A 72,089-nucleotide genomic window follows, 5' to 3' on the forward strand; every position below is an offset into this window, starting at 1 on the left:
AATCTTATAAGTGCATGTGTGTCAGTGATGGGGGGGTGGGGAGTGGACTCTGGGTGAGTTAGTGGAGAAGAGGATGAGGTGTTTAATGCATGGCATCCTCAATAACAGAAGTCACCCTCTGCATGGGACTCTGGTAGCTCAGAAGATCTGTCGCAGTGATAGACTTCTCTCTCTATGCTGCAAGACCGAGAGGTTCCGGCGATCATTCATTAGGCTGCTAAACAACGACGATAGGTGTACTCAAGCACTAAGCACTTTCATTGGGTATGGTATGTTCTGTATATTTTGTGTGTTCGTATTGTATCTATGTGTGCTGTTGGACAATTGAATTTCCCCATTGGGGATTAATAAAGTATCATCATCATCATCATCATCATCATCAATTCTCTAAATATACATTAATAACTCTGCTACCAAACCAGATGTAAATTGAATCACATACACAAAATACTGAACAACAGTCTTTTATTTGAAACAATTTTTAAAGTAACAAGTTTAGAACGCAATACTGATTAGAACGCAATGGTCCCTCAATCCGCAATTCTGGGCAATCCCCAATCCTCAATCCCGGTCAAAGCCCTAACCCTAGGGCTTTTCCTGAGGAGACACAAAGATATAAGGCATTAGGAGATTTTTTTCAGAAAGGCCCATAAGATAGCCTGTTAAAACTTTGCAATACATATGAATAAGTTTCTGGAGGGGGTGTCAGAGAAAGAGTGAGTGAGAGAGAGAGAGAGAGAGAGAGAGAGAGAGAGAGAGACTGTATGTGTGTGTGGTGGGACAGGAGAGAGTGGGAGAATGAGAGAGAGAGAAAGAGAGAGAGACTGTGTGTGGTGGGACAGGAGAGAGAAAGGGAGAATGAGAGAGAGATTATTCAATTTAAAATTCAAAAAATTAATCAGTTTTATTGAATGAAAGCATGTAATCTAACCTTTCAGAAAGATTATAAATGCAAAACGTGCAGATCAAATTCTCATTTTGAAGGCTGCTGTTGAATTGTATTACACTAAGGTCTTTAGAATATTTTGTCTATGTCACGGAACTGCTCCAGACTCTTCCCTGTGGGCGTGTCATTATGTCGTCTGCGTGCAGTTATGTCCATGTTTGTACTTCCGTGGGTGTGGGTTGTTTGTGAGCGTGTTCGTTTGTTACACCTGTGCCTTGTCTCGAGGTCACGTGGGTCTGTGTAACTCACCTTAATGTGCGTTCGCACAGTGTGGTGTGCTCGTCTTTGTCTAAAGCTACGTGTCAGCGTGAGTGAGTGTTTGTGTGCTACTTGCGCTCCGCACCAAGCTATTTCGTGTTGTGTTTAATAAATGTTGATTGTGCACCGTAATCGTCGTGGTGTCTGTCTCCTGCACCCAACGTTACAGTCTACCTTCATTTATGTAAATAAGATACAAATATTTGAAACACTGAATCAAGTTTTAGACAGCACCAAATCTACAGCTTCCAAAATAAAGTTGAGTCGACTAAAAGAACTTATAATAAAACCTTTTTGAGGCTGGATTTATTTCAAGATTGCTAGGGGTTATTAAGATTAAATAGCATTAGATGTAACTTGGTGAATCTAATAAGCTGTACTGTACATGTCATTGTAGTAGTTCAGAGTATTTGAATAACTACGGTTGAGGCTGTCTACTACAGTGATTACGGTACTGTGAGTGTGTACGGCAGTGTGTATGAAAGCGCGTCAGAAGTAAAGGAGTGAAGTTGGAATCTTTGTCTCGGCTCCTCATTTTCTCAAGCGAAATATCCAGTAGCGATACTACAGTGGCGACGAAGGTACTAAGTGAAAGAATCCACGACGGTGAAACGTGTTGAACTCTTTCGTTAGTCGAACTGCATCGGTGTGTGCATTTTCACGGCAAGTACACAAATATAAGGCTTGCGGAAGCGAACTCACATTGCTTGGCAGGGGGTAGTGCGCCATCTGGGGTCAGCGAAGACTGCATTTTTTTTTGTTGTTGCAAAGTGAATGAAACGCAGCAAAAAAAAAAAAAAAAAAAAACGGAAACGGCGGATTCTGTTGGATTAGAGTAATTCAGAAGCATTGACTGAAATAAATACCTGATTGAAATGGCGTATATTGGAAGAGTTCCGGAATTTGACTGTAAGAAAGAAGAATTTGACGCATATTTCGAACGATTTGAGAGATGGCTGGCCGCTAATGACATTGATTCCGAAAAGAAGGCTGATGTATTCCTCAGCGTGCTAGGTCCAACGGAATATGGACTGTTGAAAAATTTGATAGCACCACAGAAAGTGGTAGATGAGACATACGAAAATCTCACAAACGCCTTGTCACTGCATTTCAAGCCAAAGCCTATCCTGATAGCAGAACGGTTCCGATTCTACAAGAGACAGCAACAGCACGGTGAACCTGTTTCTGACTACATACTTGCATTGAAGAAATTAGCAAGCACCTGTGAGTTTGGACAGTTTCTGAGTGATGCACTGCGTGATCAGTTTGTCTGTGGTCTCTCAGGGGAAAAGTATCACAAAAGACTGTTGTCAGAAAAAGACTTAACTTTCAAAAAAGCTTGTGACATTGCTCTGGCATTGGAATTGGCATACAAAGACACAAAAGAAATGAAAGAACATGCTGAAAAGCCCAAGGAAACAGTACACAAAGTCTTCAACACTGCAAAGGAAAAGCGACCATACAAAAAAGGTAAAAGGTCAGGGAACACTCAACAGGATGTTTCAAGAGGTGGACAACGTACTGAGAGGAAACAGCATTGCTATCGATGTGGAAAAGACAATCATCAGCCAAATGACTGCTACTACCGCTCTGAAACCTGCCACAAATGTGGAAAAATGGGACACTTACAAAGAATGTGTAAAGGCAAGCAAATAAGGGACAAAACACACATGGTCACAGACACAAGAAAACAGGATGACTCTGACGATGGTGATGATGTACGACTGTCCTTGTTCACAGTCTACACTGTGCAAGGTAGTACGGACGGTATTTTTGTGACGATGGATTTGTCTGGGATACCAGTGAACATGTAAGTGGATACAGGAGCTTCTGTGTCACTGATTCCAGAATCGCTATATGAAGGACAACTGAAAAATTGCCCTTTGAAACCTACTGCAATTTACCTGTCTTCATACACAGGAGAACCCATACCTGTACATGGGACGATAGAGGTTCCAGTGAAGTACAACAACAAGGAGTGGAAGCTACCGCTGGTGGTGGTCAAAGGCAGCAACCCATCATTGCTGGGGAGGAATTGGCTGCAGAAAATAAAGCTGAACTGGGGAGAGATCTTCAGTCTGCAGAAAAAGGAACCACTCACACTGGAAGGTATGTTTGAAAACCACAAAGATTTGTTCAAAGATGGTTATGGGAAGATTAAAGATTTCCAAGCAAAGATTAGAGTGCAGAAGGATGCCAAACCTATCTTTCACAAGCCACGTCCTGTACCGTATGCTTTAAGGGAAGCTGTTGATAAAGAGCTTGAACGACTACAGAAAAACGGAATTATCTCACCAGTAAAAAGGAGTGAATGGGCGGCACCCTTGGTAGTGGTACCAAAACGAGATAAAGAAGTGAGGTTATGCGGAGATTACAAAGTGACTGTGAATAGATGCATACTTCCAGAGGAGTATCCCCTCCCAAATGTAGAAGATCTATTCGCTACACTGGCTGGTGGGACAGTTTTTAGTAAATTAGACTTGTCCTTTGCCTACCAACAGCTAACCCTTGATCCTGAGTCAGAACAGTATTTGACGATCAACACTCACAAGGGCCTATTTAGGTACCATTGTCTGGCTTATGGAGTTTCCACGGCTCCAGCTGTGTTTCAACACACGATGGACCAGATACTGCATGGCATGGAGAAAGTTGTGTGCTTCTTGGACGATATTCTAGTCACAGCACCTACCAAAGAAAAACATCTGGAAATATTAGATGAGGTGATGGACAGACTGGAAAAGCATGGAATAAAGATCAAACAAACAAAGTGTGCATTCCTGCAAGACTCAGTGGAGTACCTAGGGTACCGAATTGATGCACAAGGTCTCCATCCAACGAGTAACAAAGTGGAAGCCATAGTAAACGCACCAGCACCACAGAATGTGACTGAGTTAAGGTCATTTCTGGGATTGCTAAACTACTATGGGAAATTTGTGGCAAATCTATCCACACTATTGCACCCACTGCATCAGTTGTTACACGCGGACACACTTTGGACTTGGTCTCAACAGTGTGATGATGCATTTAAGGCATGCAAACAGCGTCTTCTAAACAGCAAGTGTCTTATACACTATGATCCAGAGAAGCCTCTCAGGCTCGCATGTGATGCTAGTCCTTATGGGGTTGGAGCAGTAATTTCACACGTGTTACCCTCCGGGGAGGAACAACCCATCGCTTTCGCATCAAGGACTCTGTCATCGCCTGAGCAGAATTATGCTCAAATTGAAAAGGAAGCATTGAGCATAATCTTTGGCGTCAAGAAATTCCACAAATACCTGTATGGAAGGAAATTTGTGCTTTTGACGGATCACAAACCTCTGTTGACTATATTGGGTCCAAAGTCTGCAGTACCAACACTTGCAGCTCTGCGTATGCAGCGCTGGGCCTTAATCCTGTTGGCCTATGATTACGACATCCAGTACAGACGTTCCAGTGATCATGCAAATGCAGACGCCTTATCACGTCTTCCTTATGAACGGCACACGCATGATGACACGGATGACAAGGGAGTATTCTGTGTTTCCCATGTGGATGAGTTGCCTATTACTGCTAAGGATATAGCAGAGGAGACTAGACTTGATCCAATCCTTTCCAAAGTTCTGGACCTGACGTTGTCAGGCTGGCCAAGGTACGTACCAAACCCAGACCTGAAACCCTTCTACATGAGAAAGGACCACTTGTCCACGGACCAGGGTTGTGCTCTCTGGGGGTCAAGGGTCATCATTCCACCGAAATTCAGAAAACGGCTGTTGTCTGATATTCATGAGGGACACCCTGGCATAACACGTATGAAGGCATTAGCTAGGAATTTCCTATGGTGGCCTGGATTAGATCAGGAGATTGAGGACTATGTTGGTCAGTGCACAGCGTGCGAAATCACTCTTAACAGGCCTGCTGTAGCACCTCTCCATCCATGGTCATGGACAACGGTTCCGTGGGAAAGGATACATGTCGATTTTGCGGAAATCAACAAACAGCACTACCTGGTGGTCGTTGATGTCTATTCCAAATGGTTGGAAGTTCTGCCTACACAGTTGACAACTGCAGAAAAGACCACTAACCTGCTCAGAAACCTTTTTGCAGCCTATGGTTTACCCAAAGTGCTAGTACCGGACAATGGTCCACCTTTCACATCTAGGGAGTTTGAGCAGTTTCTCAAGAGGAATGGTATTCATCATGTACTTACACCACCTTATCACCCTGCGTCAAACGGGGCAGCAGAACGAGCTGTACAGACATTCAAGAAAGCCTGGACACGCCTTGAGGCTCAATCGGTGTTGCCCCAACAACGGCTTGCTCGATTTCTGTTTACATACAGGAATACACCTCACACAGTCACCGAACGCACTCCAGCGGAACTGTTTCTCAACAGACAACCACGCATGCGCCTGTCATTACTGAAGCCTGATCTGTCTCAAGTTGTAGCCAAGCATCAGTTGCAGCAGAAGAAGGCTCATGACAAGCGGACAAGGCCTCTCCGGATGTTTAATCTGGGAGAGAGGGTGTTAGTTAGAGATTTCAGACATCCGAAGAACCTGTGGGTTCCAGGGACAATTCTAAAATGCAGAGGACCTCTGACTTATGATGTAAAAGTTGGACATCGCAAAGTCAAAGTGCATGTGGATGGCCTGCGCGCATCCAAGGCACCCTGTCCAAATAGAGAGGAGGACAGCGAGTTCCTTGACTATGCAATCACATCTGAAGATCAAGCAGAAAGCGCTGAACCAGCAGATGCTTCTGCTAATCCATTCCAGGAAGTGCAGCCTGAGCATCGCTATCCTGAAAGACAACGTAGGGCACCAACAAGACTGAATCTGTAAAAGTTATATAGTGAAAAATTCTTAAGTAAATACGGTGGTACTATTACTGTTATGTTCATGAAGTTCTAGTGTATAAAGGAACAGTATAAGAGTACTGTAGTGTTTAAGTTTGGAAAATGTGTTACTGCTATCTAGTAGTCGGTTTTGAATGGGTTATTATTTAGAAGGGAGGAGTGTAGTAGTTCAGAGTATTTGAATAACTACGGTTGAGGCTGTCTACTACAGTGATTACGGTACTGTGAGTGTGTACGGCAGTGTGTATGAAAGCGCGTCAGAAGTAAAGGAGTGAAGTTGGAATCTTTGTCTCGGCTCCTCATTTTCTCAAGCGAAATATCCAGTAGCGATACTACAGTCATTAATATAACATGGAATATACAGAGGAGCAGCTAACATTGTTTTACTTACCTCTGGCATGTGCAAGAAGCTTTCTTGATTGAACTTTCTTCAAGACAGCTTTAAGATCATCTGTTTCCACAAAGCCCAAATCATCTATTGAGCTCACACCAATGCTTTCAAGTGTATCAATTAGTCTCCACTTGGCAGTCTGGTAGCACAGTTGTAATTAGTCTTGCCAGGTCTTCCATCTCTACAAAAAAGTTCCAGTTCCAGTTCCAGATGAAGGACAAATTTACTTTATCACAATTTCTATAGACGTCTATAGAATTTCCATGAACAGAACTATTATTAAGATAGCAGCCACATATGGAAGTCACTCATGTCAGATTTGAAAACATCAGATTGATTTATCCATACTGCTCTGAAAACATCAGATCTGCGTGATATTAGGGCAAAAAAATCGTCATGCAAAAAATCGGATTTGTGCCACTTCAGCCTGTTAATGTGAATGTAGCTTCAATATGTTTTTGAGTGTATAATTGTCACATGCATGATAATCACCAAAACAAAATCACATACACCACAAAAAAATGAGCAAAAACATACACTGAAGATCTCCTAAACACCCATTAGTGGACCAATACTATAAACTTTTCATGTCAAAGAACACTACACATCCAAAACACTGTGTTACAAGGACAGGACTGTCATTCCACACAGACACCCCTTCCCCTGTTTTTGAGGGGTGTTTTTTTATACTACTACCTAGGGCTGAACGATTTTGGAAAATAATCTAATTGCAATTTTTTTATCTATAAATTGCGATTGCGATTAAAAATCACGATTTTTTCCCACTGTTTTCAGGAAACTCTGTTTCTGCATTTTTTATACAGCTCAGATACAGGGTTGCCAACTTTTCAAGATCGCTTGGAGTGAGACTTGAACCTGGAGTGGGTGGCGAACGTAATTTGTTGTTATCGGGGCGATGTAAAATGGACAAAATTTAAGTATTATTATATCGCGATCGATCGATCGGCTGTGTCGATTGGCGCCAGAGCGAACTAGTAACTTTTTAGTCTAAGACACTTAATGCGTGAGAGTTGGCAACCCTGCAGGTATAGCAACTTGGCTAAAATATGTGCGTGAGGGCATTTGGTAGCGCATATCCAGTGTGTTTAACAAAGCCATGAAGCCGGGCTTGTTCACTACATTAACGGACATCATGTCTTTCACTATGAACTCCGTTACTGCCCGAGTTATTTCAGCATGCCGCTTCGAATTATATCCATAAGGAGCTTTCAAACGGTTCGGTCAGTGAACCCTGTCGGCTGGACCGCGGTCAAGCTATGCGCGATTTTGCGATTCATCCGTGCTTTAAATCTTATTGCTCCTATATGCGTGATTTTACAGTATTTCTACTAAGGCTGTATAAGCGCAGAGAAATACTTTTGTGTATTTGAAGATGCAGCACTGGTCGTTGGCATTTTAGCCTTACAAATATCATACGAGGCTTTGTGGTGTTTTTTTAATGCTGAAGAAGGTTTGTAGTGTTACATCGCGTCGTAGCAACAGTAGCAAGGCACGTTTTGCACAGTAGCCTACCTGACGTTGAGCAGCATCTTTTTAAAAGCCAAAGTAATTTCCCACAACTGATGTGCTGCCCCTCTTTGGTATTAGACTTTCAGTTATGTCAGCTTCTGTCGAGCCTATAGCCATTGTGCAACAAGTTAAAGTGCGCTGTGTTAACTTCACTTCTCTGCCTCCTGCTCGAGTTTGCTCCGTTCGTCCTCGGCTCGGTTTGCTCCCAAGTCACGTGACCAGTTTAAATCGCATCCTGTGCGATTAGAGAATCGCGTTTTAAAATATCGCGAGATTATCGCAAATGCAATTAATCGTTCAGCCCTACTACCACATATCGTTTCAGAGAACACTGCACGCGGAAAGTATAAACGCTTCCACCGTTCGTGCAGGGTCGCACGAGGTGGGCGGAGTCGCGCGCTACGGTCACTCGAAAGTATAAACCAGGCTTTAGACAGTGCGACCGGAGAAAAATGGCCGCAGCTCAATCATTATCATGCAGGAATATCCAAGTAACTACATGGTGACGCTTGTAGTGGTGACGTAAGTGAAAAGACAGTCATGTTGGGCAGGGTAGCCTGAGCGCAGGCCAACTTGGAGAGCTTGTTAGAGAAGGAAATGAACAGAAGGGAAAGATCTACCGCATCTCAGATTCAGATTTATTGTCACTTCACAGAGTACAGGTGCACAGGTGAGTGAAAAACTTGGGTGGACGCCCAACTATTATGCAAAAATAAGATGAAGAACAGATAACTGCGCTGTAACCTACATTACCTAACCAGGAACCCTGTTTCTGTTTCCAACTTATTTTTTATGTGCCCTCATTCTGTACAGAGAAGTACATAACAATGGCATAGTAATAAAATGTTTGTGTTTTAAGGAGACTGCCAATCTAATAATAAAGTCAGTGCACAGTAGCATTAGCTTACAAGTCTTTAATGACCTTGTAATTTTTTATTACCACAGGATCCAACAGACAATCTTTAGAAAAACTCCATTCGTTCTTTTCATAGAGAAATTATATACACCACTGAAATTATGTCGTCATTCTGCAGTCTCGACCATGCTCTTATACCCTATATGAAACCCCGGATCTAAAAGAAATTTCTCTACGAGACCAATGAACATGTTTGTCTTGAATACAACTGTATTTTCTGAATTATTATTAAAGTGTTGATATGTAAAGTCATTAGACTGGCAGCCTCCTTAAAAATAACGCAAACCAGCATCCTTTGCCAGTGTGGTAGTGTTTTTTCCATGTACGGAATGAGGGAATGTAACGTTGGTGCTACCCCTTTGATGAGGATTTCGGGTTTACACGCACCCGAGAGGTTGGCTTTAGAGTGTGGGTTGGCGAATCTCAGGAAGGACTCCAGTGTATAGATACCAAAAGGTGATTTATTTTGTGACGTGAAAGAAACAAACAAAACACGGTACAACACGAAATTAAACTGAAATATAAATATATACACTATTCACAGTTGGTGGCTCCAGCTACAACCAAACCAATAAATGAAGTCAGCCGAGGCTATAACTTCTACTATAATGGCTGCTAGTAGTTACCTACATTCCACAAGAGACTCTCTGAATCAAATCTCCCGTGACACTTATAGTCTAGGCTCCGCCCCGGGCCAAATCATTGTATCGCCCTAGGGGTGTACATCCTCACCCCAGCAATACTTTAAATAATCCATTCTTTTCTTACAGGACCTGTAACAAATACAAAGCATGGACCCCCCTTCCCTCTCAAACCAGTGGATCCTCCTGGCCCAGAAAAAAGGGACCCCTGCTCCAGCCGGCACTCTTTTCATATCCGTCGACCCTACCAGATCTCCGGTCAGTATTCTCCTCTGTACTTCTCAGATTGTACACCAAAATCTCTATAGTCCCTTAGGACCACCTTAAAGTGGGTGATGGGGTATGCTGGTCACCACATCACAGGGAACATAAAATAAGTCAGATCTTTCCCTTTTGTAGCTTGCTTTGACAAGCTCTACAAGCAAACAGCACTCAGTGGAGTTCTTTCTGACCCTACCGGTACTTGTCCATCAGCATCCTCAAAGCAAAGTTGGCATCTGTGGTGCTCTTTCTTGGCATGACACCCTGCTGCTCACAAATAGTTCCCTCTGGTCCAAGTCTAGCTTCTACAACTCTCTCCCAGATCTTCACTGTGTGGCTCATCAATTTAATTCCCTTGTAGTTGTTACTCTACAACTCTGTACATCACCCTTGTTCTTAAAAATGGGGACCAGCACACCTCTCCTCCATTCCTCTGGCATTTTCTCACTCTCGACCATACCATTGAATAGTTGAGTCAAAGACCTCACTGCTATCTCTCCTAGAGATTTCCGTACCTCCACTGGTATGTCATCAGGTCCATCTGCCTTCCCATCATCCCCTCCAAAGCTTTCCAAACTCTACTCTTCGTTCATTAGCTCCTCAAAGTACTCCTTCCATCTTCCCATCACACTCTCCTCACTTATTAAAACATTATTATTCCTATCCTTAACAAGTCTAACCTGCTGGTGGAAATCCTTTCCAGCCTGATTCCTTTGTCTGGCCAATCAGTCCTTCTCACGTTCTTTAGTGTCCAACCTCCCATCATACGCCTTCTGCTTTGCCTTTGCTATCTCTTTTTGCATCTTCTTATATTCCTCTCTACTTTCATCGGTCATGTCACTGTCCTTTTTTCTTCTTGGCTAACCTCTTCCTCTGAATAGTTTCCTGCAATATACTATTCCACCACCAGGTTTCCTTATCATCTTTTCTCTGTCCAAGTACCTTCCTACCTGTCTCTCTAATCAAAGTCAAAGTCAGATTTATTTGTATAGCACTTTTCACAACAGTAGTTGTCATAAAGCAGCTTTACAGGTGTCCAGGTATTCACTGTTGCTTTAGTAGCCCAGTCATCTGGGAGCTCACTTTTACCACCCAGCACCTTTAACAGCTCCTCTATGAACTCTTTACCACATTCCTTCCTTCCTCAGTTTCCACCATTTGGTCTTCTTCTCTGGTTTGATGTTTTTCCTCTTCTTCTCCTCGTCATTCTACACACCACCATACGATGCTGTTCGGCCACGCTCTCTCCTGTCACAATCTTACAGTCCCCAATCTCTGTCTGGTTTTGTCTTCTACACAGAATGTAGTTTACTTGGGTACTCCTCCCTCCACTCTCTTAGGTCACCCTATGTTCCTTTTTGGAAATAAGTGTTGACTACAGCCATTTCCATCCTCTTGGCAGAATCCACCACCATCTGTCCTTCCTGGTTCCTTTCCTTGACTCCAAACCGATGCTTCCTCATCTCCTCTGTTTCCTTCACCAAGTCCATTTAGTTCTGTTCCAATCACCACTCCCTCCTCCCTGGGAATACTTTCTATCACTTAATCTAGATCCTTTCAAAACTTCTCTTTTTCCTCTTCCTCACATCAAACCTGTGGAGCATAACCACTGGCAACATTCAACATCAGACCTTCTACTTCTATCTTCAGACACATCACCCTATCTACACTTGTTTCACCTCTACTACGTGTTTTGCTAACTCCTCTTTCAACACTAGTATATGCACACAAGATCAAGGCACCAGTATGAGTAATACTATATCACCACTTAACTTGATAAACAGCTATGTTTTCTGGTTATGTATACAAACATTTGTATGACTTTTAAATGGTCCCATGATGAGCTTATGTGCAGTCACTTTGAAAGTTGTTCCACTTTAAGCAATCACAAACTCCAATAAAAGCCTGGTCAGAAATGGATGAATAAATAATAAATTGTTATTCTATTCTATTAATTAACACACATCACATCACGTGACCAAAAACAGGACATCTGCCGCTGTAAACGGGGGCGACCGGCAGGGGGCCCCCCCACAACGTGACAGACCCCCCCACCAAAGCCGCACTCCCCTCCGGATGTGCGACTTACAGCGGCAGCACACAAAACACAACAAAGGGGCGGGAGGGCGGGGACAAGACAGGGACCCGTTCCCTGAAGTCCTGGAGCTGAAACACAAAAAGGACAAACACATTAGCTTGCCTCTTGGGCGGGACCCTGGACCGACTGGGCCGTCAACAAGACGATAACCACGCCCCAGTCGGTCACAGGGCCCTCGCGTCGTAACCGGCCATTAGGCCGTTTAAGTCCCACCGCTGTGTGCGGACCAGGAGCACATGGCCCAACACACGTCACAGGTGTGGATGTGTGCAGGCCGCCACACTGGGGTGCGGCCACGGCTTCCACTGACACCTCCCGAACCTACCTCTTCGCTCGGAGCTGACCCCTACAGCTTGCCAAGCCGCCTGAACCACTGGAGCTCGACGGGCGCCCCGCCTACCTCATCCAGGAGATTCTGGAGTCCCGTCGGCGTCGGGGTGGGCTTCAGTACCTCATTGAGTGGGAGGGCTATGGACCCGAGGAAAGGGCCTGGGTCCCCGCACGGGACGTGTTGGATACCCCGCTCATCGCAGACTTTCACGCTGCCCATCCTAACTTCCCTGCCCCTCGTCGCCGTGGTCGCCCCCCGTCTAATCATTCGGTTGCGGCTGGTGCCGCTCGTCGGAGGGGGGGTACTGTCAGGAACAGCACGTGACCACCTACTTAGTCCTTGCACCTGCCGCTCGTTACCTCCCATAGCCACGTGTACTTAAGCCTTCCCCTCTCACCACCGGGTTGCGAAGTATTGTTGGCATGCCACTGACTAAGCGTTATCTCCTCGTGATTGCTCTCCTGTGTTCTGACCTCTGCTCTCGTTCCAGACATCGTTCCCAGCCTAGCCCTCTTGTACCTCCAGCCATCTGTCTACCCGGCGTGAACTTGGACCGTCTCGACCTCGACTATCACACACATACACCGCACACACTCCACGGTGTTGCTCGTCTATACGAGTGCTCCGTGTTCACTTCAAAAAATAAAAAGAAAACTAAAATCCGCAATTGGATTCCTGTCTTCCTGGTTGGAACGTTACAGTATTACCATCAAATAACTATCAAACATCAAAGACTGGGTAAATACATACTCAATACTCAATACTCATTCAGTACAGATATTTAAATAAAAACATTCTCAAAAGAAGTTTGTACATGAAACCTCCCAATCTGAAACTCTTCTATCTGTCACAATCTCATATCTATCATGTGATTCAGTATCTAACACAATCTCTGTAGGTTAGACTGTGCACATTTGCTTACCAACTTCAGTAAAAGGCACTGGTGACCACAATGTTCAGAACTTTTCCTGCACTGCTATTGGTTATTCATTTCAGTGCCAGCATACTTAAAAATATTAAAGTACACTGTGTTTTCAGCTCATCTTTAAATGGACAGCAACCATTTCCTGTAGCTGCTTATGGAAATACAACCCCTGTCAGCGGTTATGAGACCACTTAAAGGATGAGAGAGAGTGAGAGTTACTATAAATTCAAGGAATACCTTTGCTAAAACTAAGTACAGTAAGTACTGTAGAGTTTAAGCAACAGATAATATCACTGTTAATTAATAATTACACTATATATGATGTGTCACACCACAGAAAAACGTCCCCTGTGACTTCTTCCTGTCAGTGGCATAAAACCACACCCACAGAATCATTTTTAGAGCTGAATAGTGTTGTGTGCTCACAAGTTATTCAGCACAAACTAAGACTAACAGCATCACAGAAGAATGGAGATTATGGAGGATGTTTATGAAGATTCAGCAATTACTATATTATTATATAGCAGAGTAGATTCAGACAACAATTTATATGATGACATTGCAAAGGAAACTCTCAAGATCAGAAGTGGCAAGGAGCGCTCCAGTGAATTAGACTCAGAGAAACACACACACATTCCGAACAAACATGTTCATCTCCAGAACACTGAGAAGGTCCATATAGCAGATCCTCAGTATAGAGGTAAGATCAAATTTATATGGAGATTTTCCACTGACCAGTGAATCATGTAGACATATCAGTGTCAGTTGTAACAGGGTGGAGATTGGTTAATGGCTTATTTGAAACTTAATCTGTAATGGGGTCATGTACTTGTGATAATGGTGCATGTTAAGATCTTTGAAAAACATGCTGGGGACTTTTTTTATTGTGATTTATTCAGTTAAACTGAGCTCACAGACTAAAGAGATATCAGGGTTGTAAAGAAGGCAGAAGGGAGGAACTATATGTGATGCTATGAATATTCAAAGTTAAGGCATTTCCCTCCAGTTGGAAACAAAAATAATTAAACAACTAAGACACAGAAGCATGCCAAGGATAGAAAAAAGCTAAATTACATACATTGAGAAGTGTTTACATCTCCTGTGGGTTCATCATTTAGGAATAAAGAAGAATTGGTATGTCAGCATACATTAGTTCAGGCATTTCAGTGGTGTTCACTCTTCCAGAGCTTTGATGACAGGGCTTCCTTAACTCGCCATACTGGAGCTGAGGAGGTAATCAACTTAGTAGTAACAATTACAAGATTAATAGGCTCACATATACATTACGCTAATAGGAATAACACAGATACAGATACTGCTGGGCTCCATGATCTAATGATCCTGTATTGTTTATCTATAACTAGCTATTTTTGGTCTTGAAGAGCTGTTTCCTCTAGGAGGAGTCCAGTATCGGAATATAGAGTTATAAGAATCATGGTCAATTTGGCATTCTTGGATATACGTCTGTGAGTTCCAATGCTTTATGGTTAGAAATGGACCAAGCTAAGTAACAAAGTCCATAAACAGGAGCCCTCTGTCATGGTGGAAGCCATAATTCCTTATACCAAGGCCCTGGTGAGTGCGATAAGAAGGGTCTTCTCACACCTGTGGGCCCAGTTTGTGGGTTTTGGAAGTGATCACAGGTCATCTATGTGGAATGTTGAAACTGCAAGAATAAGTATGAATAGTCTTTCTCCACTACACTTAAATGTGACGTATTCATACAGCAAAGTGAGAAACTGAAGTACTTGTAGGACAGGGGTGTCCAAAGTGCTGCCTGCGGTCACATGTTCTGGCCCGCAGCCTCTGTCCACACTTGTTCACCTCACCAAATCTGGCCCTCACAGCAAAAGTGTGGACAAGCCTCGCCTTGGAGCAATATCATCTCATCTACAAAGTAGTAGACCACACTAACCACAGAACAGGGCTGCCAAGTACTGAAGCTTATTCAGTTTCACACTGTCACTGAAAACATTAGCACAGTAACTCTGCTTGAGGAGTTTAATGGTGTGTAATAATAAACCTCCTTTCCTATGTTGTAGTTATAATCTGAAGAAATTACATTACACTGGGTAATTATTTTAAGTTGATATTGCCAGTTGTGATTGTCACCCCAATCGGAATTTGTCTTCTGCATTTAATCCATCCATACAGTGAGCACACACGCAAACACACACACACACACACACACACACACACACACACACACACACACACACACACACACACACACACACACATACACACTAGTGAACACTAGGGGGCTGGGTGTACAAAGGGAGTATATTAGCGTATTGTAGTTGTAAAAAGTTGTGAATCTATCTAATCCATCTAACTTCAGTGCAGTTTATGTTCAGCTTTTATATATATGTTATTAACAGATACTTTTATCCAAAGCGACTTACAATTATGAATAAATACTATTTCAGTAATTGAGGCTTAAGGGTTGTTGCTCAGGGGCCCAACAGTGATGGTGCTTAACCTGTCAACCTGTAAGGAATGCCACCTGATCTCCACCTAACCAGCCTCACCTGACGCTCATCACCACACCCCCTTGTGTCTCTACTTAAACGCCCACATTCCACTTCCTAGTCGCGAAGTATTGCCGACTCATGCCGCGTACCAAGCCTTTCTATTGCCTGTCTGCTCTCCTGTGTTCCGACCCTCGCTTACATCCCCGACCTTGTCTCCTGCCTAGTCCCTCTGTACCTCCTGACTTCTGCTCCCCCGGTATGACCCTGGACTGTCCTGACCACGCCAAGAAAACGCAGCTGCTACTTGTCCTAGTGCTCGTCATTCACCTGCCTGTTTCTGTACCAGCGTCTCATTTCAATAAAAGCGGTGTTCTTCCGCATTTGGATCCCTCTCTGCCTGTTCAATACGTTACACAACCTTCTGAACTAGTATAGAGTTATATTAGGTTCTGTAGGTCCCACAGATATACACACCGTTTGTGGTCTGAGATCCATGTGAAGTCTTGACTACTCCTCCCAGTTCAACATGTGAAACACTGCAATGTATTTATTTAATTCTTAAAAATATGATGTATCTTCAGAAACCAACAGTCCAGGGAGCAGATGCTACAGACTGACTGCAGTGTGTCTGGGGCTGCTGTGTGTTCTCCTGCTGACTGCCATACTAGTACTACAGACCAGGTACAACAGCCTGACGGCAGAGAGAGACCAGCTACAGACCAGAAACAATAGTCTGAGTGCAGAGAGAGACCAGCTACAGAAAGAGAGAGAAGAACTCCAAAGAAAGTTTTCTGAAATGGGTAAGTGATCATTTACAGACTATTACAATCTTAAGCACTCAGGAAAATTGTGTATAATGCTGTTCATTATGGTAGCAACTGCTTAAAATGTGTCACCATGGCACCAAACCTCTTTATCTGCTTTTCTCTACATGTAATTCAACACAGTAATATTGGAGGTGAAGCTCTGTGCTGCTCTTCCTGTATGTTCACATATAGAAACTTCAGTGTGTTAATGTGATTATCATCACCATGTTGGAACATTTTTTAATTGATTTGGGCACCACTGGAGGTGCAACAGAGTGGAACATGTACCTGAACTTTCCATTAAAAACAAAAAAAAAAACCCTATAGCTGAATTTCACTGTAATAATCAATGTACTGTAAAAATATTTATTTGCATTAATGACATAGTGTTACATGGCAGAACAGAACAAATTCTCATGGCAATTTATTATCAAAGCAAAAATAATGTGTCCAAGCCAGAGAGGCAAACACGTTATGATGATGAGTGAACTTCCAGCAACACATGAAGTAACACATTAACAATAATTAACTAATGTTAAATAAACATGTAACAGTTGCAGCTTGTCGTGGAAATTTCCTAATAAATGGATGAGGACTCAGACGTGGTTAAATGATTAATTTATTACAAAAATATAAATATATATAAATAGGACAAAGACAGATACAAGACAGACACAGACATGAGAGTCTCATTCAAGCATGACAACTCTGAAGGCAGGGGGGCGCTCCCCCTGCTTATATACAACCTTAAACACAATTCAGCAGTTCTAACAGCAGGTTATCTTTAGCACAGCATGTTCCAAAACATAAGCGTCCAGCAGGCTACTTTGTCTCACATGTGTGTATCTCCTAATATGGACTTCCCTAGAGCTAGCGGAAGCAACTGATGTATCAGTTGAACACAGAGAAAGCTAAATGACCCAAGACTAGTAGCCTAGTGACTACCAGTTAACAGAGTGTTCTTACCCTCAGCACTCTCCCTGACCTGGGTCACATATAGCACACATGCATAATATGAACGAAACATGGTTACACTGAATCACACTACTTCATTATTGTAGTCCTTCTGCTTAGTCAGAATGGACATGTCCAAAATCATAAAGTTCATAATGATCTCTTATAATAACTAAACATGATCTAATCAATGATAATTAGTCAATAATCAATAATTTCTCTCACACTTCCCCCCTTTGATTCTGTGTAATCATTAAAAAGGAGAGAATAAATCATTAATTTCATCATAGAATATCAACTTAAAACAGGCCCTGGAGTCAGTTAAGCTGCTCAGGGCCATCGGGCACAACCCAGCCAGTCGCCAGGTCGTCTCAGACATCTTCCTTAAACAGACGTCCCAAGGAGTCTGCTATCTCAGGCTCCTTTAAGTCGTCGTGCAAGGCCATCTGAAAATGCTGACGCATAAGGCCAGTAAGCCACGACGAACAGCAAGACATAATACAAGGCACTAAACACAACAACAGCTAAATGATTATTACAATTGGTAAAATCATAGTCAGCATCCAATGTCCCCATGGGCCTAGACATGAAGTGATCCACCCAAACCAGGTTCTTGAACCTCGGCCTTCATGTGATCAATTAAATCAGTAATATTATCATAGTAATCTGGATTGCTGAAACAACATGAAACATTGATTTTCTTACACACACCTCCTTCCTTTGCAAAGAGGAGATCTAAAGCTAATCTATTCTGAACCTATACTTGTCTAATTTCTTTCACTTCTTTGTTTAATAGGTCCAGGGCAGTCTCAGAAGCCAAAGTCAGAACTTGCCATACAAGTCCATTGATCTTATTCATTGTTACTGCAGTTCCTCCTCTGAGGAACACTGACCCCCGTTGTATGATCTCTCAGGTAGAGCAGAGTAGGTTTTCTCTCTGCATGCCCACATCATCGCCCAATCTGTTACTGGGTTCACAATGCCATGACAGGAGGTGAAACTCCATTTTGCAGAGGAGTTATTTAGTCTAATGGTGCATGTTGATCCGTCTCTGGCTGTTGCTACCAGATCAACCTGGCACTTGGTGTGCTCTATCCAAAGATGGCCTTTCAAGGCCCCCTCTGAGCATAGACACCACTCTCCCTCAACAGGGGTGGTGTCAAATGTCATGTTGCGAATGCCGGCTCATGACACCTTGTCATTTGAGTCGTAGTCGTTTATTTCCTATGATCCATACTTGCAACATCATCACCTACCCAATCAGGAACCTTACCACTGTGAATGATGGTGTGAGACATGTTGTAGAATTGACCTGTTAACCTATCAATCTCGCATATGGGTCTGTTAATTAACATTGTAGCCATTTCGTAAGTGATTGGTGTTGGAGTTCACGGCATGTGGAAAGGATGGCAAACCAGACAGGGCTGGTTTGGTTTCACTGCAGTAGCAGTGACATTGGACATTACACATGCTTTCTTTCCCTCACACCTCTCCTCCGGTGTGGGGGAGATGACAGTTGCCCCTCCTGTTGAGAAAAGCATCATGTAAAAAACAACAGCATAACATTCATTCTGGCGGCTGCTCTGGAGCTCTTTTGCAGTGGGTGTGGTGTGTCCACGTGGCTCGGCCACTGGTCTTTACAGCTGTGTTGGTTGTTAGCAGCACGTGGATCTCTGATCAGCACCCAGTCTCCAGGCTGGAACTCGTGCAATGGATTCTCTGACACCTCTGACAGCTTTGACCTGCTCAGACAAAACAGAGACAAACTTGTGCAGGATAACATATTAATGGCTCAACAAGTGTGTGTGTGTGTGTGTGTGTGTCCCATTCCGGCGGCACTACTCCCATGTTTGGAGGCCTTCCAAACACAATCTCAAAGGCTGATAAGCCTGTGCGAGCTTGGGGCAGAGTGCTGCTCTGCCACAAAACCAGAGGCAGACATTTCAATCCTGTTTCCTGAGTTAATTTCCTTTAAAATTTAGTTAATTTAGCTCCTTTAGCCCTTCGTGTACGAAGGGAGTGCCATTGTCACTCGACACCCTCCTGGGTAACACCCATAGTGGAATTATTTCCCTTAGTAGCATCTTTGCCACCGTATCTGAATTCTGCTTTGTGGTGGGGAAGGCCTCCGTCCATTTGCTAGACATACATACACACAAGCCTGTATTTCAGCAGGTGTTAGTTCAACAAGATCAATTTGCCAGTGTTGAAAGAGTTCGGTCGGCGGCAGGTGTCCGGCGGGTGCATGTTTAGGTCTGTTATATCCCTGTGGTGGGATACCAGACATTGTGTATAAAAATTTTGGGTGAGTGTGGTTATTCTTAGTGCATGCTAGTGCATGCTACTATCCCCCCTTTGCTCATTGTGACTCCTACCATGAGCAATTTCAATCAGTCCTCTCATGTAGGCTGTAGGGACACACGGCTTACCTGTCCAGACTCCCCCCATTGTTTTGCACCCCCCCTTTTGCCCATCTCTGTTTGTCTTACATTGTGGCTTGTGTTTGTATTGCTCTGGTTGTTAAGGGTGTGTCTTCTCTGTTACTGTGATCCGTTAGCATCATTTGTGTGTTTGGAGCCTGCAAAACTGTGTTGGGCTGTGGAGTCTGTGAAGGCATTGCCTTTTGCTACTGTGTCGCCTGTTCTGGTGTGTGCGGCACATTTGATGATTGCAGTTGTGAGATTAGTTGGTGCTTTATCTTTGACCTTGAGCTGGTAAGGAATGGTGAGCTCAGCTGCTTGGCAGAATAATGTGGCAGGGGTGTTATTGTTTACAAAACCTTTTTTTTTTTTTCCTTTAAAATTCGAGAAACAGCATGTTTGACCCAAAGGGCGAGTTGAGCGTACCCCACTATATCTCTGAATGCTACCAGTGCCCGCACCCCGGCTGCCCCGGGGTCTAGTTTTCCTGAAAAGTAGGCTACTGGCCTCTGTCTGTCACTGTGGGCTTGAGTCAAAACACTGGTCCTTTAACGCCAACACTCCCCACACACATACGAACACTGAACACGCACATCAATTCTGAACTTCTATTTCAGAATTTAAAACTCAGAAACTCAGAACTTTTATTTCAGACTCATTTGTTCAAACGGGCTTATTCTCTTTAACAAATGTTATTTTTATCTCTGTTTGTTGTGTCAGAATTTCAATACATACTAGGTCATGACCCAGGAAGTGCACTTTTTTCAGCAATATTGCAATTTTGCTTAGGAACCTTGTGGCCTTCCCTTGCTAGGTGATGTAGCAATGCCACTATGGCCCTCTTTGCATACTTCTCATGTGTTTACACAGAGTATCAGAACATCTACGTAGTGCAACAGTGCAATGCCCTCTGGAAGTTTCAGAGAGGCCAGACTGTCTCGCAGCGCTGCATTGTAAATGGTGGGTGATGTGTGTGTTTTTTTACTTCAAAGGAAAATGCCAACCAGTACTGGCTATCTGGATGCACTGAAAATGCATTTGCTAGGACCACTACACTGAACCACTGGCTATCTGGGGGAATCTGGGAAAGAATATTGTGAGGATTTGGCACTTTTGGGGCTCTAACGTGTACTGCTGCATTGACAGCCAGCAAATCCTGCACAAACCGCCATTCTTCCCGCCCTGGTTTCTTAACTGGAAAAATTGGAGTGGGCACGGGTGAGTTAGGGCACAGTACGATCACTCCAGCTTGCCTAAGTGATTGGAAAAACTGGCCTAATTTCCTTTGAGCGCCTCAGGCTTCAAAGGGTATTGATGTTGTTTTGGCCTATAGTCAGATTTTGGGGTGATGTGTATGGGCTCACACCCCCTGTATGAGCCCCAACATCGCTCTTACCTGGTGCCCATAATGTTGCAGGAACAGTTCTGAGTTCCTCTTCCTCTCATTTTTTTTTTTTTTTCCCTGAGAGGGTAAGGGAGGCAGCTAAAAAAATACCAAGGGGGTTAATCAGTTCCACTCCCCGCCTGCAGGGGAGCCAGCACGGCGCCGGCTGCATCCACGCCCTCCTGCTAGGGCTAAACATGGTGTTCCTGCCAGGAACTCTCTCCCAATCGGTAATGTCAGACATCTCTGTCATCCATTCACCGATGTCCTGCCATTGAGGCTCCTCGCACACGTTTGCTAGTGACACGTGTGGTTTAGATCGAGGAAATGAGAACAGGTCTTCCTGTTCTAATGGGGTTTGCACCATTGCCGCAGCCCACACGCAATCCCACACAATAGCAGTGACAACCAAACAATCATGTTTTCCAACCTTAAATTTATCCTCAAAACCTCTATCGGGGCCTCACTCACATGCAGCGTGCAGTGCAGTGACCCCTACGGTCTCAACATCAAATCACCTGGCAACAAACTACACACTTCACACATGAAGTGTTCCCAACACTCTCCTCCTGCACTCTGCAGCTCATAAGCAGACAGTGGAACTCCTGCTGATAACTGAACCCCAACACAGCTAACTCCCACTCCATAAACAACCCCTCAGGCCTGCTACTCAGGCCCAATTTACACATTAAGTCACAACCCATAGCAGTTAAATTAAATTAAATTAAAAATTCATGTTCAAATGTATTATTTCATTTACATCGGAGAGGCTCTTTTTTTTTCTTTGAATGGGTGGCACCACTATAAACCTAAAACTTTTATTTTAGTGCCGTTTACAGTCAGTGTTATTTTAGGCAGGCCCTGCGGCCCTACACTAATCTTCTGCAAGCATTGATAAATTAAATTAAATAATTTAAACCAGTTACTTTCCTTTTTGTCGTCTTCCAGTGGTCCTGTACCGTCCAGCCTCTCCGCTGCCCGTCAATCTCTGAAAGTTCTGTTTCTCTGCTCAGCATTTTCTTCATTTTCAAGACAATCTCTTGCAAAGTGTCATAGTTGTCCACAGTTGTAACATTCACCACCTCTCCTCTGGGGTAATTCTCTCATCCCCATCCACCTCGTCTTCTTCCTCTGCCTCTGACGCGGCCCCTCCCGCGTTCCCTGTACCATGGTCTCAGCTTGCTTCTGGATTTTCTTGTTCACTCTCCATGCCAGCTGTGCCTCGTGATGCTTGGCATGATCTTCTATGGTTTTCAGGGTGGCGTTGTTGTACCCGGTGCACTGGGCTCTGATGATGTCTTTTCTCATGCTTACCTTGTTTGACTGGATGACAAGACTGAACAAAATCTGTTAGTTTTTCGCCGAAGCGCTTACCTCCCATCTCTGTCGGTTTACCCAGGCCCACCGCCGCCTTCATGATGTCATCTCCTGTCCAGTGACGGTGGACCATGATGACTCCTTCAGGGCCTGCAACCTCGACCATTGGGAAGGTCGTTGCGCACCCTGGGGTGGTCAGTTCAAGCATCACCTGACCCTTTCTTTCTGTGGCACGGCTTCTTGTGTGTGCTGCCACGGGTGAAGCTGGCGGCGGGGGTGGTGGTGGCTGCGGTGGCGGTGGTGGCGTTGGGGAGGTGGCGCTTCCCATCGTCCGGCTGGCGCATTCCATCGCCTGGCGGGCACACTCAATCGCCTGGCGGATGTCATCATATGGGACTAGTGGCCCTGGGTGCAGCGGCAGCTGTTGGGCTTGTGGGAGTGCGGGAGGCAGAGGTTGTGGTTGTGATACCGGAACTGATGGCACTGGAGCTCGCAGTGCAAGTGTGGCAGACAGAGTTTGCTGTCGTGGTGGCGCCAGAGCTGGTGGCGCTGGAACTGGCGGTGGAGGTGGGGGAGGCAGGGGTAGCGGCTGTGGGTGCATCTGAGCGTGGCGCAATTGCTGAGCCGGGTTGGCTGGCGCAGATCTCGGTGGGGCAGCATCGAGGTCTGGTCGGCTACAACAACATACTGAGAGACTTTGTTAGTACACTTTTTTTAATCCCTACCTGTCGTGCTTGCCTTTTCTCGGCTTCTTCAAGCCAACATTTAGCTTTTTCTTCCATATCTGCTTTATGTTTAACAAAATACTTGCGAGTTTTTCTCTATCTGCGACCTTGGGCTCTGTTTTTATTCTCTCAACTAGTCGGCGCAGATAGTCTACACTCAATGTTCCCTTTGAACCAAACCCATAATGCTAAAAAACCCACATGTCGAGTTACATCTTCTAAATAATCTCTGGTCATTTGGTAATTTACACTTATAATTATTATTATTATTATTATGCTATGAGCCTCCGATGCTTTACTCTTATTATGTATTCCAGAGGTGGGACCAAGTCAGTGTTTTGCAAGTCTCAAGTAAGTCCAAGTCTTTATACCTCAAGTCCCGAGTCAAGTCTCAAGCAAAGACACTCAAGTCAAGTCAAGTCTCGAGTCAAGACAGGCAACAGTCAAGTCAAGTCCCAAGTCTGAAACTTGGAATTTCAAGTCCTTTCGAGTCTTTTTTTTTTTTTACCAATGTTGCAGGTATATTTTAAATGTAAATAAATTTAAATTGTAAATTCTTTTTTAAATCCGTATTCTCCTCAAATCTTGATAAAACATGTGCAACTGAAAACACGAAGTATAAAAAAAAATTAAAATTACACCTCTTTATTGCACAGTTCAATTTGTTAAACTTAGCTGCAAAAATATTCATACTTTAAACTACAATTTTCCAGAAATAAATATTCTGTGAAAAAGTCATAAGTAGAACTCCATGTTCAAATAAAAAGTGCTGATATTTTCACAGTACAATACAAAGAACCATAACAGCATTTTCCCTCTTTTCTCTTATCTGGTTTCTTGGAGAACATGTGTGAGTGACACAAGACAAACAAATATAAGAACTGAACAATTAACAGGAATCTGCAACTTTAGACATTTCAGTAAACTATTCTGCATTGCATTTGCTGGCCAAAAGTCTGTATGTCATTTGTGCACGATGAATGATGTCCCCATAGCTGAAAACTCGCTCCACTTTTGTCAATATATTTTTTTCTCGACGTAGATGTCTTCAAATACACAATCCATGCTGAGATAGAACTGGATATTATGATGGTGACAGAGAGAGGCTCTCTTCCCTGAGTTCAGATACAGAACCCAGGGTTGCCAACCCTCACGCATTGAGCGTGAGACACACACGCTTCACACGCTCTCACGCCACACATCCGATTTCTCACGCCGGAAAAAAATCTAGTTTATTTACCTCTGATCCACATCTATGATTCAATGAGTTACTAGTTCGCTCTGGCACCAACCACTGGCGATCGATCGATCGCGATATAATACTTAATTTGTGTCCATTATACACCCCGCCCGGTAAAAATTTACGTTCGCCAACCCCCCATTTGATTGGTTGTGCTGCAGCTCATGCACACACACACGTACAGAGTGTGGAAAAGCAGAGGACCGGTCTGCGTCAGAAGGACGGAAATGAAATTAATGGGGCGCACTTTATAAATATTAATATGCGTTTTAAAATTTAGATTTGGGGTAAAAAAAAATCAAGTCTTTGCAAGTAAACAGGTTCAAGTCCAATTCAAGTCCCAAGTTATTGGTGTAAAAGTCCAAGTCAAGTCTAAGTCTCTGAATATTTTTTCAAGTCAAGTCAAAAGTCTTAATATTAATGACTCGAGTCTGACTCGAGTCCAAGTCATGTGACTCGAGTCCCCACCTCTGATGTATTCTACCCAAATGATGTTTACCCATAATTCTAGATAATCCCAGAGATGACGGGAAGATTGGAAGATGGCGCCGGTGTGTTTGGCTGCTCGTCCCTCTCGCCTAAATTTACCATAGCCATAGTGACTGTTTACCTAATTTTGGCTTTTATAGCACCTACTGCATTATCTGCTCTCTCCTATGATCGGGAGACACTTCTTTTAATTCGATCCATTATGATGGAAGCGTACAGTGAAAATCTCAGAGAAAACTGCCCTTTCAGTTCATGGCGTTACACCTCCTTACCTGTCAGCGTCTGTGGCCTTCACTGCGGCAATGCTCAGAGGAAAAGATGCCGGAGAAAGCGTGGAAATCGAGGAGGAATTCGGGTGAGGACTGGGAGATTACTTGGACAATCATCGGAGATCCACAGCGCGCCTCTGACTTTCAAACTTGAAGGCGATCGCCATATCTCCCGACGCTCCATGGAGTGCAGATACTCCGGCCTCATTCAGCTGCTCCCCGCTTCCTCGCCGGCTCAGTTTCGCCTTACGGGGCGATTGCACGTAAGAAGTGGAGGGATTAACCACCAGAATCTTCATCACTTGGATCTTCAGCCGCCGATACATTTTAAGCCCATTCTGGTAAAGATGGCTCTTATTAATGCGCGATCAGTCTCAAACAAAACTTTCATTCTGAACGATTTTATTAAGTCACGTGATTTGGACTTTCTATTTGTGACTGAATCGTGGCTCACGCCAGGTGATTCATCTGCTCTGAATGAACTGACTCCTCTGAACTTTTCATTCCTGAACACGCCACGGAAGGCTGGCAGAGGTGGAGGACTGCTGTCCTTGTTTAACTCTCGCTTCAAATGCCAGGTAATGCCCGTGGAAATGTGCTCAAGCTTTGAGGTCCAGATGTTTAAAGTGGAATTACCATCTCCGCTACTTTGTGTTCTTCTCTATCGTCCTCCCAAAAGCAATACTAACTTCATACAGGAATTTTCAGACTTCTTATCTTTAATTGTTCCAACCACGGATTCCCTTTTGATCCTTGGGGATTTCAATACTCACGTCTGTTGCCCCGCTAAACCGTTGGTAACAGAATTTCAAAACTTACTGGACTCATTTAACCTTCTTCAGTCTGTTACTAGTCCTACTCATCAGCATGGACACACTCTTGATCTTGTGCTTTCATCAGGCTTCTCTGTATGTAATGTGGAAGTGCAGGATTTCTGTCTTTCAGATCATAAACCAGTTGTTTTTACCTCAACCTTTTCATTATCATCACCTAAAGTGCATAATAACTCGTACTATTCTCGTACAATAAATCAGTCCACTTCCCATTTGTTCACTGATGCCTTTTTAGCATCACCCTTTCACTCTGCCAATGAACCCTCTTCTTTAAAACTGAACTTAGAAGACCTCACTAATACCTTTAATTCAACATGCTCAGATATCCTGGATGATTTAGCTCCACTTAGACTTAGAAAGCCCAAAGCTAAAAAACAGCCCTGGTTTAACACTGAAACACACTCACTTAGACTACTGTGCAGGAAAGCAGAGCGAAACTGGAAAAAAGATAAGCTCCAAGTTTCATACGAAATTTTTAGGGATTCTTTGGTCAAGTTCCAGCTTTCTGTGAAGTCGGCCAGAGCTAAATACTTTTCAAATTTAGTCTCTACTCACTCAAACAATCCTAGGGTTCTTTTTAATACGATAAACTCGATTTTAACACCGGCTGATACCTCTTATATTAAAGAGTCTCCAGAATCATGTGAGAAATTCCGTAGCTATTTTTCTGACAAAATTCAAGCTATCAGATCAACCATTCCCTTATTGGACAATGCGATCCTTGAGAATCCTACCTGCTCTGCTTCTTTGTCAGAGTTCAACCAAATCTCTTTGTCCCTGTTGACTAAGATTGTGTCTAGTATGAAGCCGGCCACATCTATACTGGACACCCTTCCAACACGCCTTTTTAAAGAAGTCTGGAACACTATCGGATCTAGTGTATGCGCTATTATAAATTCTAGCCTCTTAAGTGGACTGGTTCCTTTGTGTTTCAAGCACTCAGTTGTTCAGCCTCTTATTAAAAAACCTAATTTGGACCCAGCTGCCTTGTCTAGTTATAGACCCATCTCAAAATTGCCACTCACATCTAAAATCCTGGAAAAGGTTGTTTGTAATCAACTTTCTTTCTATTTAGCAGAGAATAATATCTTGGACAAGTTTCAATCAGGCTTCCGAGCTCATCACAGCACAGAATCAGCCTTACTTAAATTAACGAATGATATCCTCCTAAATTTGGACCGTAATTCATGTGTCGTTTTAGTCATGCTGGACCTTAGCGCCGCTTTTGACACTGTCGATCACGATATTTTAATAAAGCGTCTTAACACGGTGGCAGGGGTCCAGGGGAAAGCACTAGCTTGGTTTTCTTCCTACCTAAAAGATCGCTCTTTTGCTGTCCAATTGGGTAAGTCAGTGTCATTATCATCTCCCATTGCTACTGGTTTGCCACAGGGTTCCATCTTAGGCCCCATTCTCTTTTCACTTTATTTAGTTCCTTTAGGTTTAATTTAAAAAAAATATGAAATCTCGTATCATTGCTATGCTGATGATACTCAGTTATACTTACCACTGAAACCGGGGGATACGCACTCTCTAAACATCTTGTCAGCGTGTATGAGGGAAGTCAAACTATGGCTAACTAAAAACTTTCTTAAGCTCAATGAGGACAAAACAGAGGTTGTCCTGTTTGGCAAGCCTGGTAACATTGAATCCTTCAAAAATAATCTGAGTTGTCATTTTCAAAATTTATCTCATTGTGTGAAAAACCTTGGAGTTATTTTTGACCCAGCACTTAAATTTGAAAAGCAAATCAACTCCGTTGTAAAATCAAGTTTTTTCCAATTACGCCAAATTGCTAAACTTAAACTGATTTTGTCATTTAAGGATCTCGAGACTGTTATTCATGCTTTTATCACAACACGCCTTGACTATTGTAATTCCCTGTACATGGGGGTAAATCAGTCTTCTCTGGCCCGTCTGCAACTCGTTCAAAATGCAGCTGCTAGACTCCTTACCGGAACAAAAAAACGTGACCATATTTCTCCAGTCCTGGCTTCATTACACTGGCTTCCTATCAGGTACAGGATCCATTTTAAAATCCTACTGTTTGTTTTTAAGGCTCTTCATGGTGTGGCCCCGCGGTACATTTCTGATTTGATTAGTCCATATAATGCAAACAGGTCTCTTCGGTCTTCTAACAAACTACTGCTTAAAATTCCCACCTCACGTTTAAAACATAAGGGTGATAGGGCTTTCTCTGTTGCTGCCCCAACTTTGTGGAACTCTTTGCCCTATGAAATTAGATCAGTGTCTTCAATAGAGCAGTTTAAATCGTGCCTTAAGACCTATCTTTTTTCACTTGCTCATGACTGCAAGTGATACGTCAATCAGTTCAATAATGTGGTTTATGGTCTATGGCCTTCTTAGTGATTTATCTTATATTTTTTATTAGATTTTATTGTAGGTTCAATTTTATGTATGTATATGTGTGTGTATGTATATATGTATGTATATACGGTATGTACATATATGTATGTATGTGTATATGTGTGTGTATGTATGTGTATGTATAGGTATATATATATGTATGTATATGGGTGTGTGTATGGATACTGTGTATACTTTTTTAATCTGTTGTACAGCACTTTTGGTTAGCCTTGGCTATTTTAAAATGTGCTTTATAAATAAATTGAATTGAATTGAATTGAATGACCCTTCACACTTTTTTTTTTTTTTTTTTGTGAGGGGTCCAAAAAAAAATCCCAAATCAATTAAACACGTCAGAAAAAGTCCTCAAAATTTAGATCCGCTACTGCATACCAACGTAACAAACAGTTCCACCCGCCCCTATCGGATATCTCTGCCGCTCCGGAGCTAGCCAACACCGTATTACGTCTAATCAGTGCGCTTCTGCCCAGCTGGATCTCTGGCCAGACTGACGGGCGCTAGGCTAAGTCCTATCTCGCGTGGGCGATATCGCAGTATCCCCACCTTATAGACTTTATATTCTCAGGCGATACCTCTCTGTATCCCTGTAGGCGATACCTCTCTGTATCCCTGTAGGCGATATCTCACTATATCCCTATCGTATAAACAGAGATCATCCGGCGGGCAGACACTGGCGGATATTTAACACTTAACCCTGATGAGATCCGGGCGTGGTCTACCTTCTTGGGGTCCAACTGGGTGTGGGGGACCCATTGCATTTTTTGTTAAAATAATCAACAGATTTAGCCCAATTGCAAGTAAAATAAACAATACATATGTTAAATTAGTTTGCTCTCATTTATTTATTAGTTACTTTTTTATTAAAATGTAACACAATAAGGAAATGAATCATAAATCATGCTGGCTGACAGGCTGGTCCTATGGCTAGCTGCTCACGGGCTGGTGCTAACGGATCTGGCTGCTGCTCATCCTCCTTTTCATTATCACTATCAGACTCTGATATTCCAGAAATGTGATCCTGAAATTTCTTCTTCTGAATCACCATCAAAATCCTCTGTCTCTTCCAATATCAGCTGTAAGGCAGTCTGAATTGAGAATCGCTTTGCCATCTTTTATAGCATTTTTAGCATTTTTAGCATTTATAGCATCATGTCCCCATGATTGGATGAAACACACACACACACACACACACACACACACACACGCACACACACACACACATACACACACACACACACACACACACACAGGTCCAGAGAGGAGGGAGGGATAATGAGGGCTGAGAGAAAAGATGCTTCTTTCAGATCTCACCCCTTTGTCTCTATAGAGATTCTTCGTCTGCTGTCTGACAATATGCAATCAACCCCTGATGTGACAACCATCAAAAGTGTTGATGGTTGCTCACCTTTGCATGCCAAACTCCTCTGTCCTTTGTTTGTATATCCTTTAAAGTCATACAGAGGACTATCAACTACCCAACCCAATGTTGATTGCCCACTTTGACTAGCCCAGGGCCCAGTGGACCCTGGACCCTGTATGTAATACAAATGTGAAGGGGGGGGTACGGGGGGGTGGTCATTGAAGATATTTTCTGATTTATGTTGCTCACGGAAAATGAGCCAAGGACCAATGAATCTCAGTTTGAAAAAAAAAAAATTGTAGAATTTTTTTAAGCTGATTTTTTAAAAATGGGTCCCACAGACCCTTGGACCATATAAGGGTTAAAAACAAAAAAATTCCTAGAATTTTATAAACTGAAAATTCCCACTCACTGCGGTTTGTTAGATCGGGCGGAGAACACCACCGGAGACTGGCGGTGACATCACTCCCTGGATAGGTACTTTCCCTTTGCTCGTGGGGTTCCCACTTTGCCCAGCCCAGCCAGGGATCTCATCCCCCGGGGAGCGTCCTCGAAGATCAGTCACCGCCTTTCCGGGGTGCCTCTCGCCGATCCTGTTCGTGACGCCAAATTGTCGTGGAAATTTCCTAATAAATGGATGAGGACTCAGACGTGGTTAAATGATTAATTTATTACAAAAATATAAATATATATAAATAGGACAAAGACAGATACAAGACAGACATGAGAGTCTCATTCAAGCATGACAACTCTGAAGGCAGGGGGGCGCTCCCCCTGCTTATATACAACCTTAAACACAATTCAGCAGTTCTAACAGCAGGTTATCTTTAGCACAGCATGTTCCAAAACATAAGCGTCCAGCAGGCTACTTTGTCTCACATGTGTGTATCTCCTAATATGGACTTCCCTAGAGTTAGCGGAAGCAACTGATGTATCAGTTGAACACAGAGAAAGCTAAATGACCCAAGACTAGTAGCCTAGTGACTACCAGTTAACAGAGTGTTCTTACCCTCAGCACTCTCCCTGACCTGGGTCACATATAGCACACATGCATAATATGAACGAAACATGGTTACACTGAATCACACTACTTCATTATTGTAGTCCTTCTGCTTAGTCAGAATGGACATGTCCAAAATCATAAAGTTCATAATGATCTCTTATAATAACTAAACATGACCTAATCAATGATAATTAGTCAATAATCAATAATTTCTCTCACAAGCTCCTGTTTTGGCTCTTTGTTGCTCCCACCTTCTTAGAGCTTTAGTGTTTTAGTTTGGAGCAAAAGGGACTAAAAAGCTAAAACAGTATGGACACACTTCAGTTCCTAAGCTGATAGATTCTGGATATTTTCAAGTTACCCATTACTTATGTACAGGGGCATAACAGCAAATTCTGGGCCCTGTATACTCTCAATGTCAGTGGGCCCCTAAACGAGATACATGAGCAAAATGGGCCCCTCTCCCTACTCGGGCCCTGGGTAGTCAGGTCCACTTTTCCCCCCTCTACCACACCCATGCTTATGTTTGTAAATCAGTACAATGTAATATATTCCTTTAAGGTCGCACCAAAGAAGGTGGGAACAACAAAGCGCCAAAACAGGAGCCACAACTGTTACATGTTTACTTAACATTAGTTAATTATTGTTAATGTGTTACTCCATGTGTTGTTCATGTTAACTAATGCATTACTTCACGTTAGTAAGTAAACACTTAATGTAAAGTGTTACCCAAACATTTTTACCTTTCTTGAAGAAATGTCCTGAGTTCTTGTTTACAAACTCATTCATTATATAATTTTCTGGAAATAAAATCCAAAGGAGAGGCATGTAGACAAGGCTGGAGATACTTCAACTCCAGTATGTATTACATCTCTACTGAAGAGAAGAACTGGAGTGAGAGCAGACAGGACTGCAGAGAGAGAGGAGCAGACCTGGTGATCATAAACAGCAGACAGGAACAGGTGAGGGGAGGGGGGGCACAGAGAGATCTGATTTTAGACTTTCTATCATACCATGTTATCACAATGACAGGAGTTCATCAGACAAACCCTCGGCAGTATTTATGCTTGGATTGGCTTGACTGATGTTGAAAGAGAGGGAACTTGGAAATGGGTAGATGGAACAGGACTGACTACTGGGTAAGAGACCACTGAACTGAACGTATGATGGAGCTAATATCTCTTGCTCCTCATTACATTACATACTGTGTTACAACACAGGTGATGTTTTCATTCTCTCTTTCAGATACTGGGATACAAAGGAACCAAACAGTTTTTCAGGGGATGAGGACTGTGTCATAACTGGCCAGCTTGGTTCGGACTCTGTGCTTAAATGGGCAGATTGTCCTTGTAATGACCATTTTATTTGGATCTGTGAGAAAATTTTAAAGTGACGAAGAGCAACTATAGCAACCTTAATTTAAACATGGATCCATAGAAATGTAATAAAAAGTGACATGTGTTTGTGTGTAATCTTGTGCAGTGTTTTTCAAACTTTTTTTCTGGTGACCCACATTTTGTCCATGATTTTTCACGCGACCCAGCCAAGTTGTTGACGGGGGGGGAAGTTTAAGTATTATATCGCGATCGATCGCCAATAAATTTTTATAATTTATTTAAAAATGTATTAAAAAACATTTATTTTTTAGCGACCCTTTTTTTTGGCTCGCGACCCATCCAAGGGTCGCGACCCATAGTTTGAAAAACCCTGATCTAGTGAATACTGCAGCACCTCATTAACATAATTAGGTTAGTTAGCTAGTTATAAGATAGCTAACCTAACTAGCGCTTACTGATAGCTCAAGCTGGTGGGTTTTCTGTGCGTTATATTTGCAATTTACCTTGATTTGTTTCTTCAAGTTCAAAGGTAAATTTTTGAAGGCCAATATTCCACACTCTTTAGGAAGGCAGAGTAGGCACTTCATCCTATAGGAATTGACTTTCACTCTGGCAAATGAAAACATTGTCTCTAGGTAGGGCCGGGGGTGGTCTCCTTCCTCATCCTCACCGCCACGATCACCTGTGGGTGTGGAAGGTCCTGAAAGTGGTGAAGGAGGTGTTGCTGGCTCTTCCATCTCTTATCAGACTCAAGCTAGGTTTATACTTGATGCGTCGTGACCAGCACGAGGGTCCACATGGCAAAAATGATGCAATCGTGTTGCAAGGTCGTGCAACTCTCGATTTTAGTAACTTCGCATGTGCCGTCATGTTTGCAGGGTTCATATACCTTTACAAGGTGGAATTCAAGCATATGTATGGCACTTGCAAGATCCATTTTCAATATTTTCAAGCACCTTAAGCTTAATTAAGTAACATTTTTATACAAATACACATAAACTCAAAATGATTCAAGGCTTACGAAGCTCAAGTGTTCAGTGAAGGCAGGCAGCAGAATGGTGAGACGCGACCGGAGAATGCGCTGCTTTCATGAGCCTGATCGCTTGATCCTCTGGCAGTGATGATATCGGTTTGATCCCTAGATATGTTTATAATTGTAACGAGTGTGGTTGAAATTCTGTAAACCTCAAATGGTGAGCACAATAAAAGTCAGAAGCAGTTGAGTAAGTAATAAAGTAAAATGAATTTATTAAGCAAGTATGGATTAATCCAGAGTTCTCAGTTAACAGACACACAAAAGTGTTTGCAAAAGAGAGCTAATTCCCCTCTCGGAACTTTTATACTAATAATTCATAAGCACACAAGGTGTTCAGGAGTTGAACATGAGGTGATTAAATGAATATGAGAAACTTGACATTTCACACATGATTGGACAAATGTATATTGGCCCCTCCCCTCATGCCCCATCCACGCTTGGCGGGCAGATGGGAGTTTTAGTTACTCAAAAGTGTTCTGAGGACAGAACAAAAAATGATTGGTTTGGAGAGATAACCAATCACATTGTAGAGGAGGTGGGAGCGAAAAAGGCGGGAGTGCCCCCAAAAAATCCAAAAACGACGGGACCAAAAACAACAAAGAACTGTCACTATGAGATTTCGACTGTGCGCCTGAGAAATTTACCAAAAGGTCAGCATTTTTCATTTCGATTTGTTTTAATTGCTTATTTGGGCTCATATCGATGAGTTAGGTTGAACCAAGTAAGGTAACCTTTATAAGGCTAGCAAGCTAAACGCTAGCTAGCTACTTTTTAACCTCAATTAACAATAGTTTCACTAATGTTAGCTATTTTAATTATGTCTGAACGCCAATATTTACAGACTAATAAAAACATAGTTAGCTAGCTTGATTTAGTAGATGTAGTTAGGGAATTAGCATGTAACACTTGCATTTTAGTGCTTAGCTAGCTTCCTAGCTAGATTTCTTATTTGTTATTGACAGTGAAAAATCCCAGTGTTGACTCGCCAATAGCTTTTCTATCTATTTTTAATATGCGTTAGCGGCGTTTTTTTTTTTTTTTTTTTGCTAAACAAGCCAGATAAATGTAGCATGTAGTGTAGTGCTGCTCTTAAGGCAGGAGAAATGTACCGTATAGTGTAGTGCTGCTCAGGAGATATGTAGCGTGTAGTGTAGTGCTGCTCTTAAGGCAGGATAAATGTACAGTATAGTGTAGTGCTGCTCTTAAGGCAGAGGATGTATATTGTATTGTATAGAATATTTAGAATAGGTCTTTGAATGTTACTTTATTTTAATTTATTCTTTTAATTTGTTTAAGGAAAGAAATGGAGAATATTTGGGTTGAAGGTGTCAAATGAAATCTGAAGAAGTTTACAGATCCTGAGATTATCCAAGAAGTTATTTTGGAAGAGGAGAACAACTTTATGCAGTCTTATATAAAAAAATTGGAAGAGGAAACTCAGAGCTACTTAAAATCTCCTGTATGTACTCGAAAGGGCTACTACTATTATGCCTGTGAGAAATCCAATAAAGCAACTGGAAATAGCAAAGGAAAAACAACCAAAACTACGGCTAACTCTTGCAGGGCATATGTCTCTTTCAGAATAATCAAAGATGCTGGATTCACAGGTACTGCGTTTTCGACTTTCACCAGGCAAAGAGGTAAAGGGAAATGTTATATGAAATACATTTTAAATAAATTATGATCAGATGGCTAATTGGGACTTTTATCAGTCCCATTATATTTTGAAAAGACAAAAGTAAGTGCATTTATTTACAAGGTTGAAGTCTTAGCATTCCTGGAAACCCATATATTTTGTACTATCAATATAACGAAATACTGATAATTATAGATGTGTTGGTATTTTAGGTACCTGGTCACTTCAGATGAACTGCAGAGGAGATGCTCCCTACCAGAGAGCTACTCTGCAAACACTGTAGTGGCTTATCTAAGGAAGGCCAAGGGACAGAAAAGAAACATTGAAGAGAAGTTGGCAGAGTTGGGGGTTAAGCCCACAAAGCGCACAAAGTTAACTAGTAGTGTAGTGCTGCTGTTAAGGCAGGAAACAAAATATAACGAAGATCTTCTAGAGGTTGGACAAAGTTCGAACTAATGCCCGGTTCACACTACACAATTTTAGGCTGGTTTTTCAGTCGGCGACTGTTTTTTGTAGATCGCTGACAGAAACTGTGGTCGGAGACAAATCGGCGATCACTCGGCGCTCGCTCAGTCGTGTAGTGTGAACTGCTGAAAGACGCTCGCCGAGCCGTCGCCGAGTGGTCGCCGACTCATCGCAGACGACCGGCAGATATCTAGCATGTTTAATATCTAGCAGTCGGCGACTGAGAGTCAGAAGCAGCGTCTAGCTACAGCCAATGGGAACAGCGTCTAGCCACAGCCAATGGGAACGCGGAGAGAGAACCGCGGCACCGCTGAAGATATCTCTGAAGAATGTAAAAAACTTTCAAGAATGCTTTCAAAACAGTAACCCAGCAAACACACAAAATCCTCACCTTTCTTACAACTTTACTACAACACTGTGTTTAAGTTATTGTGACAGCACTTGAGAAATAGTGCGATTGATTATATCTATGTCCACTGCAACGGAGAGATGAAATAATTCTGGCAACTTGGGACTATGGAGTGTTTAAACGGTAAAATAATAATAATAATAATAATGAAAATGTGGAGTACATGTATTGTTTTTTTCTTCTACGTGGTGTTGCTGGTTCTCGCGAGAGTTTCGTTTTCGTGTTCTCGTGTTTTTTGGATGGCAGCCAGATGAGTCAGCGATTCCCCAGTCGTGTAATTTGTGAGCCCGCGTCGCCGATCAGCAGTGATGGCTTAGTTACCTTGAAAAAGTAATCCGATTACTGATTACTCCTTTAAAAAGTAACTTAGTTACGTTACTGATTACTTGATTTTAAAAGTAACTATGTTAGATTACAAGTTACTTTAGTAGTTACATTCAGCAGCAAAATTAATTTTTCCAATACTCACTTTATTGGAAGTGTAACGCCAGGTGTAGGAGGCAGGCACCACGACGTTGAAGGTGAACATACAACGTTTATTTAACAAATCAAATCAAATCAAATCAAAGTTTATTTGTATAGCGCTTTTCACAACACATGTTGTCACAAAGCGCTTTACAGGATTTAAAAGGTTAACAATACTATGGGTCCAGAACCCTAATGAGCAAGCCAAAGGCGACAGTGGCGAGGAAAAACTCCCTATGATGGTGGGGAATAGGAAGAAACCTCGGGAGAACCAAGACTCAAAAGGGAACCCATCCTCCATTGGGCGGCCCGTTAACACACAAATTACACAAAATACAGACAAATACACAAGCCACACACAAATCACACAATCAGACTAAGTAAAGGTAAAAATGAAAGTTCTGGGTTTTGATATTGTCATTGTAAATGTCTGTTGATGAACGCCAGGCTTTCATTCCATGTCGGAGCAGCGATGCTGGTATTGTAGGCTCCGACTGCAGTGTTACTCTCCAGGTGAACCTTGGAGAAAAGATACGAGATGTAGTAAATATGTAACAAATTAATCAAAGGCCAAACTAAACAGATGAGTCTTTAATCGAGTTTTAAACATTGAGACTGTGTCTGAGTCCCGAATAGAGGCAGGAAGATTATTCCACAATTGTGGAGCTTTAAAAGAAAAGGCTCTTCCACCTGCTGTGATCTTTTTGATCCTAGGAACAGTTAATAACCCTGCGTCCTGTGAGCGAAGTGAACGCGCTGGGTTATATTGTTCAATAAGTTCACTAAGATAGTCTGGAGCTAAGCCATGCAGCGTTTTATATGTTAATAAAAGTATTTTATAGTCAATACGGAATCTAATTGGCAGCCAGTGTAATGACGATAGTACGGGACTAATGTGATCAAACTTTTTAGTTTTTGTTAAAACTCGTGCTGCTGCGTTCTGAACCAGCTGGAGTTTGTTTATCGATTTACCAGAACATCCAGCTAAGAGACTGTTGCAATAGTCTAAACGAGAGGATATGAATGCATGGATTAGTTTTTCTGCATCACTAGTATTTAATATGTTTCTAATTTTGGCAATGTTGCGCAAGTGAAAGAACGCTACCCTAGTTATATTATTAATATGTGTATTGAACGAGAGATCTGGGTATATTGTGACGCCCAAATCGTGACGTGAAGCTCCGGGCGGAGCGCGAGCAGCACACAATTCACACTCGCGCAGACACGAAACTTTAGACAAAGACGAGCACAAGACACTGCGCGAACGCACATTAAATAGGTGAATCACACAGACCCACGTGACCTCGAGACAAGGCACAGGTGATACTAACGAACACGCTCACAAACGCCCCACACCCACGGAAGTACAAACATGGACATAACGACACGCAGACAGCGTAGCGGCACGCCCACAGGCAAGGGTCCGGAGCTGTTCCGTAACAGGAAGTGCATTTTTAACAGTAACAATGTATTGAAGCAGGTTTGGTAACCGAGGTAGAAACTGCTTAATCCAAAAATCCCGAGGAGGGAAACTTTATTGATAATGCAACTGAACAACAGCACTGTTCGCGCTCTCACCTCTTCCACACTAGCCTACTGCACCGCTGTCGCGCGCAGGCACCGCGACCCCCTTGAGTGTCACTTAAAGGGCTAAGACTCCTTGAGTGGCCAAGTGCCTGTCCGTTAGGGAATTCACCGTGAGGAGTAGTAGTCGCTACAGTATCTCCTGACAATACGTTTGTGTAGCTGCACGGTATTATTTGTAAATTTATTTGAAAAAGTAATACAAGCTAACTATTCAGTCAGACAGCTACTTGTTGTGAAACGAAATACAATTGGGTCATTCCAGGATTTTGGTACATTTCCTGTCCCACCACTTAAATTTCAAATGTACATATCCAAAATATCTAAATGACTTTTTTTTTAAACATTGTACTTGTTAAAAGACAAACTGTAAAATTTGGTGGAAAAATAAGCGCCTTAGATATTATTCAAAAGACCGAATACCTTTGAACCACCTCAAAAATTGGCCATTTTTTCTTGTCCCACACATTGGGTGACCAACTCCTTTGCCAAATTTAACAATTAAAATAAGCTCTAAATAAATTACTTCCTTTTGTATATTGTTGAAATTCATCTCCTTTACTTATGAAAACAACTTATTTGGTCTACATTGTATTGCATGTCACAGTTTTTACACTATTAAGTTGTGTCCCACAACATGCGCGCAACCCTGTTACCATAAGGAATTTTATCTGGCAGAGAAAGGGTTAAAAATCTTTGTGTACTAGCACAAAGGAATTTGCATCACAAGGACATTTCCTGCCCACATGGCAAGAAAAATGGTAAGTGCTCTAACAATTTTCAAGGTTTTTTTCCAAATATGTTTGTCCAAGTTGTGTGTGTCACTCAGTGAATGCAACCCTGTTCCTCATATTGTAAGACTAATATTGAGTAGAGTCAAAATTTACTTTATATACTTATATAACCATATTTGTCCTTGATCTTGTATACATAGCTAAATTTTACAGTGAGCATCTGTTCCTGGGGTAGACCACAACTTAGCCTAAATTTGCAACCCTGTTAGTCGCAACCCTGTTACTGCATACCAATTTACTGCACACCAATCTAATAAAGAAAAAAACTTCTTCCATATCTGAGATTGACGAATCAAACTTTTTGATAGTTTATAACCTGTAGATTATAAATATATGATTTAAAATGATCAAATTGAAGATCAAATTTTCAGAAGTTACCACCCCTGAAATGTACCAAAATCCTGGAATGACCCAATTACAGTTTCAAGCATTTTTAAGTAGGCTACTTTAGCCTAAATTCCAGCACTTTTCAAACCTGGAACACAAAGCAACATTAAAATTCATCAGGCAAATGTTCCTTCCACTGTTTTTGAGGGGCGTTTTTTTACACTACCACATCGTTATGGACAACACAGCACAAAATGACGTAAACGCGCTCGCGCTCTCACAGGGTCAGAGCGTGCAAAGTCGTGCAAAGTCGAGCGCAACGGTCAAACGCAAAAGCATAACTGAGCCAAGAAGAAAGCACAAATATTATTTTTACTAGGGAAAATAAAAATAGTAACGCACAGTTGCTTGGATGAGTAATCTGATTACTGGACTGGAAATAGTAGCGCGTTATATTACTCGTTACCGAAAAAAGTGTTAAGATAAGAGTAACACGTTACTAAGTAACGCGTTACGGACATCACTGCTGATCAGTCATGTAGTGTGAAAGCCACAACAACCGAAAGACTCACGATTACTGCACAACCAGTCGTGTAGTGCGAACGGCACAAAAGCCTGACGACTGAAAAGTCGTGTAGTGTGAACCTGGCATTAATTGCGGTCTCTTGGCATCACTCCAACTCCTAGAATTTTCTCTCGAGGGACACCTTTTAAGCAACATTTAGGGGCGTGACTGTAGTTCCCCATGAGTTGCTATTCTGGTGATCATTGGACTCTGATTTATGAATATGCATAATCTCTGCCCGGACAGGAGGTAATCCGAGAAAGGAGAGAGAGAGGAGAAGGTACAAGAGGGAGAGAAGGGGGGTTTGTGACCCTGCCCGTCTCTCATAGATTTAGTTAATGGGAGATAAAAGCAGACTATTACAATTTCAAGACAATTGGAATTCCCATTGAAATTCCCAATTGAAATTATTGTAATACATGAATATGCATGTGATTATATAACCACAGTGTTAGAGCCATAAATAAGAATTTGTATTTGTTTTATTGTTTGAGTGTTTTTTGTAATTTTTGTATTATTTCATGAAAGACAATAATGTCAGTTTAGTTGAACAGCAAATTTACGATGGGACTCTTATTTTGATAGCCTAGAGCAGGGGTGGCTAACCCGCGGCTCCCCAGCCGGTCCGCGGGCTCACCTGCACAAACAGTGCAGGTTTTTCGTGGTGCGCGGTTAGTTTACAAGCCTAGCGAGCCGCTAATACTTTTAAAACCGGCGTAGTGGAAAACACGCATTTGACTGTCTTCACAGCTAATAATTTACACTCGTTGTTGAAATTGTTCAATTCAGAAGTACTTTGTTCTGGTTCCATAAGGCTGGGAAGCTGGATATTGGTTCCACGCATAATTATCCCTTCCTTGGTTGAAAGGTAGTCAAGTTCGATGTCTCTAGACTGCATTTGCCGAGCTGGTTCCTGTAGGCTGAATTCCAATTCCGTGTACAGTTCAGATTTGGAGTTAGAAGGATTTCTGAAATAATGCATCTTTAGTTCTGGGTGTTAACACAAGAATTCAAGGTGTTATAAACTGGGGTCAAACCTTGGGGAATCAGATAGGCCTGTGATTTAGGTTTACGAGTGTAGACCTTTCCTGCTCTCTGTGCTCTGTGCACTCCTGAGAAGAGTTGATCCTGGCCAGAGAACGGTCTTTCTTTTACTCTCAGACGATCAGATAAGTTAAGTCTTCCTAAGCTTTTTGGAGAGGAGAGCCATTAGGAGTATGAATTCCTTGGTGCTTGTTACCGAGCGAAGGACCAGCGTTTATGTTTACATACAATTAAAGAGCTGTGGATGGGTTAGTCTCTTGCCTTCCAAGGTGAAAGTAATCCACTTTGTGATTTTGCAATGTCTTTGGCTGTCTCCGCTACACTGGCAAGAAAGGAATGTGATTTCCTTATGAATGTTCCCGAAGCCAGTCATAGGGGAGGCATATGGGAGCGTCAGATACGGACAACCAGAAGCTTGATGAGCTCTGTCCTTGCTCAGGCTAAAGGAAGACTGGATGACTCCTCATTAAGAACGTTCTTCTGAGGCCATGTTTATAGTCAACAGTCGCCCGCTGACAACAAACACCCTCGCTGATCCCAAAAGTATTGAACCCTTGACACCCAATCACTTGCTTATTATGAAGCCTATGACACCCCTTCCACCTCCTGGAAGGTTTGTTCAAGAGGATCTGTACGCACGGAAAAGATGGCGCAAAGTGCAGTATCTCTCAGAACAGTTCTGGAGCAGGTGGTGCCGAGAATACTTAGCCAACTTTAGCCTTCGTCAGCAGTGGCATACAACCAGACGAAACGTGCAAGTTGTAGATATAGTCATTGTTAAGGACGAAAACACTCCTAGAAATGAGGGGCCACTAGCTAAAGTTGTTGAGGCACAGGAAGATGACGATGGTCTCGTAAGAAAGGTGAAAATACAAGTAGGCCAAAATAAGTTGGGAGCAAAAGGTGAGCGCTTAACACAACCTTCTTGAGGGTCCAGTTCAAAAATTAGTTGTGTTGGTTGAATGTTATTCAAAATAGCTTGACATTAACATAAATCAAAGGAGCCAATCACCTAATATAATAACATTTGATGAAAATTATGGTTTGAGTTTGAAGTTGTTGAAAATTACAAGTTTTATTTCTTAGAATATTGTGAAAGCAAACCTTTGTAATTTTGGTGGCAGTGTAGCGAATGCAGTAATATAAGCATTTTGTTTGTGTAAATGTATTCTTTTTCTTTTAATATTCATTCATATTCATTTCATTCATTCATTCATATTTGTATATTTCTTGATTATTATGTGCACATTATTTGGAGAATTGTTTAATATAATTACCAATTTAATTGTTTAACATAATTAGTTTATACTTAACCTGATTGTGTAATTTGTTTATAACTTGTGTATTCATCTGTATAATTAGTTTTTGTGTAATTTGTGTGTTAACGGGCCGCCCAATGGAGGATGGGTTCCCTTTTGAGTCTTGGTCCTCCCAAGGTTTCTTCCTATTCCCCACCATCTAGGGCAGACGTACTCAACTGGCGGACCGCGGTCCGGATCCGGACCTGAACGCAGTCCTGTCCGGACCCAATCTCATTCCTGATTAACTGGATACGGACAAAAAAAAACATATTTATAATTTATGACGGGAGAATTCATTTTAAACCGGAGCATTTATTTCAGGGCTATTGAAAAAACACTCCGTCACGAGTGTTACGTTCAACGCCCCCCCCCCCCCCCCCCCCCCCGCACAAAAATTTACGTTCGCCAACCCCGCCGCCCCGGACCTCAGGTCACAGTTATCTGCCAAAATTAGACCGTGGAAAAATTTAGTTGAGTACCCCTGATCTAGGGAGTTTTTCCTTGCCACTGTCGCCTTTGGCTTGCTCATTAGGGATTTGGACCCATAGTATTGTTAACCTTGTAAATTCTGTAAAGCGCTTTGTGACAACATGTGTTGTGAAAAGTGCTATACAAATATATTTGATTTGATTTGATTTAATTAATAACATCGCCTAACCATGTCAGCAGTGAGGTCATCAGTTGGTCACGTGATGCACTTGGGGGGAAGGGATGTAAGTTTCGTGAATAGTTAGTCGATGTGTGCAAGCGGCTTATAAAAGGACAAAGAACTGTGAAGAAAATTGACTTCTAGCAATGCCTAACCTTCTGTTTGGAGGTGCACACGGTATGATCATTTGAGTGAAATATTCTGGTGTCTGTATGTGTGTGTAAATTAGGTTGAAGAGCATTAGCGTTTTATGTAATAATTTGTTAAATAATTCATAGACCGGAACATGATGTTTTCGTTGACGTGTATTGTATTTTATTTCAGTGTTCACGGTGGTCTTGGAAGTTGTGAGACAGAAAACGTCTGTAATAAAATTTTAAACCATCAGTCAGTGCGTGGCACCTTTTTCAATTAGTGAATAAAAGGTTGGAATTAGCTATAATAATTGCTTCTCATTTCTACCTGTTGCCTGTTCCATTTGCACAACAGCAGGTGAAATTGATTCACAATCCGTGTTGCTTCCTAACTGAACAGGGGTGAGTTTCCCGAAATGTTCTTAGCGCTAAGTACTTCTTAACCTCATACGTTTCATACGAGGTTACAAAGTACTTAGTGCTACGAACGTTTCGGGAAACCCACCCCAGGTTGGTGTCACAGAAGTGTGGTTGACTTGGAGTAACATTTTTTTGTTTAAGTGTTCCCTTTATTTTTTGGGGCAGTGTATTAACCTTCTATCATTAAAGCCAGTGCCCAACCGTTAATGGTAGAAGAACATTAACCTGTTTTCATGTCACACTGTGAAGGGCCTGAATGAGCCAAACACCACCAATGTACTGAGAAATGGGAAATAATAAACAGTGTTTGTGTATATCATTGTGTGTGTGTGTGTGTGTGTGTGTGTGTGTGGCTGCCTGTGTGCACAGCTTCATTAACTCTACACTAATGACCCTGGTTCAACTCATTCTATCCTTCTGTCCTTTTTATCTTTTTGTTCTTGGTGTAATGCCGTAGTCAGTCCTTCTCCTGTTACATGTGCGCCACCTTGTAGCTAACTGATAAATAAGTAGACTTGTAGCAACATGGGAGTATATTGACAGGCCTATTTTATTATTTGTGAGAAAGTTTCATTTTAACTTGTGTTAAATCCATAAGAGTAAAAATTTGCATTAACTGTACCTCAGGGTGTAATGGTTCATGGTTTCGTTGACATCAAAGTTTGGACATTATAGTTCGGTATGAATTCAGTTCAACAGGAAAAAGGCAACAGAACTTCCTAAATGCGTGAGACTAAGTTTCTTTTCAGTTACTTTGAACAAAGAGTAGTGCAAGTTGCATGCATTGTCCTATAATGTCCCTCCAAGGTAGTTGGTACATGTGTTTAAACTCTCATCATTCATAAAAAAAGCCAAATAATTACACATCTCTACTGAATAGAAGAGCTTGAGTGAGAGTAAACAGGACTGTATAGCAAGATAAGCAGAGGTGATTATAAATAGCAGAGGAACAGGTGTGTGTGTGTGTGTGTGTGTGTGTGTGTGTGTGTGCGCGCGTGCGTGTGCATCAATCAATCAAATTTTATTTATATAGTGCTTTTTACAACAGTTGTTGTCACAAAGCAGCTTTACAAGTGCCGAGTCCTAGCCCCCAGTGAGCAAGCCAAGGGCGACAGTGGCAAGGAAAAACTCCCTAGTTTTTGCATGAGGAAGAAACCTTGAGAGGAACCAAGACTCGGGGGGAACCCATCCTCCTCTGGCCGACACCGGTCACCATGACAACAACAACAATTTAAACAGAAAGAAATAAAGAAAAGGAAAAGATGTAGTAATGTCCATCATGGTGTAGGCTCATCCGGTCAGGCAGTAGGTGGCTGGCACTGGATGGATCGCTTGTCTCTCCTCATCTCATTTTTCCTCGAGCAGGCGGGCAGCCATGTGGAGAAAATAAAACAGGGAAAATTAGCTCTGTATGAGGACATTTACAGGACAGATAAAATTAAACACATTTCTAGAGTGTGGCAGCAACTCCGGCATTAAGTTAAACTATTACAGCCTAGCTAAAAAGGCAGAACCAGAAGGTAACATAGGCTTGGGGGCATTCTGAGACAATGGCATCCATCCACTGCCCTGTCAACAAACTCGTGACCACGAGCAGTGACAGGACGACAGCACCAGCGCCCCAGTCTACCATAAAACCCTTCGTCTATGAACCCCTGGATCTGTACCTTTATCTAAGGAGGGATAATAATTATCAAACGCTAAACCAAATAGGTGGGTTTTCAACCTAGACTTAAAGACTGTGACTGTGTCAGAGTCCCGTATGCAATTTGGAAGGTTGTTCCAAAGCTGGGGGGCCTTATAAGAAAAGGCTCTTCCCCCTGCTGTTACCTTATTAATTTGTGGAACTAATCAAAGACCAGCACCCTGTGATCTTAGTGGACGTGGGGGTTCATAGTAGGAAATAAGTTCCTGGAGGTATTCAGGAGCAAGCCCGTGCAGTGCTTTATATGTTAATAATAGAATTTTAAAATCAATACGGAATTTAACTGGGAGCCAATGCAGAGCTGATAGGACTGGTGTAATATGTTGAAATTTTCTAGTTCTGGTCAGAACTCTGGCTGTGGCATTTTGAACTATTTGAAGTTTATTTAGATTCCTATTTGAACATCCTGACAGTAGTGCATTGCAGTAGTCTAATCTAGAGTTAACAAAGGCGTGCACCAATTTTTCTGCATCATCCTGTGATAATGCATTTCTTAGTTTGGCAATGTTGCGGAGATGTAGAAAAGCTATCCTAGTAGTATTATCTATGTATTTATCAAATGATAGGTCAGAGTCGAGTATGACGCCTAGGTTTTTGGCTACTGTGCCAGGTGTAATGGGGTAGCCTGTGAGATTAAGCATTAGATCTGGAATTTTCTGTTTTGAGGCCTTAGGGCCCAGAAGGAGAACTTCTGTTTTGTCCTCATTAAGTTGGAGGAAGTTTAGAGACATCCAGCATTTAATATCTCTTACACAGGCCTCAATTTTTCTTAAACTGAGTTTGTCATCAGGTTTGGCTGATATGTAAAGTTGAGTGTCATCTGCATAGCAGTGAAAATTTACACCATGTTTGTTTATAAATGTGCCCAATGGTAGCACATATAATGTAAATAATAGTGGTCCTAAGATGGAGCCTTGCGGGACCCCATATTTAACTATTGTACGTTTGGATGCAATAATATTGAGCTCTACAAACTGATGGCGATTTGTCAAGTAAGAGTTAAACCATGAAAGGGCTGTGCCTGAGACTCCAACCCAGCGTTCTAACCTTTCTAGCAAGATTCTATGATCAATTGTGTCAAAAGCTGCACTAAGATCGAGAAGCACTAGCAGTGATACATAGCCTTGATCAGAAGCAAGGAGGAGATCATTTGTTACTTTGACTAATGCTGTTTCAGTACAGTGATGGGGCCTAAAGCCAGATTGGAACTTTTCAAATATGTGATTCCTATGGAGATATAGGCATAATTGCTGGGCAACAGCTTTTTCTATGATCTTAGATATAAATGATGTGTTCGAAATGGGTCTATAATTAGATAGCACAGTCGGATCAAGATTTGGTTTCTTGATCAGAGGTTTAATAACTGCTAATTTACATGATTTGGGCATGTGACCTATTGTAATGGATGAGGTAACTATAGTTAGAAGAGGTTCAGTTACTGCTGGTAATACCTCTTTTAATAACTTTGAGGGAACTGAGTCTAGTGTGCAGGTAGTACAATTTAAGGAAGAAATTATTTTCTCTAATTCTGATTTTGGGAGTGGATGAAAAGCATCAAGTTTTTTCTCCCGGTATGTAATTTAAATCAATTTTAACCAAACTAGATGACTTACCAGTTGTATTGCTAATAAAAGGTTTTATATTTTGTCTAATATTCTCAATTTTATTATCAAAGAAATCTATAAATACATTACTAGTGAGGTTTACTGGAATCTGAGGTTCTGCGCCTGGTTGTTTTTTTTGTAAGTTTAGAAATAGTATTTAAAAGAAATCTAGGATTGTTTTTATTTTTCTCAATCAGTGAGGCTAAATATGCTGAGCGTGCTTTAGTGAGTGCCCGTTTGTATTCAATAATGCTATCCTTCCAGGCACAGTGGAATACTTCCAACTTAGTAGATCGCCATTTACGCTCTAATTTACGTGCTATTTGTTTTAAGTTTCTAGTTTGGTCAGTGTACCACGGAGCGAGTTTTTTAGATCTAGTCTTTTTATATTTGAGTGGAGCTACTATATCTAGAGCTGATCTGCAGGTATTCTCTAAGCAGTCGGTTAGACTATCTAACTCTCCTGGATCGGATGGCGAGTGGGCTAAAGCAGTTAAATCAGGGAGGGTTTCAATAAACTGTGTTGCTGTTGATGAATTTATCGAGCGCTTTATACACTGCCGATGAGACGGGCGGGTATTTATGTTAAGGTGAAGATTGAATTGGACTAAATAGTGATCAGAGATTGCTACGGTTTGCGGAAGTATATTTCTATTATCTACGTCGATACCCAGCGTTAAGATTAGATCTAGGGTATGATTTCGATAATGTGTAGGTCCTACTACGTTTTGTATAATGCCGACAGAGTTCAATATAGAAGTAAAAGCCCTTGTCAGTGGATCCTACGCATTATCAAAGTGTATGTTAAAGTCTCCTACCATTATTATTTTGTCACTACATACTGCTAAATTTGCTGCAAAATCAGTGAAATCGTTTAAGAAATCTGAGTAAGGCCCTGGTGGTCTGTATACATTTGTTAGGGAAAAGGCACTTTTATTTACGGATGGACTAATTACATTAATAGACTGCATCTCAAATGAGTTTGAGATATCTAGGTATTTCTGATGAATTTCTAAACAATCACAATAGATTATACATATTCCTCCTCCTCTGCCTGACAATCTAGGTCTATGTATATAACTATATCCCACAGTAGTGGCTTCGTTTAAAGTTAAATAATCACCAGATTGAATCCACGTTTCAGTTAGACATAGAATATCAATTTTCTGGTGAGTTATAAGTTCATTTACAAAAACTGATTTTGAGTTGAGTGATCGAATATTGATTAATCCGATTTTGAGATCGGTCATATAGGTATTAATTGGATGTGAAGTCTGAATATTAGTTAAAAACTTAGGACGGACTATTCTCTTATGATTTAGTTTAACCCGGGGCACAGACACAGTCTCAATCCTATGGGAACTTGGTGACGCCTCTAGGCAGCTCGCAGACAGGTTTAGCCTGTTAGTCTGCGGCCTGGTCGCGACTCTGGTTAGTCAGCAGCTCCTAGTACTACACTGCCCACTAACTAACAGACTACGGGCTATGCTGCAGGATAACAAGGCTGCGCCATCCCGGGTGGGGTGGACACCGTCCCTGCCTAAAAGACCAGGCTTGCCCTCAAACTCTTTCCAATTATTAATAAAGCCCACTTGATTTTCGGAGCACCACTTGGACATCCAGCGGTTTAGCAACGTGAGCCTGCTGTATTGCTTATCGCCACACCGCATTAGGATGGGGCCAGAGCAGATTACGGCACCTCTGACTGCCACAGATGTATATCGTTGGCCCCTACATGAATGACTATCCTAGAGAATCTCCTATGGGCTAACAGTCTAAGGTTGCCACTAATGTCCAGCGCTCTGGCTCCCGGTAAAGAGCTGACTGTAACCGCTGGTGCCCCTACAGGAATAGCGACTTTCACGTGCCGAACTATAGAGTCTCCTATGACCAGAGTCTGTGAGACAGGCTCCTCAGCGGGTGTAGCACTGAGCGGGGCAAATCTATTGGACACGTGAACCGGTGAGTGGTGCTCTGGTGGGCTAGCGCTGGCGTTAGCGGTAGCTGCAGCCCTCGCTCTCCGACTACGCCGCCGAGACGTCACCCATTCGCCCCGCTGTGAGGGCTCTATCGCCGGAGTCGCGGAGGCGCTAGTTCTCCCTGGCGGCGCTCTAAGCTTTCCACTTTTGCCACGAGAGAAATAACTAAGTTGCACCTCTCACAGATACTATCGCTATTACTGTCGGTGGCGAAAGGGTCTAGACTAAACATGCCACACTCCGAACAAGGAAACAAACCGACACCAGCCATGAATGAATCAAAACACTTACCGTGTCTAGCCGATATATAAACTTACGCTAGCTGATTTGTGAAGGCAGAAAGTTGGTCAGCGGCCGGAATAAAACCTGTAAAATTTATCTAGGAAGGCAACAAGTAAAAGATTAGCACGTAAATAGATTATTATACTTTAGAAAACAATTTCAAAATTCGCTCCGCAACAGCGTCGGCAGGAAGCAGCGTCGGCAGGAAGCTACAAAATCATACCAGACACTGAATAGCTTCAGTGTCCTACTTACATGATTAATATATATAGCATACCTGTCAAGTTTTGTATTTAAAAATACGAGACATTTCCCGTATAAGACATAATCGCCTAATTTGCATAAACGGTTTGTCACGTTGAGGACCCCGGCCCCTCCCTTTTGGGCGTGTGTTAACGTGGTCCACGTGCTTTGTCTGCGTCAGTGGATTCCCGTGGTTATGGTTATGTCGAGTGATAATATGTCTCACCTGTGAATCGTCTCGTAATCACATGGGGCTAATGTGGTTTGTCTATTTAATGTGCGCTCGCGCAGTGTCCTGTGCTCGTCGTTGTCTAAGTCTACACGTTTCAGTGTGTATGTGTGAGTGTTTATCGTGCGCTATTGCGCAATCGTCTCATAAAATTAAAAGTGACCGTCTGTCACGAAGGAGTCTGTGTCTCATCCTTCACCACGACCCCAGCATCACAGAACGATGAGCCATCAGAGACACGAGAAATGCCAGGCTACGCCACCCGGCCTAAGAAGGCGCTTCGCCCCAGCAAGCGGCACCACCGCTCTTCCTCCTCTCCCCCGCACCGCAGAACCCCGCTGACTCGGGAACAGCTGATGGAGGACCCAGAGTGCTCTTATCTGCTGTGTCCGGCACGGGAGACCTCCATACCCGAGTTGGCGGAGGAATACCGCCGGACAGGTGTGCGGGTGTGGGAGGAGAGGCACCCCGCACCTTCCCGGGAAAGCTCGCCCATACGAGTGAGCGTTCCCAGAGTTCTACCAGGCATCGCCACCAGAGGGCGAGCTTGGAGAGGAGGAGGACTTATGTCCTATGAAAGTGTTTGTATGTATTGTTTGCTGTCTGTTCTGTGTGCAAGACTCCGTTCCAGACTCTGCTCCAGACTCCGCTCCATGTCATTCTACTCTGCACTATATAAGGCCCTTCCCAGTACTTCCTAGCGAGACATTTTGCTCCTTGGTTGTGTTGTTAGTCGGTAGTTGTTAGTATTCTGCATTTATATACATCGTCTTGAGAATTTGGTTTTGACTGCTTTTTGTACTCGTTTATGCTTTTGCCTTTGCCCCTGTCGGATTGTCTGCTGGTTGTAAATTTTGTAAATATTCTGTGTTGGTGGTGTTCTGGTAAGTAGGGAGTGGCTGCCATTTTGTTTTGGGTTTGGGTTTGTTTGTTTGTTTTCTGTTAGAGTAGTTGGTGTTTGGTTTATTTTATAGTTCAGTTCTGTTTGTTATGTTGGCCTGGGCCACTCCTGAAGCTAAGACCAGTTACGTGTATGTATATGTCTTGTAAATACGATTTCTGTATAATACACCTTTAACCACCCACTCCTGTTGTCCCATCATCACTGATGACGGTGTTTACCGTTCTCATGAGGTGGGTCCTGTGCTAGCAGTGAAGCTGAAGGAGCTAGAGCTGGAAAGTAAGATACAGGAACGCGAGGCAGAGCTACTGAGAGTCAGGGGGTTGCAAGTGGAGGCTGACAAAGAGATTACCCTGAAGAGGTTGAGTATGGGCTTGGAGAAACCTATACCTCATCCTCGGAAGGTATCCTCACCAGCACCAGCTCCCCATTCTCGCGTGAGCTCACCAGTCCCTATGCCTCGTTCCTCACATACATCTACCAGTCCAGCATGCCTCGTTCCTCACATACATCTACCAGTCCAGCAAGCCCAACCGTGAATACTGCTTTTGATGTCAGTAGACATATTGGCCTAGTTCCTGTGTTCAGGGAAAATGAGGTAGACACTTATTTCCCCATTTTTGAGCGCATAGCCACCACACTTAGTTGGCTACAGAGTCTTTGGTCGCTGCTGCTACAGTGTAAACTTGTAGGAAAAGTGCAGGAAGTGTGTTCCTCTCTGTCTCTTGAACAGAACTTAGATTATGACATTGTTAAATCCACTATATTGAAAGCATACAAGTTAGTACCTGAGGCCTATCGACAGAACTTCAGGCGTCTGGCAAAAACCCAGAGCCAGACCTTTGTTGAGTTTGCTAGAGAGAAATCTCTCCTATTTAACAATTGGTGTTCAGCCAGCAGTGTGGCAACTCTCGATCAGCTCAAAGAGCTTGTGTTGCTAGAGGACTTTAAGAATTGACTTCCTGAGAAGATGGTGTAGGGGTTATACAGAGTGCATTCCATACAGGACTGCCACCTTTGGGGTGAAGTCTACAAACCTTCTCACTGACTGATGGAACTCTTACCCTGTTAGCATAACCTTTCCCAGCACACAACAAGCTGCAAAATTAGACTAAACATGCCACACAAACACACTGATATAACTAAAATACAAATGGTCAGTTTTATCCCATTGCTATGGGAACCTCTTGAAGTAAACCACCATTTGTTGCCCCCCATGGTTTTATGGAGGAGCACCAGATCCTGCATCCCCCACAGGAACACATCCGAGCACTCCTACAATGGTGGTGTTACGTATGGCTACGCCCCCTCTCCTAGCTGTCACTCTGGGTTCCCTCGTGTCTGTTTTCCTTGCCCATTGATCCCGCCCTGCTTGTCTGTAGCCCCGGTTTCTGTCTGTCTGCCGTGCCCGTGTCATCATCGTCCTCACCTGTGTCTTGTTAGTTCTGTGTTCATATAGTCCCTGTAATTCCCCAGTCTGGTTATCTGTGGTTTTGTTCATTCGGTTAGTTCGTGTTCCTGTACCCATTCTTTCGTGTTTCTGTGTTCATGCCTGTTATCCTGTTATTCGTGAGTACTTGTGTTCGCTGCCCTGTCGCCCTGTGTTTCTGTTACCTGGTTCTATCGTTTTGTTTTTTCGTTCTGCCCGTGTTTTGTTTGAGTATATTGTTCAGTGCCTAGTCCTGTGTTTCGTCATGCCACTCAGTGTTTCTCGTTCAGACTCCCTTTCGGCTTTGACCAATGCATTTCTGTTTGACCCTGAGTTTGGTATTCCCTTTAGTAAATCTCGCTCTCCTCATCATTTGTGTCCGCCTCCTCGCTCCGCAGCGCGAGCTGCGTTACATAACCACAAATCGTACAAGGACACAGCGAGGGAGCGAGACTCCGGTGAGTTTAGTCGCTGTAACGAGTTGTTGGCTGCTTCTGTGGAGTTTAACTCTCGTGTGTTACAGCACAAACGAGCCGGAGACAGGAATACCCCTGGCGCTGTGGGAACAAGGACGTCTTGTCGCAGACCAAAGAAAGCGCAGTCACTTTCGGTATCGGCTGGCTTTCACCGACGAGACTCCTATCGAGCGCTATGTGTCTGCCCGGCTTGGTGAACACTACAGGGAGGAGCAACCTGTAGTGCAAGTTGCGGGCAGACGGATAGAGTGCACAGACGAGCGTGGGCTTAACCCTCGGTTGGCTCTTGATGGAAACTGCGAGCTCCCGACGCCTCAGAGGAGGCGGAGCAGTAGCAGAGAGAGCAACTGAGGAGCTTGTGTGTCTGTGTATTCTTCCAGGCTCACCCAGGACCCTAGTGATGAGGACCTCCCTCCGCTGACTACGGAAGCCACTCCCCGAAGGCTCCCCAAGAATTTTTTGGGGGGGGAGTAGTGCCCACGTCAGCAAGGCGGTCCCGCCCCCCGAGGACGTCAGTACGGCAGCTAGTACTTTGTGGCAGAAAGATGTAAAAAGTATACTAAAGTATAAGTAATAATGTACTTAGTCTTAGACTTCTGTTTATACTTTTCAGTATAAGCCAAGTATACTTCACTATACTATTCTTAAGTATCTAAAATATAGTTTATACTCAGTTTTAGTAAAAAATAAGTATACTCATAGTACACTTGAATAAACTTCTTTTTGCTAAGGGGTGTACTGCTACAAGGTTTCCAGAGGCCATTCTGTTACGCTCGTTGAAGTCAAGAACTGTGATAAAAGCCCTTGTAAAATTTTGTACTACCTTCGGTTTGCCAAAATGTGTACAATCGGACCAAGGGTCCAATTTCATGTCAAAACTCTTTGCTCAAGTCATGTCAGGTCTCCATATACAGCACCAAGTGTTGAGTGCTTATCATTCTGAGTCCCAGGGAGCTCTTGAACGCTTCCAACAGATGTTTAAGAATATGTTGCGATCATATTGCTTGGAAGTAGGAAACGATTGGGATGAAGGTATCCCATTATTGTTGTTTGCCATACGTGATACAGTGCAAGAGTCCACTGGTTTCAGTCTCAATGCCTTGGTATTCGGACGCTCAGTCCGTGGCCCACTCAAATTGCAAATCGCCACCCCCCCCCCCCCCCCCCCCACCCTACATATTACGTTCGCCACCCCCCCGCTCAACAAATTACGTTCGCCGCCACCCCGGTAGATCTTTCTGACTTGGTCATCTTATAAGTAGCTCGCAAGCTGAAAACTGTGGGCACCCCTGCTGTAGACCTCTATGTCAGTAAGTTACATGAATACCTTAACGTAGTTCGTGAAACAGCCAAGCAGAATTTGTGTGTAGCTCAGCAAGCTATGAAGAAGAAATTTGACAGAAACGCTGTTGCTCGTTCATTTAATGTTGGTGACAAGGTCCTAGTACTATTACCCATGTCAGGTTCTACCCTACAGACTCGCTTTTCAGGACCCTATGTGGTCCAGCAGAAACTGTCCCCAACAAACTATGTTTTGATAACCCCTGATCGTCAGCGTAAGTCACGTCTTAGTCACATTAACATGCTCAAGCCACATGCTGATCGCCTCAGTGCTACAGATGTTGCTCAGTTGTCAGTCCCTGTGCCAGTAGCATCTGCATTACTTGAGAATGCCCCTGAACAGGATGACCTTCACTTGGGTAGGAGCTGTGTTCCAAGTGCTAGACTTGCTAACTCTGAGGCATTACAGCACCTGTCTGAGAAACTGACTTATTTACCTTTTGGCTGCTCAGTCTGATCTTAGATCTTTGATTGCTAGGTTTCCTTCTCTTTTTGTTGATGTCCCTACGTGTACCTCCGTACTAGAACATGGCATTGATGTCCAAGGTCACCCGCCCATTAAACAACATCCTTACCGTGTAAACCCTCACAAACGCTCCCTTCTGATGAAAGAGACAGATTACATGCTTAAAAACAACCTTGCAATCCCTAGCAGTAGTTCTTGGTGTTCACCCTGTCTTTTAGTACCAAAGCCTGATGGTACTTATCGCTTCTGCACTGACTACAGAAAAGTGAATGCAGTCACCATACCAGACTCATTTCCTCTTCCCCGAATGGAAGATTGTGTAGACCGTGTGGGGTCTGCAAAGTTCGTTAGCAAACTAGACCTTCTAAAAGGTTATTGGCAAAAGTTATGGGCTTTTTGGGTTGGGGGGGTGGCGAACGTGAGTTGTTGACGGGGGCGGCGGCAAACGTTTTAAACATCCGGGGTGTAGCGGATACATATGTTAGTTTATGGATTATGAACGGGGCACCATCCTGATTGCTCAGGAACCAGTATTGTGATAACGGAGTTAGGTGGAATATGGTTTGATCAGTCTCATTACTAAAGGGTTAAGTTCTGGTTCCGCGCAGTGACCTAATACCATCGACCAAAATATGCATTTACCGCAGTGACCTAATACCATCGACCAAAATATGCATTTACCACTGTGACCAGATGAATAAATGTCCACATTTATTAAATGGTTAATATTACAATTGATACAAAGCATATGAATGATTTGGCTCAAATTGAAACTAAACCTATATGTGAATCTACTAATTTAAACCAGGGATATAATAGTGAACAACAAAGAATATAAAATTAAACAACAACAGCGAATGATACAGTTATCGACGGTCATGAGATTTAAATGTATTATATGACTATCCTAAGGCTTGCCTAACTAGCGTAGGACCCAGGGACGGACACGAGGTCTTTAGAGAGAGAATAGAAAAGAAGAAAGAGGAAGTTTGGGCAGGTTAATGGCAACAGTATTTACTATTTTGGACTTTGGGAGAGATAGAAGCTGGCAACCCCAAAACAGCATGAACTGAGCGTCTTACTTCGACGAAGAGGCGTGGTTACGCGGATCAACCGGTGCGCGTTCACGGTTCGTTTCTTGAGGCAGCTAAGGTCTGCGGAGCAGGTCACGTGAGACGGCTCGGGTCGCGGAGACTTAGTGGTGACGTCACAGTCGCAGCTGGAGTGCGCAGACAAACTTGTGAAGATACTTGACTGAGAAAGATGAGCTTGACTTGAACGACTAGACGAAATAAAAGTACTTTTGACGACGAAACGTAGAATAAAGAAAATAAAAGAAAATAACGAAGAATCTTCTGTTGGACTCAGTGAGAGCTTTAGTTGCGGTTTCTTGGCATCGCTCTTCTGGACATTGCGGTGTACGGCGTGAGTCCAGCAAACAGTCGCGATGGTTTGGCGTGTTCGAGTCTTTGAGTCTCGGTGACTCTGGCGAAGTTCTCCAAGTCTTCCCAAATTACCAGGCTGCCAAGCTCATTGTTTCGCTTCGAGCTAGGGCTTTTAAAACAAGTTTTAGGGGTGTAATTGTAAGGCGCTTTCATGTTCATCAGGCCATTGACCATTGGCCTTTATTAATGAATATTCATGACCTCTGCCCAGACAGGGGAGAGAAAGAGAGAGAGAGAGAGAGAGAGAGAGAGAGGGGGAGAGCGAGGAGTGCCCGTCTTTCCAGGTCTAGTTAATGACTTAACCAAAGAAGACAGATTAACACAATTCGAAGACAAAGTAAACTAATCCTAAATAAATTGTCTTACATACTCTGCCTAAACAAGAATTAATTTGGTTCTATTAGTCTACACATTGAGCCATTCTCAATTTCCACTTTTGGACAACAAATGACATAACCCTTTCCAGCATGGTGGTTACTATTAGAAACCACCTTGTTTTTCCTCATTTCTCAATTTGCATTGGTTTTTAAAGAGGGAACCTCTAAATTTTCTGAAAATGTTTCATGTTGTTACACGGACCCTTAAAAAAGTAGCACACAGGAAGTGATGTAAGCACTGTAGTTTCTCTGTAAAAGCTAGGTCTGCAAGTTTGTTGGAGGGGTCTGTCCAAAATTGCTTACCAGGTGATCCAGGTTGGTTTTGTATGTATGGTTGTTGTTTTTAATTGTAGATAACATACTATAGACTGAGAAAATAGAAAAATAATAATAAAACTAAAACAATATATGCATTTATAGGGCTAAAATGTGGTGGTTTTGCCTAGTAACCACTGTGAAAATATGTCAAGTAGAGGGTCAAAATTGGTGGTTACCCATAGTAACCACAGTGCATGTAGGGCAAACAGAAATCACATGGAGAAATGGTGATAGACATTGAGCCTATATCCCCGAATGTTGTGAACAAACTGGTCCAGTTGACACTAATGAACTGACCAGTCCAGTAGACTTTTTCATGTGCTTATTTGATGAGGATCTTTTTGAGCATATGACATTTCACAGTAACCTGTATGCCACCCAGGCAGGGAAAACTTTCCAGCCCGTCACCACTGAAGAAATGAAATGGATGTGCACAGAGTGCAAAGTTGGGCTGTGCATCAATCAGACAAAGAGCTGCTTTCATCTTTATCACAAAAAATTAAATAATACAATGCAATCTTACAGGTAGCTGAGAATTAAATGAAAATGTAAATAATATAGTAGGCACCACTTAATGCACAGTGGTTACCCAGAGAAACCACCTCAGAAATGAACTTTGACCCTGAATAAAAAAAAAATTACCCCAAATCTGTTTTAGTTTAATGGTTTGTAACTTGTTCATATCAGTAAATTTGGTATTATGCAAAAAGAATTGTGTGTGTGCCTGAAAGGGGCACAGACAGGCATGAATGTGAGGTCACATACGTACACATGAGAATGATTACATTCGATGAGTAACATACAAACTAATACATAGATATGCATCAATGTGGTGTGTTTATACAGTAACACGTATTCTAATAAGATCACTTAATACTGAATACATGAAAGATCATAAGTTGTGTCTTTATATCAACCACATGGCACAGTGTTCACATTTAAATGGTCTTGTGGTCCTTTGTTCTTAAGGCTGGAATGCTGAATACTGGTTTCAAGAATAATTAATCTTTCCTTGTATGGAAGGTAGTCAAGTTCGGTGTCTCTAGACTGCATTCGCCGAGCTGGTTCCTGTAGGCTGAATCCCAATTCTGTGTACAGTTCAGATTTGGAGTTACAGAGATCTCTGAAATATTTGTATCTTCAGCTCTGGATTATAACACAGGACATAGAGTGGGTTTAAACTGTGGGCAATCAGATAAGGTTGGAATTTAGAGTTTTATGGTCCTTCCTGACTGTTGTCCCAGTGTCCTTCAACGAAGGTTGGTTTTGACCAGCCTCTCTTAGATGGCCTCTCTCCCAAGCTCAGGAGATCATAAGGTCAGCATTGTAGGCTTTTGGGAGGTAAACACCACTATGGATGTGGGTCCTTTGGGGCCTGTTGCTGTTGTAAAGAATCAGTGTTTATCTTTACATACCATCAAAGAAATCTGGGTGAGTCAGTCGCTCAGTTCTAGGCAAAGGATTCCATTTTGGGTGTCACAGTGAAATGGCGTTTAGCTGTCTCCACTACATATCCCCCACTTGGTAGGGCATCCACGATAATGGGTGGCATACCACAAGATGGAGAGAGCTGAAGGATGCAGAGCATAACATGACACCAACATTCACATGCTTTATTGGGGTTGCCTCATGAAGAGAAGAGAAAGATAAAGAAATCATATAAGCAACAGGTTGGGATAACTAGTATGACATTACCTTTATCGTGCACTACAAGGGTAACTCTAGGAGAACTAGGTCCTTATCCAGCTCATCTTCCCCCTGGTCACTGCCAGGGACTTCAGGTTAAGGATCTTTGCGTCTGACAAACTTGACTAGGTGGCTGGTACATTCGTCTAACTGGGTTTGCAGGATCCGAGTCCGCATTAGGTAGAAGTAGGCTATATTAAAACTAACACGTATCCTAACACCACAATGGTGGCTAGTATGGTGTCTGAGGTTGACCAGGAATAGGAGATAGGTTGAGAAGGGGCGATAGGTAGGGATGCGATTTCCTTCAATACATTTCCTACTGGGGTCAAGTCAATCACTTGGGTATCTTCATATTGTATACCTGTAAGGGTATGTGCTTCTAGTTCTAGACTTGAGGGTTGCAATATATTAGAACCACACCACCTAAAGTATAGGCAAAGTGAGCCCGCAGATCTGTGGAGGTTCCTTTAGCAGCTTTGGTCAAATTGTTTTGTACCAAAAAGTGAGGTATTAAATATGGAGGGGTTCTTCCCCTACCAGAGCTATCAATGGAGGCGATGATTTCACGCCACATGTCTGACGTGTGTTTACCAGTTGGGTGTGAGCATCATCAACATGTAGCAGGGTATCTGCACATTTTAAAATCTCAAATTCAATGACTTTTAAGACCTTTTTAATACCTCTCACAAGAAAAAAATAATACTATTACTGGGGATGCAGGTGTGTTCCACATCGTTGATGGGGGGGGGGGGGTGGCAAACGAGAATTGTTGACCGGGGGGGGGGGGGATTTGGCGAACAAAAATTGTTGCCGTTGTTGAGGCCGTATACTACAACGCTAGGAATCTAGCCCTAGGACCCTGGAGCGGTTATTTTCTGCATTAGCGCTAGATTCGGCAAAGTTCACATCGCGCCAGAACAACTGAACAACACACACTTATAATAATTTAATGCCTCCCCTCATAAAATTCCAGACATTTTAAGACATTTTTAGGCCTTGAATATGGAAAACTAAATTTAAGACATTTTAAGACTTTTTAAGGACCCACGGGTACCCTGTGTAGGACAGAGAGAAGCAAATTAGCCATTCGTATGGTCTTGTTTACAACAATGCTGTAGGTGTTAAGCACTAAGACAATGAGGTTGTTACAAAGCTGAATTTCGGGATGGCACTCAACCAGGTCATCCTACTGAGATAATTGTACATCGTTAATCTTCTGCATATCATACGTTGTTTAACTATTTAACTACATGTTGGGCTAGGGTTCACCTTAGGGTTCACCCCCACTAAGTGTCTAGAGCACAAAGACAGCTTGGTTAGCACACATTGTGGGTGAAATAATGGCCAGAGTAGAGTATGGATGAAGAGTTGTAGATAGCTCTATGGGATTTCTTTCTTTAGTTGTTTGTTCTCTAAGGTGGTCTTATGGGCTTTGATTTGATCGTGGTGAGCTCAAATAAAGTTGGATCCCCCCTTTCTGGAGGAACTTTGATTCGGTGGAGGAGTTCGTCAGTGATTGTGTGGGGCCCTGTGTAGTTTGAATAGGACTTATGAGCTAATTTCTCTGTGCATTGTCTAGCCCTGCCTGTAGGTGTGACGAACACAGAGGACCACACCTTGTCCCCCACTTGGAACTCATGCTGGGATGCTTTGATGTCATAATAAGCTTTGCGTCTTCTAGCACTCTTTCTGAGATGTTGTTGTGCAAATGTGAATGTAGCCTTGCGGCGTTTGCGTATGTTTGACCACAGAGAGGTTAGTCCTTGTTCTTGTCTTGGGGCTCTGTGAGTCACAACTGAGGGCTGAAACTGGTGGCATACCAGGCAGTCTTTGATGTGGTTTATCCTATCTTTTATCATGCCAGGCCAGTAGGCGACTTGTTGCAGTGCTTGATGTGTGGCCTTAACTCCTTTGTGGCTTTCACATGGAGAGTCATGGGCATGGATCAGCATTTCCCCCCTTTGGCTTCGAGGGACCACGAGCGCAGGTGAAGTGAGGGCCTCGGAGACATACGTAGGCAGGCCCTTGACTAGACGGAGTGAGGATCGAGCACTAAACAAGTCACTAAGGTCAGGAACAGTCTTACTGTCAGGTTCTAGAATGTCATGTGTCAGGGAATCGGAGAGGTAAAGAACCATTTTGTGATCAGCCGGATCTTGGGCCTGTAAGGCGAGGAGATCTGAATCTGACAATGCAGGTTGAGTTGATGCAGACTTGAGTTGGATTGATGGTTCTGTTTGTGACCTCGTACCCACCAGTACTGATGGGTCGGGAGGGAGGGAAAAGTCTGTGGCATCTGCGTCTAGGTCTTGCCCTGGACTACATGGATGTTCTAGAGACCCCCCTGTAAGTTCTGTTGAAGATGGAACCATATTGATGATTTGCTGCAAGTGTTCTTCTTTTCCTGCAGTTGTCTTTAGGTCACCTGGAAAGGTGTCTTGATTTGCGAGACACTTGTTAGGGGGCCAGGTAGGCCGTGGAGTGTCTTGCTTTGGTTTAGTCAGTTTTATATCTGTGATGCCTGGCGACTCCCAGAGGTGGCCAGGTATTGTGGCTTGTATCTCAAATGTGTGGCACACTGACGAGGGACTGGGTAGGGAAGCTGGTAATGGTTCCCGGACTTGTGCCCAGATTTGTAGCTGTTTGGAATCAATCAGTGGCTTGAATCGGTTAAGGAGATCCTTGCCAATGAGAAAGGGGATGGTCTCCAGGGGAGAAATGTGAACCGGGTGAACGAGGTTCATTGGGCCAATAGTCAGATGGATCCAGACTATTTTGTCCACTGCTATGCTTGTGTGTGAGTAGGGTTGGACATTCAGGGGGTAACTTTGAGGCTGTAGCTCTTTGTTAGCTTTCCTGGTTATGACTTTAACCTGATGGAACAGAGTGGTGGACATCAGGGTGAGGTCAGATGCTGTGTCTAACAGAGCTTCCTGAGTTAATGAATTTTCTAACTTCACTGACAGGTGGAGTTTGCGTGCAGCTCCTTTCTCACTGTGATGGCCTAGGAACTGTTGGAATGGAGGTTCACCTTGGATGATGGAGGGATCCTCCTGGCCGAGTCTTTCTTTTGGGTCTAATTGTACAACTAATACTGTCTTATGAGGGGTGGAGTTCACCTCTTCTTGAGGGGGGTTATTAGTGGTCTTCCCCCCACCGTATGGAGTTGGTGGGCAATAAGGCCTGATCTCTGTTTCACTGGAATTTTTGTGGAGTTCTTGTTTTGCTCTCTGGCGTTGTGGATGAATTTGTGGTCTGGGACTTTGAGTGGGTCAACCTTAGGGGCTTTAGTGGCTTCAAGGGTTCCTGCTATTCGTTTGATGAACTCTAGGTCTTCTTGGCTCATGTTTCCAAGGGGGTTGTTGTTGTCAGTGGCTTTATCTCTGGGCTGGAGATCTATTTTGCAGTGAGTTTTACCATGCCTTTCCTCAGTTTGACCTGGATGACAATCATATTGTGGCTTGTTGTGTGAATATGATTTCATTTTTGGAAGGGTGTTGTTCCCTCTGTAGTTGCTGTGAGTTTGTTCTCCGTTCTGAGGGTCTGAGAACATAGCTTGACGCTCTCTGGAGGAGCTTCGGCTGGTAGTAGAGTTGGACCGATCTCTGTTTTGATCCCTCCAGTGGGATTGAGAGTGTCTGTGGCCTTCGTCAGGTGTTCGGGATTGGGGGCGTCCTCTGGCCTCATGGGTCAGGGTCGAGCCTGAGGGCTCCAAACCTGGGGCCTCTTCAAGCTCCAACCGTGGGAGTTTGGAATCTGAGTTCCGGACCTTTGGAGGTTTGGACCGCTTTTGCGTATGTTTGATGAAACCCTTAATGGCTAGATTACGAAGCTGTCGGCTAGATAGTGTTTGAGGACAGGCTGCCACTCCTAGCTGGTGGCTAGTATTGGGATGGAGGTTGTGGACATATAAGGTCTTGAAGTTCATGTCTTCCTCCATTTCAGGTTCATTGCGAGATCCAATGTAGGCTTGCCGGAGGCGGGAATAGTATTGTTGGGGTGATTCCTGCCTTTGCTGTTTTGTTTCCATAGCGGCTATCAATCCCGTCTGATGTAAATGGTTGGAGAATTCGTCTTCTAATGCATGGCAGAGCAGGTTATAGTCTGCTCTTATCTGGAGAGACTGATGTTCCATGAAGCTACTGACCTCCCTGCTAGATGTCACCTTTATGAGGTACACCTTGTCATCTAAATTGGCACAGGGGAATTTTCTCAGGTAGTATTCAATGTCTTTTAAGTACATGCTGACATCGTTATCACTATCGGGCTTTGGTTCGAAGCGGATGATGTTACGCGCTATTTTGTCCAGCTCTCTGTCAGAGGGTCTTAGAGGCGGGTAGCCTCCTGGCGACTGGCCTTCTATGGAGGACCCGAGGCTGGCTAGGTCTATGTGGCCAGGCCTGCTTGGAGGGACTGAGGGGTGTCCTGAAGTGAAAGCATGTGTGGTAGGCAGCCCTGTATGCCTTGTTGGGCTACCTTGGTGGCTGGACGCGGGACTCTCCGGGTAAGAGTTTTCCCACTCAGGTCTTCTGCTCTGTTCAAGGTTCAGGGAATGATGTCTCTCGCTCCTGTAAGTGGTGGAACTTCTCTCTGGGGGTCCCCTTGGTTGGGGTGGATTCCATATTTTAGACTTAGCGCTGCAAGTTCGATCTCTAGTTTGCGCTGATTTTGTTGTGACACTAACAAATCATATTTGGTCTTTGACAATTCTGACATGAGTTGTTGTTTCTCAAGATCCATTTCAGCTTGCATCTGATTTCTGAGTTCGGCTGCTTCAATGCCATCTCTCTTTAATTGGGTGATCTCTTGGAGGTGTACTTGGGTGGCATTATTGAACTTCTTTTGCATTTGATCTCTTTCATTATAACTGGCTTTAAGCTGTGTGATGGTCAGGAGGGCTATCTTGCTTATGACCTCGGTGAGCTCTCGACCCTTGAGTTGTTTAGTTATGTGTGATGCTATGCAGTCAGTCATGAAGTCAGTTAGTCTAGTGGGTTCAGCTTGTTGAGCTTCCTCTAAGTAGCCAGGGACTATGTCTTTGGTTAGTTCCTGCAAGGTGACTTCTACATCTCTCATGGTGTCGTCTCTCTTTGGGGCGCTTGCCTGACCTGACTTACTCATGGTGTGTGAGTTAGGATTTATCTGCTAGAGTTTTGACTTGGGTCAGCTAGATCTGATGGTGTTTGAAGGTAGTTATTGCAAGATTTTCTAGCGTATGTGGGCAGTGGTCTGACCCGTATGTAAATAACAAAACAAACAAAAGAAAACAGATATGTGTATGTGTTAATGGCAGTTTATGTGTTTGTGTATTAAGTTCTTTCACTGTAGTGAGCGCTAGAGCGGTTGCTCCGAACACCGTCACGCCGCCGTGAACTTCAGTGAATGGTCTCCTGCTCAGCAAAACTCCAGCAATGAGTAACTCTAGGTTGGTGGAACCCCAGGCGGAGGACCCGTTACCACAGTTAAAGATCACGCTACTGCGTCAGAGCTGAATACCTGAAGGAGGGGTTACTTGTGCAAGTATACGCCTCACTCAGATCTGACTAGCAATGGGTGCGATAACACGGGTTTGGAGTAAATCCAGAGGTTCACTGTGGAACCTCAGGAGAAAATACTCACACCTCGATTAAGGACCCACGCTATAGTGTCAAACTGAGTTTCAGGGGGGTTCACTGCTCACAGTGATTGCCCTATTTAGTCTGGATTAGCGGCAGGTGCAATAACTCTGGCTGGATATCACTCCAGGGTGTTCACCCCCACAGTCAGAGGACTCACACTGGATTACCAAGGACCCACGTTTACTGTATCAATTACTGGGTGTCAGAGCCAGGCCGGCTGAACGTGGTGTTCAGGGCTCTTGGGTCACACTCAGAGTTGACAAGTTCCAGGTGCAGTGGCTCTCACAGATGAGCTTCTCTCGACAGTGGGATCCCCTATAGTATCAGGTCTGTTGCTTGCCAACCAAGGATTGTGGGGTTGATTAACTTTAGTTAATTTATTACTAATTGGTAAAAGTGGATCTAAACAACAATAACATTAATAACTCAATATTAATCACTTCTATACAATGGCTTTATATGGTACAGTTTAATACATTATACTACTTTAACTAGGTACATAAACAGCATGTGGCATTTAAATCTTTAAAGCAATTTTCTGTTTCAACACTTCACTTGTATGGACATTCCATGTGCAGCCGCACGATGGAGACACAACGCTATGTTTCAAAAGGCAAGGGCTAGCTTTCCAAAGCTAACCAGTTTAGCTATTGTTTCCTCCCTACTGGGGAGCGTGTCAACAGTGACGTGTCTACACGGGTTTAAACTGTGGGCAATCAGATAATGTTGGAATTGAGAGTTTTATTGCTCTTCCTGACTGTGGTCCCAATGTCCTCCAAAGAAGGTTGATGTTAACCAGGACTCTTAGATGGCCTCTCTCCCAAGCTCAGGAGATCATAAAGTCAGAGTTCTAAGCTAGGGGACATAAGCACCATTGTGAATGTTGATCCTTGGGAACTTGTTGCTGTGTAAAGAATCAGTCTTTAAATTTACATGCAACCAAAGAGATGTGAGTCAGTTTCTCAGTTCAGTGGGAAAGGATTCCATTTTGGGTGTTACAGTGAAATGGCGTTTAGCTGTCTCCACTACAACATCATAACTCATTCAGTACAGATATTTAAATAAACACATTCTCAAAAGAAGTTTGTACATGAAACCTCCCAATCTGAAACTCTTCTCTATCTGTCACAATCTCACATCTATCATGGGATTCAGTATCTAACACAATCTCTGTAGGTTAGACTAGTTATTAATAGATACCTTCAGTAAATACCTTCAGTAAAAGGCACTGGTGACCACAATGTTCAGAACTTTTCCTGCACTGCTATTAGTTATTCATTTCAGTGCCAGCATCCTTAAAAATATTAAACTACACTGTGTCTTCAGCTCATCTTTAAATGGACAGCAACCATTTTCTGTAGCTGCTTATGGAAATACAATGTTATGAGACCACTTAAAAGGACGAGAGAGAGTGTTACTATAAATTCAAGGAATACCTTTGCTAAAACTAAGTATAGTAAGTACTGTAGAGTTTAAGCAACAGATAATACCAGTTAATTAATGATTACACTATATATGAGGTGTCACACCACAGAAAAATGTCCCCTGTGACTTCTTCCTGTCAGTGACATAAAATCACACCCACAGAATCATTTTTAGAGCTGAAGAGTGTTGTTTACTCACATTATTCATCACAAACTAAGACTAACAGCATCATAGCAGAATGGAGATTATGGCGGATGTTTATGAAGATTCAGCAATTACTATATTATTATATAGCAGAGTAGATTCAGACAACAATTTATATGATGACATTGCTATGGAAACTCTCAAGATCAGAAGTGGCAAGGATCGCTCCAGTGAATTAGACTCAGAGAAATACACACACATTCAGAACAAACATGTTTATCTCCAGAACACTGAGAAGGACCATACAGCAGATACTCAGTATAGAGGTAAGAGCAATTTTATAAGGAGATTTTCCACTGACCAGTGAATCACTGGCCTTTATTTAAACATATCAGTGTCAGTTGAAACAGGGTGGGGATTGGTTAAAGGCTTATTTGAAGTTGAATCTGCAATTGGGTCATGTACTTGTGATAATGGTGCATGTTAAGATCTTTCAAAAACATGCTGGGGACTTTTTTTTATTGTGATTCTCTGAAAAATCAGTTAGTTCACTATATGACAGTTGCTTAAATTTACAGTATATAAAATAAAGTACAAAGCAATGAAATCTCCATAGACAATCACGGAATGGGCTGTGATGAAAACCACAGTGACCTTATGTAGTAATACTGATTAATTATGAATAATTATAAGGGGATCACCTTGAACTCTCAGGGAAATATGTTTTTGATAAGATTGTACATATATAACAACAGATTATATATATATTAGGGGTGGGCATAGATAAATTTTTTTAATCTAGATTAATCTCACTGAAATCTTGAAATTAATCTAGATTAATCTAGATTAAAATGGCTCATATGCGTGCTACCAAAGTAATGACTAAAAGTCAGTTTTTGAGATAGGGTTGCTTAATACAGAGGATGTATTAGACTAGGGGCTCATCTCCTGTTTCCAAAATGCATCAATGAGTGCTTGAGGAAGCTGTTCTACTTTGATACTTGAAGAAAAAAAACATGCTCAGTAAAATGTAGGCTACTCATGTTCAACGGTTTATTCAGTTAAACATGAATTTGTAAGCGTACATACTGTACATTAAAAGGGGTTGATAACATGTTTATTCAGCTAAACATGAGATTTGAAATGTAAGCCAACATTTAGTACAACCTCACGGACGTACAACCCCCATCCCCCCACCCCCACAACTTTTTCAAAAGCCGGTTTTGGTCCCAGTTTTTACGGTTAAAACCAAATATTTAAATAGCGACGAATCCATGTCCCCCCAACTTTTTCAAAAGCCGGATTTGGTCCTCTGCAGTTTTAATGGTTAAAAAGAAATATTTAAATAGCAAACAAATCTAGCGCTAGGACCATGCAGAAAACGACCACTCCGAGCTCTGCTCAGGTAACACTTTACGTTCCTAAAAATGAATTTTCCATGAAGTAGTGATGGGATTTTCGGCTCTATTTTGAGATGCGGCTCTAATAGCTCTTCTTACTGTGGGGAGCCGGCTCTTTCGGCTCCCAAACAGCTCCCCATATATTTTTTTTACATAATTAATTAATTAATAGCTTAAACCTAATTTTATAACATTTTGTTTTATTATTGACAATGTTAAGCACTTGTGATGAGTAAAAATGCTGCATAACAATGCTTTATAAATAAAACTTTTATTATAACCAATAAATTATCACAAAATAGCACCAAAATAGAACGCAATACAGCTTGGCCAATTGCCTGCCTGTTTCCACAAAAAAAGTGGAGATAACTTATTTTCTCAGTGTTTTACATTATTAATTGAAAGTTGCGTGTGATTGTTCAGATGTGTGGAGCACACGCTTGACATGCGGACAGTGTAGACATTCTTTGCAGTCTTCTCCGAAACGATAGGTGGTAGCCAGGTTTGCGGTTTTCACGCCAAATTGGGCTTGTTTGAAAATCCAGTCATTAATGACTAATATAAATAGCAATACTGATAATAAACAAACAAACAAAAAAATAGTTTTTGCCATTTGGTATAAAATCTGTGATAGACATATACTTTGGGCTAGTTTAAGCTTCTGGAGGGGGGGTTTTACACTGACTTTGGGCTGAATATTTTTGTAGGACCAGGCAACCCTGTGTGGTAGTATAAAAGAAACACTTTTTAAAAACAGGGGAAGGAACATTTACCTGACAAATTTTAATGTTGCATTGTGTTCTAGGTTTGAAAAGTGCTAAAGTACTTGAAAATGCTTGAAAATGCAACTGTATTTCATTTCACAACAACACTGACTGAATCGATGTGATAAAAAAGCGAATTATTTCGAATCATTTCGAGTATATGTATAAATATTTAACTTAATTAAGTTTAACGTGCTGGGAAATATTGAAAATGGACCTTGAAAATTACATACAAGTGCTTTAATTCTACCTTGTAAAGGTGTATGAACCCTGCAAACATGACTTTGTTCATTGCGCTGGCAGAAGCAGAGCAATACGCGCAAGGAGAGGCAGAGACAGTGAGGCACCGAAGGACAAATAAAAATGACGTTGGAAAAAAACTGGCACTGTGGCACTTGCAGAGCACAAGCGCAACGACAGGGAGGTGGAGAGACAGTGAGATACTGAAGGAAAAAAATGGCTCCCAAATAGGATCCTAAAACGACTCCCATTGCGGAGCCGGTTCCAATCGTTCAATTCAAAGAGCCGACTCTTAGAGCCGGATCGTTCGCGAACGACACATCACTACCATGAAGCAAACCTGGCGACTTCGTGGCTACATCCATGCAAGCACACGTGCGATTTTTAATTCACAGGTTTGAAAACTCGTTCTCGCCCCTACTGTGCAGTTTGGTTAGGAATACACCTGAGCTAAGCTATCAAGGTGAAAGTCATCATAGTTTGCTTACCTATTTTGACCCAGTTCCCAACCCAACTTTAAGAATAGATTAACGGCGATAATTTTTATATCGCCCGATAAGAGTATCAAATTAACAAACGCCGATAACGGCCCACCACTAATTATATATATATATATATATATATATATATATATATATATATATATATATATATATATATGGGGTGGGCATAGATTATTTTTTTTTTAATCTAGATTAATCTCACTGAAATCTTGAAATTAATCTAGATTAATCTATATTAAAATGGCTCATATGCATGCTACCCAAGTAATGACTAAAAGTCAGTTTTTGAGATATGGTTTCTTAATGCAGAGGGTGCATTAGACCAGGGGCTCATCTCCTGTTTCCAAAATGCATCAATGAGTGCTTGAGGAAGCTGTTCTACTTTGATACTTGAATAAAAAAAACATGCTCAATAAAATGTAGGCTACTCGTGTTCAACGGTTTATTCAGTTAAACATGAATTTATAAGCCTACATACTGTACATTAAAAGGGGTTGATAACATGTTTATTCAGCTAAACATGATATTTGAAATGTAAGCCAACATTTAGTACATTTAACCTCATGGACGCAGTTCTAACGGTTTAAAAAAAATATTTAAATAGCGACGAATCTAGCGCTAGGACCATGCAGAAAACGACCGCTCCGAGCTCTGCTCCGGTAACACTTTACTTTCCTAAAAATGAATTTTCCATGAACCAAACCTGGCGACTTCGTGCCTGCATCCATGTAAACACACGAACGATTTGTAATTCACAGGTTTGAAAACTCATTCTCGCCCCTACTGTGCAATTTGGTTAGGAATACAGCCGAGCTAAACTATCAAGTTGAAAGTCATCATAGTTTGCTTACCCATTTTGACCCAGTTCCCAACCCAACTTTAAGAACCCAATAAGAGTATCAAATTAACGACCGCCGTAATGCCATTAATGGCCCACCACTAATATATATATATATATACACATACATACACAGTTAAGGTCAAAATTATTAGCCCCCTTATGAAATCATATAAAACCCTTATCCTTCCAATGACATGGGCCATAACCTTGAGTCTTTATAGTTTCTGTGTGTCCACAAGAACAAAGACAACATCTGCATAAAGTCAAATAAACATTTTTATTGGTTTGCTTCACTGAAACAAGAAAAAAGCAAAAAATGCAGTGGTCAAAATTATTAGCCCTCTGACAACTAATAGTCAATAGTGTAGCCTTTGTGATTCAAAACTGACAACAATCTTTTCTGGTAATTTCTAACCAAGTTGGCACATGTCTCCTGAGGGATTTTAGCGATTCTTCCTTGGCAATTTGTTCAAGATCATGCAAATTGCTTGGTCTCCGAGCATGGACCCGAACCTTGAGCTCCCTCCAGATTCTCAATAGGATTGAGATCAGGGCTCCGAGAGGGCCACTCCAGAATGTTGATTTTGTTGTCTTTCAAAAAGGTTTTGACCAACTTCGACGTGTGCTTTGGGTCATTGTTTTGTTGGAAGACCCAACGACGACCTAACCCTAGACTGGCAGCAGATGACCTGATGTTGTTCTTCAAAATTTCCACATAATCCTCTTTTTTCATGGTCCCATGCAGCCGAACAAGGTTTCCTGTCCCTGAAGCACCAAAACAGCCCCACAGCTTCCACCAGCATGTTTCACTGTGGGGACAGTATTTTTAGGGTTGAAGGCCTCACCCTTCCTACGCCAAACAAAAGCAGCATCCATATGCCCAAACAGCATAAGTTTGGTTTTATCAGACCAAAGGACAGACTTCCAAAACTCACCCTTATGTTTTAGATTGTCTCTGGCAAAGTTCAGTCTGGCTTTGATGTGCCGCTGTGAGAGCAATGGGGTTTTTCTTGGACGATGACCACGAAGTCCACCACGATGAAGAGCCCTCACAACAGTCTTGCGTGAAACATCAAGTCCAGAAGAAGCAAGAAATCATCTTTGCAGAGGTCTGGGGATTCTTGTTGACATCTCTGATTATTATTCACTGCAAAGTATTAGAAATCTTGCGTTTTCGACCACGGCCATGTTTATTTTTAACAGACTTTGTTTCTTTGTGCTTTGCGATGATGCAACGCACAGCTGTTCTAGAAACCAAGAAACGCTTGGAAATGGCAGTATATCCTTCCCCCTGAAAATGAAGGTCCACTATCTTCTGTCTGAGGTCCAGACTGATTTCTCTTCTTTTTGGCATGATGATATTGCTTCCTACAACAATTATAGAACAAACCTAGAGTATCCCTTTCATTCAAACAGTCAAGTAATACTAACTCTGCTTATTGGAGTCACTTAAATAAGGTTCAGTGCTAATTGATTGCTCAGGTATGTTTTCAAACCTAATTTATTGGTCAGGTGTGGTTTGAAACCCAGTTAATTGGCTTTGAAAACACAAAATCACACGGGGGCTAATAATTTTGACCATCTCAGTTTTCACCAATTTGTTTCATAAAGAAATATTTAATATTTATTTTACATTCCAAAGTGGACCAAAACAGGCCTATATCATGGATTAATAATTTACTATATGAAATTTTGTGTATATTGCAAAGAATTGCCAGTATTTTAGGGGAATATTTAAAAGTTCCTAGGGGGCTAATAATTTTGACCTTAACTGTATATATATATATATACACACTACCGTTCAAAAGTTTGGGGTCACTTAGAAATGTTCTTATTTTTGAAAGAAAAGCAGTTTTTTTTCAATTTAGCTAACATTAAATGCATCAAAAATACACTCTATACATTATTAATGTGGTAAATGACTACTCTAACTGTACACATCTGGTTTTTAATGCAATATCTATATAGATGTATGGAGACCCATTTCCAACAACCATCACTCCAGTGTTCTAATGGCACATTGTGTTTGCTAACTCTGTAAGGAGGCTATTGGATATTTAGAAAACCCTTGAAAACCTTTGTGCAAGTAGGTTAGCACAGCTGAAAACAGTTTTGCTGATTAGAGAAGCTATAAAACTGACCTTCCTTTGAGCTAGTTGAGAATCTGGAGCATTACAATTGTTGGTTCGAATAAACTCACAAAATGGCCAGAAAAAAACAACTTTCAATTGAAACTCGACAGTCTATTCTTGTTCTGAGAAATGAAGTCTATTCCATGCGAGACATTGCCAAGAAACTGAAGATTTCCTACAATGGTGTGTCCTACTCCCTTCAGAGGAGAGCACAGACAGGCTCTAACCAGAGTAGAAGGAGAAGTGGAAGGCCCCGCTGCACATCTGAGCAAGAAGACAAGTACATTAGAGTCTCCGGTTTGAGAAATCGACGCCTCACAGGTCCTCAACTGGCAGCTTCATTAAATAGTACCCGCAAAACGCCAGTGTCAACGTCTACAGTGAAGAGGCGACTCCGGGATGCTGGCCTTCAGGGCAGAGTGGCAAAGAAAAAGCCATATATGGCTAATAAAAGAAAAAGATTAATATGGGCAAAAGAACACAGACATTGGACAGAGGAAGATTGGAAAAAAGTGTTATGGACAGACGAATCAAAGTTTGAGGTGTTTGGATCACACAGACGAACATTTGTGAGACGCAGAACAACTGAAAAGATGCTGGAAGAGTGCCTGACACCATCTGTCAAACATGGTGGAGGTAATGTGATGGTCTGGGGTTGCTTTGGTGCTGGTAAAGTGGCAGATTTGAACAAGGTAAAAGGGATTTTGAATAAGGAAGGCTATCACTCCATTTTGCAACACCATGACATACCCTGTAGACAGCGCTTGATTGGAGCCAATTTCATCCTGCAACAGGACAATGACCCAAAGCACACCTCCAAATTATGCACAAACTATTTAGAGAAGAAGCAGGCAGCTGGTGTTTTATCGGTAATGGAGTGGCCAGCGCAGTCACCAGATCTCAACCCTATTGAGCTGTTGTGGGAGCAGCTTGACCGTATGGTACGAAAAAAGTGCCCATTAACCCAATCAAACTTGTGGGAGTGGCTTCTGGAAGCATGGGGTGAAATTTCTCCAGATTACCTCAGCAAATTAATAGCTAGAATGCCAAAGGTCTGCAATGCTGTAATTACTGCTAAGGGAGCATTCTTTGACGAAAGCAAAGTTTAAAGTAGAAAATTATTTCAAATAAAAAAAACATTATTTCTACCTTGTCAATGTCTGGACTATATTTCTATTATATATATATATATATATATATATATATAATATATGGAATGAAACCTGATGTCATTGACGCACTCGCACCATTTTGTGCTTTCAGTTTGTGGTACTGGGTATGGCCGCAGGCATTTATGAGTGCGTTATGAGAGAGGCAGCAAGAAATGTGGTAGCAGCAATCCTCAGTACGGAGGAGATGATAAACACCCTGACCAGTGCACGAGCTATAGTGGCGTACTGCTTACAAGCAGAATAATAGAACATTTCTCCATAGTACTGCTGGCTAGCATGCTATCAGCGGTGATTAGCTTGATTTGGAGTTGCGGTTTGCAGGGTTGCCAACTCTCACACAATGAGCGTGAGACACACGCATTTTACTGTTTTCACATGCCATACATTTGATTTCTCACGCTGAAAAA

General features: G+C 42.5%; 1 protein-coding gene across 1 annotated transcript; it reads left to right on the forward strand.

Annotated features, from left to right (window-relative positions):
- The first annotated feature begins 13,599 nt into the window (after positions 1-13,599).
- Positions 13,600-50,860, forward strand: LOC143526051 (uncharacterized). The gene is made up of 8 exons (XM_077020634.1): positions 13,600-13,831; positions 16,187-16,405; positions 31,631-31,755; positions 31,826-31,932; positions 32,039-32,182; positions 49,333-49,501; positions 50,136-50,306; positions 50,636-50,860. Exons 1-8 carry the CDS (start codon positions 13,600-13,602, stop codon positions 50,858-50,860), a joined length of 1,392 nt encoding a protein of 463 aa, XP_076876749.1.
- The last annotated feature ends 21,229 nt before the right edge of the window (positions 50,861-72,089 follow it).

The sequence above is a fragment of the Brachyhypopomus gauderio genome, chromosome 1, assembly GCF_052324685.1.
Source record: "Brachyhypopomus gauderio isolate BG-103 chromosome 1, BGAUD_0.2, whole genome shotgun sequence".
NCBI lineage: Eukaryota > Metazoa > Chordata > Actinopteri > Gymnotiformes > Hypopomidae > Brachyhypopomus > Brachyhypopomus gauderio.

Coding starts and splice junctions, on each gene's coding strand:
- LOC143526051 (XM_077020634.1), top strand. CDS start 13,600: ATGGAGATTATGGAGGATGTTTATGAAGATTCAGCAATTACTATATTA. Junction 13,832..16,186: donor AGCAGATCCTCAGTATAGAG/GTAAGATCAAAT, acceptor ATGTATCTTCAG/AAACCAACAGTCCAGGGAGC. Junction 50,307..50,635: donor CTATACCTCATCCTCGGAAG/GTATCCTCACCA, acceptor TCTCTTGAACAG/AACTTAGATTATGACATTGT.